We start from the raw sequence: 72089 nt of genomic DNA, 5'->3' as shown, positions 1-72089 counted from the left end.
AACCCGTACACCACAGTGGCTTCAGATATGGAAGTTCAGTGAAAAGAGAGACAGTCTTTAAAATGTGCTATGAAATCTTTAGTCCAACTGGTCTGCCAAGGGCAAAACAATCCCGACATTTTCTAGGCAGACTTTGTTTACGGGGTGGTTTGCCATTGCCTTCCCCAGTCATCGTCCCTTTACCCCCAGCAAGCTGGGTACTCCTTTTACCGACCTCGGAAGGATGGAAGTCTGAGTCAACCTTGAGCCGGCTACCTGAAACCGACTTCCGTCGGGATCGAACTCAGGTCGTGAGCAGAGCTTTGGATTGCATTACTGCAGCTTACCACTCTGCGCCACGGGGCTCCTATATATATATTACACTGCCCTTTAACTGTAGCCCAGATCAGGCTTCCTGAGTTGGCCTGTCCCACTTTGCCTAACAGTAGGCCCAGCCCTGCCCTGAGGCAGCAGTTCCCAAACAACTAGAGTTCACACACGAGAGCCAAAGTGGTCACGCATGAGAGCCAGCATGGTGTAGTGGTTAAGAGCGTCTGTAGAACCAGGTTTGATTCCCCACTCCTCCATGTGAGTGGGTGGGCTCTAATCTTTTTTAAACCTTGCGGCAGTTGTGAAACCTCTGTGGAGGTGCCTCAGCTACGCCGTCCCCAGCCGCCACATGGCTCAGGAATGAGCTGCATATGTACATACTCCAATCGAGTATCAGGAATGGCCACACTCGGAGCTCTGAGTGATGAATGCAGAGATCCAGGAACTGGATGTGGTACCTGCTCATGGCATGCCGCAGCTTCCCACCGAAATAGTCTGTGTAGAGGAAGACAAAGGCAAAACACCTCTGCAGCTTCTCAGGTCCCTCTATATGAGGTGCTTCCCTTCCTTCGTCAGAGGGCACCTCATATAGAGGGACCTGAGGTAATAAATCCCCAGGGTTATCAAGGCAAACATCATGGCAGTAAAGTCCCGGCACATCAGGGCGAAGTGCAGCTGGCGTCTCCGATGGAACTGTTAAAAGATATTTCTAACAGCCGGAGACGACAGCTGAACATTCATGCGCAAAGCTGAGTCTCAGCCTTTGTCTGGGAGATTATGAACCTGTCCAGGACAGTCATGTTTGTGTCTCCTCAGATCACGCTCGCTGACAATTCTGCTTTATTTCGATCTGGATCTGGTTTGCTAGCTCTCAGCCAACCCACTGAAGCCTCCAGATACATCTTCACAGAGATTATTACTGCAATTCCTGGACGAGGTGAACACATCAGATAGGCCCAGGTATCAGCAGCACATTGATGACCTCACACACCCCATACTGCCAGAAGATCCTTCTCAGAGCTTTAGTTAACATTAATGCCGAGACAGAGCCTTGTGACGGTTACCACACACATCAATAGTCATGCAGCAGAACAGGAGTCAACCAATTCCACTTTCAGGACTAGAAGGATCTCTGAGTAATGATGAACTCACTCGTCTCGTTTCGGAATGAGTTTGTCACGTATGACCATTCTTAGAGAATGCTTGGTAGAACCAACCAACTCTCTCAGTTACCTCACATACACAAAAAATGATGATCATCAATGGTGTTGCAAGATGCTAAGAGGTTCATAAGAACTAATCGGGTTGCTCTCCTGCCCCTCTGCCTCTGGTGAAGGATCATTCGTTTTGGGCAAATCAGGCGATTTCCATCCCAGAACCAGATCTGAAGCCCAACTGCAATTGATCCATAAAACCCGTTATCCTAGCCAACTGAATCGCCCACCTGTGGTCAGATCTAAGCAAACGGTTCCATGCGTGGGGACACCCTGCAATGTACACAGGTACAGGTAGGGTTGCCAGGTCCCTCCTGGCCACTGGGGAAGGATGGGTGGTAAGGCTGTCAGATCCTGGCTGGGAAACTCCTGGAGATTTGGGGATAGACAGGGACCTCAATGGGGTACAATGCCATAGAGTCCACCCTTCAAAGCAGCCATTTTCTCCAGGGGAACTGATCTCTGTAGTCTGGAGATGAGCTGTAATTCCAGGGGATCCCTAGGTCCCACCTGGAGCCTGGCGTCCCTAGGTGTAGGCCATGGACATGTGATATTTTCCAGGCCTTTTACTCCCTGCCATTGCTAGGCTGCCTTTCAGCTTTTCATGATAATGAATCTGCAAACCTTGTCCAAGGCTGTCTTTATCTTGTTTTCTAGTCTCATGGGAAAGACAGTATTAATCATTTTATCTTATAGCAAACAGTTCTCTCTCTCACACACACACACACACACACACACTCACTCTGCAAGGGGCCAAATTCTACCCAAATTGATCAGGAATTCTGTTTCTAAAATTAATATGACCATGCTAGTACATTTTAGGAGAGGGCTTTTGCTATAGAGTGGGTGCAATTGGTTTGTCTGTTAACAGGAAATGAGACTGAAAAGATTCTCCACAGTGGATATTTTATTTTCGTTTATTTAAAAAATGCATATACCACCCCTCTGGATATCTGCTTGAGGCTCCCTAAGTGAAGCATGATAAAATCATAAAACAGTATAAAAATAATTAAAACCAACGAATTATTAAAGCCCAGCCATTAAAAATCCCACCAGAGCATAAAACAGTCCTCTAGCAAGGAGCAGATGGTAACAGTGATTCGTTAAAAGCCTGGGTAAAAATAGAGCCTGGTGCCTAGAAGAGAACAGGGCTGGTACCAGGCTAGGGGTCTCATTACCCCCCAGTTGGAGGATCCCCTGCGCCCCCAACTCCTATTGCCCGCAGCCGCTCTGAGCGGCAGTGGGAGAAAAAACAACAACCCTACAAAGCTAGCTGTGGCTTCATGCCACGTCTGATAAAATAACTGAAATTACGTGGGGTAGCTCTAGGAATTGCCAGAAACTGTATGGTTCCATCAAAGAGTTTCCGGTGATTCCTAAAGCAGCATGTTTCACCTCCTTTTTTTGTATAGGAAGTCACAGCACTCCCCTCCCTGCATATCCCTGCCCAGAGACCTCCAGGCAAGCTTCAAATGGGAGGGCATTCCACAGGCAAGGTGCCCCCGCTCATAAAAAGCCCAATCTCTGGTCACCCCTTGCTTCTTTCTACCAGCGAGGGCACAGAAAACAGGGCTTGTAAGGAGGAGCTTAACTGTTGGGTTGGACAATATGGGAAGAGGCGGTCCTTCAAGTACCTGTAGAGGAAGGACTGTATATATGATTTTTGTTGACTGTATTGCTCAGCTCTTAGTTGGGAAGGCGTCCATAGCGCAGAAGGCTAGGGGCAGACATAGGCACATATGTGCCATCAAGTCGTAGCCAATTTATGGCAATCCCAGCAAGGGGCTTTCAAAGCAAGTGAGAAGCAGAGGTGTTTTGCCCTTGTCTTCCTCTACACAGACTATTTCGGTGGTCCCCCGTCCAAGTACTGACCCTACTTAGCTTCTGAGATATGATGAGATCAGGTTATACTATGCCCCCTTCCCTTCCTAGGGCATGGTATAGCCTGATTTACAACTTGTGTTTATTTCATCTAGACTATTTCTCAGCCACCTGTCCAGAAATCCAAGATTCCCATTCTGGGCAATATGGCTCTAGCTATTGCATCTTGCCTTCATAACTTTGGCCCAACTCGCTAAATGCGAGAACAGAAAGTAGTCTCGAACAGCAAAGCTCTCTCTTTACCAATCTACGCTGGATGGCCTGCCAAACCCTCCCCGTGAATGTCTCGTGTGTTCAAGGACATTCTCGCCCAATAACCTCATATCTCATTTTGACCGTCAGCTGCGGTATTTTCGTAATGGGAGGACAGAGACAGAAACCGAGCAGGGAAGGACAGGCCAGGAGGACAGATCAATGCGCACAGCTGTTGTGTGACAACTACAGGAAACACCGAGTGAGACCAAAAGCGGAACAGGTCGCTCTGAATACAAGGCCCCATAGGACTGTCATCATTGTAGTCTGGAGACTGTGCTAAGGGGCACGGCCGGTCTCCTCACCACAAGAGTCATATTTAGAACTGTGAATCGTGGATATAAAACACTGCAGCAGATAGGCAAACAGCTGCAGACCAAGGCAGTCAAACTCATGTCACTATACAGGTAGTGATTTTTTTTAACCATTAAGTCGCAGCCAACTTATGGTGACCCCATAGGGTTTTCAAGGCAAGAGATGTTCAGAGGTGGTTTGCCATTGCCTGCTTCTGTATAGTGACAATGGTATTCCTTGGCAGTCTCCCATCCAAATACCTGCCAGTGCCGACCCTGTTTCCGAGATGTAACGAGATCGGGCTAGACTGAGCTATCCAGGTCAGGGCCTAGTAGGGTTACCAGGTCCCTCTTTGCCACCAGCGGGAGATTTTTGGAACGGAGCCTGAGGAGGGCGGAGTTTGGGGAGGGGTGGGGCTTCAATGCCATAGAGTCCAATTGCCAAAGTGGCCATTTTCTCCAGCTGAACTGATCTCTGTTGGCTAGAGATCAGCTGTAATAGCAGGAGATCTTCAGCTAGTACCTGGAGGTTGCAATAACAGCAGCACGCGGGCTCAACTTAAATAATAGCACAACACTGGGAATTATTACAACAAAGAATATAATCTCCTTCAGAATAGCAAATACATAAGAATATCCCACTTAGGGAGTCAAAGTCACAAACGTAAATATATCCCAACTCGGTGATAAAGGTAGTCCAAAGTAATGGAAATAAATACAACTGAGAAGGCCAAGCTACTGCTGTAATCCAGAAGGGAAAAAACATCACCATAAACGCAGTCCAAAAAACTGTAGAAGGTAATCCAAATGTTGCTGATAACACAGTTGCAGTTGCAATGGTATTCGTTTCGCTAGATTGCTTCTTCAGTTAAGTCTTTAATTATGTTAATCTCCAGGGCAAGATGCCTCAGCAATAAGAAAATGACCCACCCGGGTTCCAAGACCAATCGGTTCCTCTATCCTCCTTGGTCTTGGAGCCTGGGTGGGTCATTTTCTTATTGCTGAGGCATCTTGCCCTGGAGATTAACATAATTAAAGACTTAACTGAAGAAGCAATCTAGCGAAACGAATACCATTGCAACTGCAACTGTGTTATCAGCAACATTTGGATTATCTTCTACAGTTTTTTGGACTGCATTTATGGTGATGTAACCTGTTTTTTTCCCCTTCTGGATTACAGCAGTAGCTTGGCCTTCTCAGTTGTATTTATTTCCATTACTTTGGACTACCTTTATCACCCAGTTGGGATATATTTTACGTTTGTGACTTTGACTCCCTGAGTGGGATATTCTTATGTATTTGCTATTCTGAAGGAGATTATATTCTTTGTTGTAATAATTCCCAGTGTTGTGCTATTATTTGAGTTGAGCCTGCGTGCTGCTGTTGTTGCAACCTTGTTAATTATCAGCACAGGTATTTTTGTTTGTATAGTACCTGGAGGTTGGCCACTCAAGGGCCTAGATAGTGATTGGTTGGTACAAGACAATTTACTTACTTCATTTCTAGTCCGCCTTTCTCACTGAGACTCAAGGCAGATTACAAAATTTTAAAAAATCCAATGAGATAAATCAGGATAATACATACAACTATGCGATCAAGCGTACCAAGATTAGAAAAAGATGGGCTCACGCACTTCTGTCCATCAGACCCAGAGTGGTGTAGTGGTTAAGAGCGGTGGTTTGGAGGGGTGGACTCTGATATGGAGAACCAGGTTTGATTCACCACTCCTCCACAAGAGCGGTGGATGCTAATCTGGTTGGTTTCCCCACTCCCCCCCACAGAGGCGGATCTACTGTGAAACTAATGAAGCTTAAGCTTCAGGGCCCCTAATCCTGGAGGGGCCCCCAGAAGCAACTTCTTTTTAGTGAGTGAATTTCTCAACAAAATCGATGGAGTTTTTTTAAGCCAATGGGTTGAAGTACTTAATATTGACTCGGGAATATGCTCTAATACCCATTTCATATGGCCTCAAAATGTCCCTGTAATTGGTCAAATTTCAAAATTTTATTGGGGGCCTGCAGCTCTCGAACCCCCGGCTATAGGGGCTCTCTGAGCTCACCAGAATCTATTCGTAGCCTACATTTTGGCAGCTGGATCTTCAAATGCTTTGTTGGTGCACGGCTTAATAGTTCTATAGTTTTATTTCATCACTGTATGGCCCATTTTCAAGGACTCCACCCCACCACCCTGTTCTCCACCATTTGGGCCTCGAATAGGGTTGCCAGGTCCCTCCTCGCCACCAGTGGGAGATTTTTGGGGCGAAGCCTGAGGAGGATGGGGTTTGGGTAGGGGAGGGACTTCAATGCCATAGAGTCCAATTGCCAAAGTGGCCATTTTCTCCAAGTGAATTGATCTCTATCGGCTGGAGATCAGTTGTAATAGCAGGAGTTCTCCAGGTACTACCTGGAGGTTGGCAGCCCTAGCCTCAAGGTCCTTGCAAGGGTCCTATGGTTGCTGGTTGTGAAGGGGCCCCCCATAACCATTCAAACTTCAGGGCCCCAAAAATGTAGGTCTGCCACTGCCCCCACATGAAGCCAGTTGGGTGACCTTGGGCTAGTCACAGCTCTCTTAGAGCTCTCTCACCCCCACCTACCTCACAGGGTGCCTGTTGTTGGAGGGGAAGGGACGGTGATTGTAAGCCGGTTTGATTCTGCCTTAAGTGGTAGAGAAAGTCAGCATATAAAAACCACCTCTTCTTCTATGTAAAACGGAGTGGTTCAAGAGGGCTGTCCTATGTGAGAATGGTTCAGGAAGATGCTTTTTAAAGGGAAAAGGATTGTGGACGATGCCACTGTATATAGCACTGGTTCCCAACCAGGGGTCCGTGGACCCCCAGGGGTCCGCGAGAACTAAATTAAGGTCCGCGAAACAAAGTTATAAACCCATAATAAATTAATATTTTCAATTAAAAGTTCTCTATTATAAAAATATATATTCAAATATTATTATAAGCTTAATGTTTAACTAACAGTTATTATTAAAGTTTATTTTCAAATCCTCTGAATTTTTATTTTGAACCTTGGGGTCCCTGCACTGAACAAAAAAGTCCTTGTGGTCCCTGGTCAAAAAATGGTTGGGAACCACTGGTATATAGGATTTATTTGCGGTCCACTGCATGTATTTCCCTTTGCCCCTGCATCGTTTTCCACGGATGAAATACCATTTCTTTTCTGCACTGTATCTGCCCTCTGTGTCATGTCTAATATGCTTTGTGGTCCTTGTACCTTGCTTATTAGATGCCTCTTCATATTGATTGTATCGATTTACACTGTGTAATCTGCTTGGAGCCTCGGTGAGAAAGAGGGGCTATAAATATAGTAAATAAACAAATAAAATCAGGATAATGCATACAGTAAACAAGGCCTTCAAAAAACTGCCTGTAGGATATGCTTACCCTAGTCAAATTTTTCTGTAATGGTTTTATGCCACAAATTAATTACAAAGGTAATCTATCTGCAACAATGTACTTCAGACCACTGGTGGGAGAAAATAATCTAATCCAAATTCTATATTTAGAATAAAAAATGCAGAACGTTGAGGCTACAGCAGTCAGTGAATTATTCAGATTTATTTATTTTAAAACTATAGTATAAAGATGCTTCTGATTTAGCCAGACAGCAGACTATTAAAAAACTGATTGAGACTTCTAAATTGGGTGACAGCCCACAGTTTATTAACATGTGCTCTTTATGATTAATTCGCATTTTTCAGATTATCTGGCAGGCATTTAAAAATAGGTCTCTTGTACTCATGTGCTGTACTATTTTACTGTCCTGACACCTTACAAACCACATTAGGCAGTGTGTGTGTGTGTGTGTGGGATGCAGGCATTCATCTATGCCACTACTCTCAGCGGACTCTGTGGGGTCCCAGTTACCATCCTATTCTCAGTAACTTTATCACTAAAGTTAGAATGGATTAAATTAGGCACTAACTGAAGAAGAAGAAGAACTGGTTTTTAAATGCCGACTTTCTCTACCACTTAAAGGAGACTCAAACCAGCTTACAATCATCTTCCCTCCCCCTCCCCACGACAGACACCCTGAGAGGTAGGTGAGGCTGAGAGAGCTCTTAATAGAACTGTGACTAGCCCAAGGTCACCCAGCTGGCTTCATGTGTAGGAGAGGGGAAACAAATTCAGTTCACCGGATTAGCCTCCTCCGCTCATGTGTAAGAGGGGGGAATCAAACCCGGTTCTCCAGATCAGACTCCACTGCTCCAAACCACCGCTCTTAACCACTACACCACGCTGGCTTTTTAGAGGTGGAGCCTGAGAGGATGGGATTTGGGGAGGAGAGGAATCTCATCTGGGTATAATTCCACACAGGTCACCCTCCAAAGCAGCCATTTTCTCCAGATACTGACTGACACTCTGTATAATTTCTAATATGCTATGCTTATTCAGATTTCTGTAATGTTGGTCCTAGGATATTGCTTATTAGATCTTTCTTGATAATGATTGTATTGACGTACACTGTTTAATCCACTTTGAGTCTCAATAAGAAGGCAGATTATAAATATAGTAACTAAGTAATTAACTAAATAAATACATCTGGAAATCAATTGTAATTCTGGCAGATCTCCAGACCCTTCTTGGAAGTTGGCAACCCTATCAGTTGCTTTCTTGCAGCTTCACTGGATTGCTGTGAAGATAAAGTGTGTGGTGGGGTGGGGGAACACGCCATGCATATTCTCTTTATTTCCTTGGAGGCAGGGTGAGATAAAAATGGACAGACAGAACTCAGTAATAGACCATTTTGAACAAGAGACGTGTCATCTCAATCAATGCCAAGTTTCCCTCTTAGCTAAAAAAGAAAAACTTTAAAAATATTGCTAAAGAGATTTGTGGTGATTTGGGGGTGTACCCTGGGGAAAGCAAAGTTTGGGGAGGGGAAGGAACTTAGCAGGGGTGTGATGCCATAGAACTCACCCTCCGAGGCTGCCATTTCCTGCAAGGGAACTGATCTCTGTAGTCTCTGTAGTCTGGAGATCAGTTGTGATTCCAGGAGAATAAAAGTTGGTTTTTATATGCCGACTTTCTCTACCACTTAAGGAAGAATTAAACCAGCTTGCAATCACTTTCCCTTCCCCCACCCCCACAACAGATACAATATGAGGTAGGTGGGGCTGAGAGACTGTGACTAGCCCAAGGTCACCCAGCTGGCTTCATGAGTAGGAGTGGGGAAATAAATCCAGTTCACCAGATTAGCCTCCGCCACTGATGTGGAGGAGTGGGGAATCAACCCCGGTTCTCCAGATCAGAGTCTACCACTCCAAGCCACCAGTCTTAGCCGCTACCACGCACACAAGCGCAGGAAAGAAAAGCCGAAGTCTACTTTGTTCAGTTCAAATGAAAGAATCCCCACCATAGGGATTGTGGGGGCTGGTGACATATTTCAAATAATATAATACAGCCAAATGCAAAGCCATAGTTGCAGGGGAGGGACTAGCGCATGCGTCAACTTAGGTACCTTTTTTCACTAGTGATCTATTGCCAGAGCACATGCGTGAAACAAAAAAAGGGGGAATGGCAACCACAAGGACATCAAGCACTGCACATTTTCACTGCCAATGCATAATTGAACTCCAAGTACTCCAGGAATTTCTTCAGGGGGAAAAAGCCCCTGTGCATAGTATTTTGAGAATTCAGTTGCAGATACTGTGCATCTCTCTCTGTGTGTGTAAAGTGCCGTAAATTCGCTTCCGACTCATGGCGACCTTATGAATCAATGTCCTCCAAAACGTCCTGTCTTTAACAGCCTTGCTCAGACCTTGCAAATTGAGGGCTGTGGCTTCCTTTATAGAGTCAATCCATCTCTTGTTGGGTCTTTTCCTGCTGCCCTCAACTTTTCCTAGCATGACTGTTTTTTCCAGTGACTCTTGTCTTCTCATAATGTGACCAAAGTACGATAGCCTCAGTTTAGTCATTTTAGCTTCTAGGGTCAGTTCAGGCTTGACTTGATCTATAACCCAGTGATTTTTGGGGTTTTTTTTGGCAGTCCATGGTATCTGTAACACTGTGCATCTAGAGAGCAGCAAATGCAACACAAACTACACATGCATAAAAGGCCAATAATTCCTCAACATCACATGTAGTTTGGCCTTTGAGAGTATCTCAGGCACCCGCGTAAGATAATGTAACACGTGAATTAATATGGTAAGTGTGGTGGGGAAACGCCCCCCCCCATTGTGACCATAATTAATTAAAGTTGTCTAAATCCACAGCAAGAAGTGAAAAAGGCACCAGTCTATTTAACTGGCAACAAAGGAGTTAAAATTAGGTTGCTTGCTCCAAGCACGCCTGACTCAGGCCTTTCAAAGAAGAGAAGCCAGATTCTTTCTTTCTGCATTCCTCTTCGTGGGCATCCAGCGGCAGCTATTTAACCAATGTGACTGGGCAAAACTTGTACAATTCAGCCTAACAAAGGGATGGGGGAAGGAACCCGGTTGCTAAGGGATTGTCAATATGTACATATGTGCAACAGAGGCGAGGAAAGCTGCTTCCACTTTCATAAAATGTTTCTTTTTACCGAAGAGTCACAATTCTTCAAATCCGGGTTTCCAATCGCTCGCTCCATCCCTTTTGGCTGGCCTTCGGTGCTCTCGGCCGGAGGGTATGCTTCGCTTTGTTCTGTTCTAGCGAAACTGGCCAAAGGACATTAGGCAGTAGCCCAGACTCCCGGTTTCTTTTGACCCATGCCAGTTTTGGTGCACCTTGGCACCCTTGCTCGGCATTCCACAGCATAACTGCTCCTTTCAGTCTCATCTGGTGGTGGGCTCAGGCCTGCAAAGAATAAGAATGTGTGCCCCTCCCCACTCCTTTCTGCTTAGTAGGCATGATGAGTTCACATTAACTTTGTGCTTAATACTGGATCATTTGACGGATGGAATATATGCTTGCATGTTTGGGTGCCAGATAGGGTTGCCAACCTCCAGGTACTAGCTGGAGATCTCCTGCTGTTACAACTGATCTCCAGCCAATAGAGATCAGTTCACCTGGAGAATATGGCCACTTTGGCAATTGGACTCTATGGCATTGAAGTTCCTCCCCTCTCCAAACCCCGCCCTCCTCAGACTCCGCCCCAAAAACCTCCCGCCAATGGCGAAGAGGGACCTGACAAGCCTAGTGCCAGATCTAGAAACTTAGCTTCCATAAACTAAGGTTCAATTGACACCTAATGCAGTAGATCGATGGTTGGATCTCACAGTGGTTTTAGGAATAGACCAGTAATGCTGGGTTAATCTTTTCCCAGCACCATCTAAACCACTTCCTTCTCTCCCCACCAAAACGTGGTCATTAGATCATGGGCCTGTCACTCTATCTCAGCCTAACCTATGTGGATTATCCTTGGTCATTTTATCTGCACAGCTTTGTAAGGTAGGTGACTGGTAGGGTTGCCAGACCACCTCGGGCTCCACCTCCAAAATCTCCAGATATTTCCCAACCCAGAGCAGGCAACCCTACCAGCCACCACCTGGAGGTTGGCAAACCTACATAGAGTCCAATTGCCAAAGCAGCTGTTTTATCCAGGGGAACTGATCTCTGTTCCCTGGAGATCAGTTGTGATAGCGGGAGATCTCCAGCCACCACCTGGAGGCTGGCAACGCTACTGGCAACCCCAATGGGCAAAGGTGTTTGTGGTAGGGTTGCCATCTCTAAGTTGAGAAATTCCAGGAGATTTGGAGGTGGATCCTGGAGAGGGCAGGGTGTGGGGAGGGACCTCAACAGGGTACTATGCACCTTCTAGAGCAGCCGTTTTTTCCAGGGGGACTGATCTCTGTAGGCTGGATAGGGTTGGTAGCCAATGGCTAGGGTTGTCAGCTCTGGGTTGGGAAATAACTGGAGATTTGGAGGGTGGAGCCTGAGGAGGGTGGAGTTTGGGGGGGGACGTCAATGGGGTATAATGGCATAGAATTCACCATCCAAAGAGGCCATTTTCTCCAGGTGAATTGATCTCTGTCACCTGAAGATCAGTTGTAATAGAGGGAGATCTCCAGCCACCACCTGGATGCTGGCAACCCTACCAATGGCTGGCAACCAGTGGGCTGTGGGGACATGGGGGGGATGCCAGTGTCACACATGGGATGATATCTCTTCTGGGAAAACCAGAAAAGACATCATATTGCTCTAGGGATTGGTAGAAAGATTATGGTGAAACCATAGTTTCCAGAAATTCCTAAAACATTATGACGTCACTTCTGGGTTTTCCCCAGAAGTAATGTCCTACCGTGTGCAATCTGGCAACCCTACATCTGGAGATCAGTTGTAATTCTGGGAGATCTCCAAGCCCTACCTCAAGTTTGGGAACCATTGACATAGGTTATGCACCGCAAGGACTGTGGGGGATTTTGTGTGTGTGTGTGAGGGGGTTATATTTATTTTTCTTCTTGGGAATTGTGGCGCTCTCGAGCCAGGATTTAAAAGTCTGTGTGGTGTAGTGGGTCAGAAAATTCTCCTCATGAATAGGGGGTGGCAGGAGGAAAGGGAGGGGCCTCCTTAACCCTTTCCCAGCTAGCCATTTTCCTGCTCAAAATTATACATACTCCAGTCCAAACTGGAGTCCAAACATGAGGAAATATGCCACCATTTCTGTTCAATACAGTGCCCAAAGCGGCTGTTTAATGTTACGCTCCAAGCTCCGTGACAGGAAACTCATAAACACCTCCTCATGGAGCTAGTACAAAGAGACAAAGAAGATTGTTTCCTCTTTTTCTGGAAGCAGGTGCAAAAAAAATGTATTTGAAATGAGCTTCTAATTGTAATGCAGAATAAACCGGGTCTCAAAACATCCAGGCAGCTCTCTGTGCTATGTAGCACCGACACTCATGCTTCTTATCAACCGCCACTCAGTCAGGTTGTTGGAATCTGAGATTAGAGACTTGGTTCTTATCGTTCTAGCTACTCTATAAGTGCAGTCCAGCATCCTCGTTTCATTTTTTTAAAGCAAGTCAAAAAGGTTGCCATTTATTTCTTCTCAGCCCCTTCTCATCCTATTGTGAAGGATTACAAGAAACAAATTTGGATTTATGAAAAGGTATAGGTCATTGAATCATAGAATCATAAAGTTGGAATGGGTCATAGAGGCCATCTAGTCCAACCCCCTGCTTAATGCAGGATCAGCCTAGAGCATCCCTGACAATAGTCCACCCTCTATTTAAAGACTGCCAGTGAGGGAGAGTTCACCACCTCCCCGGGTAGCTGATCCCACTGTCGAGCAACTCTTACTGTAAATTTCCCCCCCTAATATCCAGCTGGTACCTTTCTGCTCACAATTTAAACCCAATATTGCTAGTAGGGCTGTGCATATTGATAAACCTGAACTGAAAATAAACCTGAAATTAGCCATTTTGGCAATATTCGGGCTTCGAGTTTCCTGAACACCAAAACATGGGCATCTCCCCGAAGCTGAATAGGTACTTCCTGAAAAAGCTAAATAATTATTTGGCTTGTTCGGGTTCGGCTATTCGCCTTTGTTCAGAGGCACGGCTCTGTGCTTTCTCCCATTTTTCTATCTTTTTTTTTTTTACTGGTTTTGTTAGGGCCCCATAGTTGGGGCCCTTTTGAGTTAGGAGTCATGTCATTGGAGCCAACTTGATCTGACCAACCTTTCATTGGGTTGATATGGATCAAGCACAAGAGTTTTTTTAAAAGACAGGGCTCACCAAGTCCCGTCCAGAGGGATATACCCTCCAACTAAAAAGAGCCAGCTTCAACAGTTGCTGACCACCAGGCTTCTGAAGGAGATTTCTTCATCCACGTGGATGAGCTATCTCATTCAGACAGCCCCTGTGGTCGAGACTTCAGCTGGCTCCAATATCACCACCACCACCCCTGATAACCTGCTCTGAAACTGAAGAGGCTTCATTTCCCCGCACAGTGATCATCTGTCGAAATCAGATTTTTGATGACCACAATTTTTGACCACAATTATTGATGACCACAATAAGACTGTGTCTTATTTTTCTTGCATTTAAGCCTTTTTCCTCCATTTGGAAGCTGATTTGCATGGAGATCATGCTATGCACCCCAGATATGAAGGCAGCTCCCAGACTTTGAGGCGCCAGCCTAGCAATTGGCTCTTTCCTCCAGTCCTCGGCAACGCTGAACTTCTGAACCTGAAACTGATGGACAGCTCGGCTTGCAAATGCCTGGAGGATGGGGGGTGACCCCTTTGCGGGACCATTACATTGGACCCCCTGTCCCAAAGTTCACCAAACTTCAGTGACCATCTAAGGAGAGTCTCTTGCCTTGAAAACCTACAGGGTCACCGTCAGTCAGCTGTGACTTGATGGCACACACACACAAGTCTCATAGAGTTCATCAAAGCTTACTCCACAGTAAATATGCTAAGGGTTGTGGCCTGAATAGGGTTGCCAGTCTCCAGGTAGTAGCTGGAGATCTCCTGGGATTACAACTGATCTCCAGTCGATAGAGAGCAGTTCACCTGGAGAAAATGGTTGCTTTGGAAGGCAGAATCTGTGGCATTATACCCTGCTGAGGTACCTCCTCTCCCCAAACCCCACCGTTCTAAGGCTCTGTCCTGAAAATCTCCCGGTATTTCTCAACCTGGAGCTGGCAACTCTAGGCCTGAATCATGTTGGGCACCTTGATGTACTTTGGACTCTTCTGGTGTTTCAGGCCCATTCCTTGTAATGTATCCTCAGAAATCAGGGATTTTTACAGTAGCTTTTTAAAGAAACAGAAATAAACATAGGTAAAATGTGTGTAAGAGCCCCATGGTGCATAGAGTCCAATTGCCAAAGCGGCCGTTTTCTCCCGGTGAACTGATCTCTATCGGCTGGAGATCAGTTGTAAAAGCGGGAGATCTCCAACTAGTACCTAGAGGTTGGCGACCCTGGTAGTGTACCATAAAGCCCACCATAGAGAGCAGGCAGCTGTCCACCCTCGCACCCTCTCTCCCCAAACTGATCCTCCCAGGCACCATCCCCAGATCTCCAGGAATTTCCTAACCCGGAGTCGGTAACCCTCCACAGTCTTCCTGTGACTATGGCTGCAGGCATGGTTTGTAAATAACCTCCCCAATCCTACCCCCGCAAAACACACCACTTTATCCAGCAGGAAACATTTTGGTCACTACAAGTGTCTGAACCAGATAAAGGCAGCAGAGGGCAAAGCCGTCCCCGCCTGGTTGTGCGGCTTATCAGCGATGGCAAACGTTTTAATGGCTGGCTCAGCAGCTCTGGATAACCTCTCTGACCTCTGTCACGGAGTGTATTACAACGTTTGCATTTAGCAGTTACATTGCTGCAAAGAAGGGCTTTCCCCTGAGGGTATCGCTTCTTTGAGTTGATACTTTATCCAGCTGGTTGATCCAGCGTGGTGTAGTGGTTAAGAGCGGTGGTTTGGAGCGGTGGAGTCTGATCTGGAGAACCGGGTTTGCTTCCCCACTCCTACACATGAGCTGTAGAGGCTAATCTGGAGAACTGGATTTGTTTTCCCGCTCCTCCGCACGAAGCCAGCTGGGTGACCTTGGGCTAGTCACACTCTCTCAGCCCCACCTCCCTCACCAGGTGTCTGTTGTGGGGAGGGGAAGGGAAGGGGATTGTAAGCTGGTTTGAGTCTCCCTTAAGTTGTAGAGAAAGTCGGCATATAAAAACGAACTCTTCTTCTTCTTCTACTCCGTACTTGAGACTCGGCTGGGGCACCTTCTTTGTGCAGAAAGGGAAGTTTGGGACTGGGGGGGGGATCTGATTTGGAGACAATTCCAATATTCATGTGAGTTCTGTCAGTCTTTCAGATTGCAAGGATAAAAGATGAATTCACTCCCACAGGACATTCCTAAGGAGAGTTACTCACGTCTAAGCCCATTGAAGGGAATGGGCTTAAACTGGAGTAACTCTCCTTAGGAATGCACTGCCAATTTTTTTTTAAAAAAAAGAACAAAAAACATTAGCAGAGCATTATGTCCTTCAAGAATTTGTGTCTGTTCTGTCCAGAAGTAAATTCATGCACAAACCTATTGGTTCTCAAATGTTAGTAACCTGAGGACCTCTATTTCGATTTTGTTTGTGAATCCCCCCCCCAGCTTCCCCCTCCTTTGCTGGCATGCACCGTGTGCCAGGCTCCCCCCCTTTCACATTGCACATGGCAAGGCATGCGTACCACATTGAGGCCCCTATCAACTATTAAGGTAGCCAATCTTTTGCAGGCAACTCCTGGAAGCATTTCGCACGGTAGAACCTGGGGGGAGAAAGCATCACTGACACCATGATATCACTTCCGGCTGATCACCCAGAAATATCATCATGGCATCTGTGTAGGGTTGCCAACATCCAGGTATTAGCTGGAGATCTCCTGCTATTACAACTTATTTCCAGCCGACAGAGATCAGTCCACCGGGAGAAAATGGCCGCTTTGGCAATTGAACTCTATGGCATTGAAATCCTTCCCCTCCCCAAACCCCACCCTCGTCAGACTCCGCCCCTAAAAACCTCCCGCCATTAGCAAAGAGGGACCGGGCAACCCTACATCTGTGTTGACATCCCCTTGCCCACCTTTCTCCTGCTGCTCTGTCAAGTGAGTATGGGGAATGGAGTGCCAGGGTGGGCAACTGATAAGCCTATCGTCTGTACTTTAAAAGAGGTTTTATGTCTCAGAGGGCAGTTGATTCCGTAGGGCCAAAACTCAAAAGGCCCTGCCCCGTGTTCTAATCAATGTCATCTTTTGATTGGATGAGACTTTATGCCGAAAAGAAGAAACTTCCTTATGGGTTAATAACTTCTGGCTTACATGAACAGAAATGGGAAGGGGTCGCAAAAAACGTTCAGAGCTGCTCACAGAAATAGGAAATTACTAGTATTAACCAAAGTCTGAACGTCTGGTATTCAAACTGCCATTGACTGTTATTGTCTGTAGATGCAGCCTGGAATCTCCGTGCCTGTGGTTATTTGCCCCATTGGGGAGATGCCCATGTAGTAAATTCTGCATGTGCATCCCCATGGGGCAAATAACCTCCTGGGGCTCTTTTGGGTCAGGAAAATGGTGGTGGCGGGGAGCTGGAGCCCCTCCTCCCCGTGCTACAGTCCTGATCTGAATCGGGCCCTGCAGTATTTCAAACTGCTGCAGTTCTGCTACAAGTCCACTTGGTGATCGTGTGTTACATGTAATGTCTAGTTTGGGCCTGAGAGTAGGGTTGCCAACCTCCAGGTGGTGGCTGGAGATCGCCTGCTCTTACAACTGATCTCCAGCTGATAGAGATCAGTTCCCCTGGAGAAAATGGCTGCTTTGGCAACTGGGCTCTATGGCATTGAAGTCCCTCCCCTCCCCAAACCCCGCTCTCCTCAGGCTACCCCTAAAATTTCCAGGTATTTCCCAACCCAGAGCTGGCAATCCTACTGTGTGAGACCTGGAGATCTCCCAGAATTACAACTGATCTTCAGACTACTAAAATCAGTTCCCCTGGAGAAAATGGCTGCTTTGGAGAGTGGGTCCTACGGCATTATAGGCTGCTGAGACCCTGCTCCCCCCCCCCCAATTCCAGGAATTTTCCAATCCAGAACTGGTAACATTGCCCGAGAGCAATGTCTTCGCATTCGCCAGATGGGAATGTGAAGGGCTCACCCTCTATCCTTACAAAGGACGTATGGACCCCTGAAGTATCCTTGTGAACACACAGTACATGAAGCTGCCTTTTACTGCTATTTACATTTACATACTGTTAACATTTACATACTAATGCTTGTCTGAATTCACTCTCCTCTACTTAAAGACAGATGGATTCACATTCTAGCTGTATCTGAAGAAGTGAGCTGTGGCTCACAAAAGCTCATACCCTGCCAGAAAATATTTTTGTTAGTCTTTAAGGTGCTACTGGACTCTTGCTCTTTTCTACTACTGCTTTTTACTGAATCAGATCCTGGGTCCATCAAGGTCAGTATTGTCTACCCTGGCTGGCAGCTGCTCTCCAGGATTTCAGACAGAGGTCTTTCACATTACCTCCTTCCTGCTCCTTTTAGCTGGAGATGGCGGGGGGTTGAACCTGGGACCTTTTGTATGGCCAGCAGATGCTCCGCTGCCAGAGCCTCTCCCTGCAGCCCCATTTATCTGGACCCCAGTTTGAGCAATATTGTTCAGAATCTGATAAAGCCCTTGGGAAAATAATAGTAGTAGATGTGAAAGTATCATTATTTGTTGTAAGAAGTTGCTGAAAACTTTGTACTGTCTTCAGAACTGACCCCAGCCTTATGAGAGGAGATGAAAGATAGGAAAAATGGCCACCTGACATGTACCCAGGAGACTGTAAGAACTGGCACAATCCCTGCATGAGATTAATGACAATTCCCTTCCATCCCCCAGGCCGTCCAGTTGACAGAGAACCACGTGAAGCTGGCTTTGACCTGCGACAGAAGCGTTGGCAGAAATCGGCATTCTGGACGGATTCAATTATGAAGAAAACTATTGTTGGAAAACAGCAATTAAAAAGTGTGAACACATGAAGCGGCCTTTTGCCGAAGCAGAACAGTCGGCTGTCTAGCTTTGGGCCGTCAGGTCTGACTGGCAGCCACTCTTCCAAATTTCATGCGAAAATATTTCCCCTGTCCTACCTGAGATACTTTGCTGGAGATGCTGTGGAATTAAAATCTAGAGCCCTCTGCATGTAAACTATGCCAGACTGGTTATCAGCGTGGTGCAGAGGTTAAGAGTGGTGGTTTGGAGCGGTGGACTCTAATCTGGAGAACCGGGTTTGATTCCCCACTCCTCCACATGATCTGCCGAGGCTAATCTGGTGAACTGGATTTATTTCCCCACTCCTCCACATTAAAGTTCCCACAATGATGTCTTCTCTGCTAGATAGAGCAAAGAAATCCCACCCAACTTCATGTTGGGGAAGAAGAGTTGGTTTTTGTACGCTGACTTTATCTACCACTTAAGACTCAAACCAGCTTACAACCACCTTCCCTTCCCCTCCCCACAACAGACACCCTGTGAGGTTGGGCTGAGAGAGCTGTGACTAGCCCAAGGTCACCCAGCTGGCTTCATGTGTCGCAGTGGGGAAACAAACCCAGTTCACCAGATTAGCGTCCGTCGCTCTTGTGGAGGAGTGGGAAATCAACCCCGGTTCTCCAGATCAGAGTCCACCGCTCCAAACCACCACTCTTAACCACTACACCACGCTGGCTCTCAAGAGAGGGCGATTGCTTAAGGATGCTAGTTATAGAAAGTACCGCGGTGGGAAACACATACGATTTGCCATCTTAGGGCATAGCCGTTCCAGTCCCCATATCGCTGTTGAAAGGAGGTGACGCGGAGCATTGCTCTTCTATGGCTTCTGAACGACAAAACGCCTCTCCCTTGCCAAGAGGCGCCCACAGACGGCTGCTCCTTCCCAGAATACCCCCTCGTTGCCTGATAAGCATCCCCACTGCCTCATTCCCTTCATTCCAGTGCAATCTCACCGTTCGTCATGAATGATCTCTCCACGATTCCATCCATCACCAAGGCAAAGTCACACGGAGAAATGTTCCCTTTTGCTGCAACCAAGCAGTGAAACTTCCTTTCCCTGAAAGCTCACTGAAGCCCAACCAAGCAATGCTAAGATTTTTTTTAATAAGCAGGGTTTCAATCAGTTCAGCTCCCCCCTCCATTAATCCACCAGTGCTGGCATTTATTTACTGGTACTGTAAAAGTATTTGTTTTTCTAAAAGGCTATTAGTGCCTGCTGCCCTGGGAGAAATCGTGGGCTGTGCATTTCAATCAGGGTCAAAACACACAAGGGTGTCTTCAGAGAGCAAGAACAATTATTAGGGCCCTGGCTGTTTGCAATCGGGCTCCTCTGAGGGCAGGGGAAGGGACCGTGGCTCAATGGAAGAGCCCCTGCTTTGTATGCAGGTCCCAGGTTCAATCCCCGGCATCTCCAGTTAAAAGGACCAGGCAGTAGGTGATGGGAAAGACCTCTGCCTGAGACCCTGGAGAACCGCTGCCAGTCTGAGTAGACAATACTGACCTTAATGAATCAATGGTCTGACTCCATATAAAGCAGCGTCATGTGTGGGTGTGGACTAGCTGCACAAACTAACTGTGCCCCCGGGAGATGGGGAGAGAAGGCTGTGGCTCAGTGGTAGAGCATCTGCTTGGCATGCAGAAGGTCCCAGGTTCAATCCCTGGCATCTCCAAAGGGCCAGGCAGTAGGTGATGGGAAAGACCTCTGCCTGAGACCCTGGAGAGCCGCTGCCGGTCTGAGTAGACAATACTGACTTTGATGGACCAAGGGTCTGAATCAGAATAAGGCAGCTTCATGTGTACTGTGATCTGGGAATGCCCTGAATAACTGACTGATCCAATGGCGCCCATTACATAAATGTGGTTTACTTGCCCTCAAAGGAAGGCCAACTACCTTAATGTGGAGTTATAAACTGCTGCGTACCCAATGCTTGTGTCTCATGTATGCCCCACAACAACTTGGTGAGGGGGGCCCACAGTTCTCTCCATTTTACTGGATGAGCAGTGGAGTTAATATCCTGGGCATATCTGCTTCCAATCAGGAGGCATGTGCAACCCCCACAACAGAAAGCCAGTCTGCCACATCTCAGCAAGGGCATTCCGATTGTAATTCAGAAAAATAATGGGCCCCAGCTGTCAAGACATTTGTAAACGAGGATTTAAACAGATAGACCAGTCAAGGAACTAAAACCCAGAGTAAGAACAATTGCTCGCTACAAATACTGCACATGAACACATGAAGCTGCCTTATACTGAATCAGACCCTCGGTCCATCGAAGTCAGTACTGTCTACTCAGACTGGCAGCGGCTGTCCAGGGTCTCAGGTTGGGGTCCTTACCATCACCTTCTTGCCTGGTTTCTTTAACTGGAAATGCTGGGGGTTGAATCTGGGACCTTCTGCATATCGAGCAGATGCTCTACCACTCAGCCACAGCCCTTCCCCAAGAAACAATTTGCTTGAATATTTTGGGCTGTATGTGGCCCCGGCAAGGAGGAAATGAAGAGGGGCTGGATTTGCAGTATAACCGAGGTAGTTCAAGCCCCTCTCCTATTATGGAGACAAAGGGGCCCTAGAAACCTCCATCTCTCCAAAATTGGGTAGTTAAGGAAGAGAGAGGAGGGTGTGTCATCATGTTCTAACCTCCCACAGGGGACAACCAACCAAGCAAGGTGGGAAAGTGATAGGAGAATGATGTGACCCACTTTGGGTCCCCCACTGGGAGAAAGGTGGGATATAAATAAAGTAAATAAATACGCTATTCTGTTTTCTCAACTGCACATTATTAGGGAGGTATAAGGGAAACCGTGGGTCCGTGGGATCCACGCACCTCTGCCACCTTAGTTTGGAAATACGAGACTCGTGTAGACTGCTCTGAACCCCATCCTCTGGACAAACGGTATTTTTCATCTCATGAATCCTCACAGCAACCTGTGAGGTAGGCCAGAGCTATCCCAGTTTCACAGATTGGGAAGTGGGTGATTTCGGGGCATGGTAAGGGCTTGCTGGGTTGCTGCTTCATGCTTGGAACCAGATCCAACAATCCTGTCCCTCCACAGGTTGTCATTGTTAGCGCCTAACATGAAGCACAAATTCACCATTCAGGAGTCTATATCTCAACAAAAGCCTGTTCCCAACATTGTCACACTTTAGAGTAGTGATCTTCAACCCACCCTTCAGGTGGGTCATGAGTCCCTATACATATACCATAATTTTTTTACTGGTATTGGAAAGATTTAATGCTAGTCAGCATCCATAGACAACAGGGGCATTTTATGACTTGCCTCTTTTTGCATGCTTACAAAGAAAGCAGCAGAATAGTAGCATGAGGTCACTAGGGTAGCCAGCTCTGAGTTGGGAAATACCTGGAGATTTTGGGGATGGAACCTGAGGTGGGCAAGATTTGGGGATGGATTTCAAAGCGGTTTAATGCCTTCGAGTCCACCTTTCATTGGGTATACAACACAGCACCCTGGCTGCAAAGGTATATAACACAGCATGGAGTTGTTTTAAAAATCAAAATAGTTTATTGCTTTTTTTTTTGTAAAAATGTACTTAACTTACAGTCTTTTTCTCTCTCACTTAATCAGCTGTTGTACCATTCAGTGTCAAGTGTCACCTTTTAAACCCTTTTGTTCAAGTGTGTAACACTACTTAAAAACTGACTCATTCCTGACATTCTCCTAAGCGCAGTGGGCCCGTGACCCACACCCCGCTTAGCTTTTATATAAATACTGTAGGATTTCTCTAGACTTTGCAGCATTATAACAAAAGATCTATCAAAGTAGACAATATGTTCAGTATTCCTCTTTTTTTCCCTCCTTTTTTTTTGCATTTAAAAATATACCTAAACTTTGAGAGAAAAGAGTAATAATTACAATAAGAAAAATTACAGTGCGTTGACTAAGGAATATTCTGCTGTCCTTAAAGCCAATATTCCCTTTTTGCATGTCGAAAGTGATTTAGCACTTACTTAGGAACACCCCACCCCCGCCTACATACAATAATTTAGTTGAGAAATTAAACAATGCAGACGTTCTGTCTGCGATTCACAGCTCGTGCGAATAAAAAGATCACAATAAATATTAAAATAGGTTCTTTTTTTCTGTAAGGCATCTCTGAGTATTACAAAGTTTTTTTTTAATACAACAACAACAGCAACAAAAAGTTTGAATTCCCCCCCCCCCCCGCCATTTCTGTGTTCTCCGAGTACCTTGTGTGTTGAGGGCAAGGAACTAGACAATAGAACTTGATGGGCTGAAGGATACACAGAGGAGTTTTTAAACGGGAGTGAGACAAAGATAGGCGATGGAAGTAGACTGCTATTAAGTGTGCAAGAACCTGTAGTTTTCACGTTGTAAAGTCATTTTCAGTCCATCTTTGCAACATTATTTGTCTTGATTAAAAAACAACAACCAAACAAATGGTCCACGGCTGCATCAGTTAAGTCTTTCTGCAAGGACTTTTAAAACTTGTCTGTAACACTATAAATAGCTTAGGTATTGATATGCGTTCCTAATAAGGTTGGTTTTTAAAAGCTTTTAAATTTTTTATTTCATTTTTTTGCTTTTCTCTGTTATTCCACAGATATTTCCTTCCCCCCCCCTTTTCCTTTTTTTTACATCTTCCCGTTCCATCACAGAAGGAAAGAAAAGAACAGTCTTCCCAGAAAAGAAGGTGACCCCAAGCTGCGCTTTCTACTGCATACGATCCGGCTGCAGTTGGGTGGGCTGGTACTGCATGAAGGCCGTCGGGGCCGCTACCGTCGGGTTGGTGGCCGTGAGGGGTTGCTGAACGGCGCCCGTGTAGCCGTACCCCATGAAGCCAGCAGCGGGGGAGGCGGCGTACGGGTACTGGTCGTAGGCAGCTGTGGTGAACTGTGTATAGGCCTGGCTCGCGGCCGTGTAGTCTATGTACGGAGATGTGAGGGACTGGACAGGCGTCGGAATGACCATGCTGGGCTGGACGATCGCCTGAGGGTAGATATAGTGATGCGTGAGCCTGCAGGATTAAAAAGAAGAAGATATTGTCAGATTACTTTTCCAAAGATAGAAGAAATGGCCTGGGGCAGCTTATGCCATGTTTGTGCAACCAGATCTAGAGTTGTTCCACGGGAAAGCAAAAACAAACACCGGAGGTTTTAAAACCAACTATGGAAATTGCGGAGTGCTTAGCTATAAATTCTTAAGAATATAAGGACTCGCCTGGTTTAGCATTTGATTACCAGCCCTGCCAAAGTTCATGCTTTCGGAATACTCACAAATTTGTATGATGACAAGCCATGCTACCTATATACTTATTACTTGAGATCTTGTGAGTGCTGCTTTCTAACGAAGGACCACTTTCCTAACAAAGAAGAGCCAACGTTGTGTAGTGGTGAAGAGAGGTGGACTTTAATCTGGAGAACCGGGTTTGATTCCCCACTCCTACCCATGAAGCCAGCTGTGTGACCTTGGGCCAGTCACAGTTCTCTCAGAACTCTCTCAGCTCCACCTACCTCACAAGGTGTCTGTTGTGGGGAGAGGAAGGGAAGGAGATTGTTAGCTGGTTTGATTTTCCTTAAAAGGTAGAGAACATCGGCATATAAAAACCAACTCTTCTTCACAACCACCACCAGTTATACTGGATCCAGCACGACTACTGAAGCAAGTTAATGCAGCTGCATAAAAAGCCCTTCTACCAGCTTCTTTAAGACTGGAAGATGTTCCCCTGCCTTGACTCGACTGACCTGGCCATGTGGATCCATGGTATTGCTACTTTGAGGCTAGATTACTGTAATGCACTCTACATGGGTCTGCCCTTAAAGACAACTTGCAGAACGCCACAGACAGGCCACTATTGGCCACCGAGGGGGGATGACACATTCATATCACAACCATTCTTCAGACACTCTATTGGTTACTGATCAGTTACCGAGTTCAATTCAAGTTTCTGGTTATCACCTGCAAAGCCCAGAATGGCCTTGGATCCTCATTCCTGCAGGACCACCTCTTCCACAATGATTTACTGCAACACCTTTGCTTCTCTAAACAAAGCCTTCTAAAGGTGCCACCCTGCAAAATGGGTAAAATTGGCAGCTTGTAAGGTTCAGTGTGCATTCTCAATGGTGGCCCCCACCTTGGGAAATGGCCTGCCTGAGGTCAGAGAAGCTTCCACACTTCGGTCTTTCTGCAGAAGGGGCTAAACCAACATGTTCAAGAACGCGTTTTTAAAAAGAGGTTAGAACTGTAGAAGAACGAGCAGCCCAGGAGGCCACCTTTACAATGGAATAGCCTGCAGCAATATTTATAGTAGGTATCGCCTGCTTTTACTGCATTGTCTTCAACTTTTAAATCCGCTTTCTGAATTGTGGTCTGCCAGCCTTCGTTTGATTTCGCATTGTTCCCTAATTCTGAAATCCTGGTCCCACTGCAGTAGTTAATTGGTTGTTTTATACTGATGCATTACACTGTTTATGTTTTATAATCCACCTAGAATCTGAGTGAGAAAGGCGGGCTAATAATGAAGTAGATAAATTCTGATGTACTTTTGCTCTTCACTTATAAACATTTATAAGGGTGCTGACCCCTGCTCTAAGTCACCAGTATGTGTCTCTGCTGTTTGCAGATTGTCAAGAAAGGTTCGAGGTCTACGCAGCCAGTTCCTAGCTAACTTATCCCACACAACACCTTCCTCTTTCCGGAAAGGATGCTAGAGTAACCCAATTGTGGTAGTAGATAAAACACCTCAAGAAGGAATTTCAGGTTGAGAAACCAGATCAGGCCAAATCACTTTATCATGGCCCCATCTATTAGGTATAAATAATGGATCTAGCTGCCAAAGACTGTCATATGTCTTACGCGTGTCACCATGTACCCCATAACGTGTTGAAAAACACATAACATTTGCCCTTTTCTATCTTTATGGGAAGAACACTCTACACACCATCTTTCCAATACACGTGAGCCATATTTCCTGAAAGGGACAATGTATGTATTTTCAGCTTCAATACGCACATACCCAAACCCTACGAGTTCTGGTATGCATGTATCCTGGCTGAAAATACACAGATAAAATGGAAATATGTATCAGGAGGATTGTGGTAAAACAGAATGACTGAAAAGGGCTACTGTTTCATGCTAGCACAGGTTACAGGTTACCTAGCACAGGCCAGAATCAAGAATGAGAGGTCCTGCATGGAAACCTACCAGAGAAATAGCCACTGTTATGATACTGGCATCTAGAGTCTATCTGGGTAGGGTTGCCAGCTCCAAGCTGGGAAATTCCTGGGGATTGGGGGGTGGACCCTGGGGAGGGGCAGGACCTCAGTGGGGTATAATTCCACAGAGCCAGCCTTCCAAAGCAGCCATTTTCTCCAGGGGAAGGGATCTCTGTAACCTGGAGACCAATTGTGATTCCAGGAGATCTCCATCCACCACCTGGAGGTTGGCAACCCTAATGCTGGAGGAGCCATGTTCGGCTTCCTCTGTAAAGTAAATGTAAGGCTGAGGGAGTTGGGAATGTTTATTCTGGAGAAGTCGAAGTTGAGTGGGGACATCACTGCTCTCTGTATTTGAAGGGTTGTCACTTAGAGGAGGGCAGGGAGCTGCTCCTATTGGCAGCAGAGGACAGGACTCACAATAATGGGTTTAAACTGTGGGTGGAAAGGTACCAGCTGGATATCAGGGGAAACTTTTTTACAGTAAGAGTTGTTCGACAGTGGAATCAGCTGCCTAGGGAGGTGGTGAGCTCCCCCTCACTGGCAGTCTTTAAGCAGAAACTGGACAAGCACCTGTCCGGGATGCTCTAGGCTGATCCTGCATTAAGCAGGAGGGTGGACTAGATGGCCTCTATGGACCCTCCCAACTCTATGATTCTAGGATAACATGTAGAGTAGGCTTGCCAGGCCCAGCCCCCATTTGTTCCCAGAGGTTGCCAGCTGTGGCCTGGTAACCCTAATGTGGACCGTTCCTTTTACCATAGCAAGTCCAGAAACCCTGTGGTCCCTGAATAGTCAATCAAAAGAAAGGAAAAGCTTGTACACAGGGAAGCAAAAAAAAAAAATCAAACAACACAACATCAGGCTAAGAAAACTTACCAATCTATATTAACAAAAGCTTAGCCTGGCATTGCGTTGCCTGGTGTTGTGTTGTGTTGTTTGATTTTTGCATCCCTGAACAGTTAGCAGAAACTTTCCATCTGCTTTCAAGCAATAGTCCGGTCAGAATTCCAGACAGGGTAACAAGGTCCAGGCTCTTCGTGCCTCTGGTTTTTCGTAGGCCGTCAAGAGTCTTCCCTGGAGCGGGGCTTGGCAAAAAAGATGCCCGGCGACTTCTAGTTGTGGTGTGTGTGTGTGTGTGTGTTAAGTGCCGTCAAGTCGCTTCCGACTCATGGCGACCCTATGAATGAAAGTCCTCCAAAATGTCCTATCTTTCACAGCCTTGCTCAGATCTTGCAAATGGAAGGCTGTGGCTTTGAGTGCCATCCGACCTGGGGGTCCCATCTTCCAGCACTATATCTTTTTTCATTTTGGATTGTCTCATCATAGGGTTTTCAAGGTAAAGATTGGTCAGAAGTGGTTAACCAGTGCCTTCTTCTGCGCAGTACTAACCAGAGTTAGCCGTAGTGGCACTGCCGTTGTCTACGAAAGATCTTCCGCCAGTGTCACCTTCCACTACTGCTGCTGCCCAGTAGCTAACCTTCAGGGATTCCTCTACCCCCATCCCCATTGGAACTGCCTGTTCTCTTCTGCGGATGTGGCCATTGATCCCTTAAGGGGGTGGATGCATCTTTGTCTGGTGTCTCAGCTGTGACCAGAGTGACTCTGCTAGGTGTTTAGTCTCTTGAGAGTCTAGACCCCTTACGGTATTGCTCTCAGCTTCCCTGACACTCACAAACCCCCTCACCACGTTAAGGTGTGCATCCAGAAGGGGGTCTAGTTGTGGTGCCCTCAACAAAACAGGAGTTGTTGTCAAAACAGAGCCTCCTGCCCACCGCCAACACGACGGCCGGGCAACTTCATTCATGCTCTCACCGCAGAGCAACCTGCCACGCACCGACCAGTTCCTTCTGGCTACAATCAAAGAAAAGCCGTTCGAGTTTATGTAACATTCCTGCCTGTTGTCATTGACTCCGTCTGTAAACCTGTATTGTCACAATACTGCGAGCTTGGGTTGTCCATCCCCCAGTCGTCGTCCCCCCCGCCGTAACTACGGGACGTTTGTTGTAAAACACAAAACGCTTATTCTGTTTACTCTCCCTTCTCCCTCTCCCACTCCCTATTCATATTTCCCTGAAGTTGCCATGTAAACACCCTCTCCAATTCTCCAACAGGCTGAAACTTGTTCGGGTTTCGGCTGATGATGAATCCATCTGGAAGCGAGGACGAAAAGAGACCAGCAGGCCAAAGTTAACCTCTTAGGAGTGTAAAGGTGTTCCGAGATGGGGGACAGACGAGGAGGAAGGGACATACCCCTTAACCACCACCACCACCCCGATTTGTGAATGTGCTTCGTTTGTTCAGAAAAAGGTGTTGGTGGGCACCACTGCCCCCATGTTGGGGACCCCTGCACTAAGGGTTCATGCTGCTCCATGGAAACAAAGGTCTCGAATAGGGGTAGGGGACCTTTTTGGCCCAAGTGCTGGGGGGGAAAGTGCACAAGGTACCTGTGAATAGGCTGGTGTGCCGGCAAACAAAAGGGTGGTTGTGAGGAAGGGAACCGGAGGGCTGCGCTTGGCCAGAACAAACCAAAGCCAGCGGCACTGCCAGCATTTCCAGGATTTTCTTTGGGTTTGGCTGTTCAGGTCTGGGAGGTGTTGAGGGGGCAGAAGCCATGGCTTTGCCTTCTTTTGCACCGCTAAAGCCCCAGCAGCACCTTGGTTGCTTCGGAGATCTGGCCCTAGCTGGCAAGCAAAAAGGTCTATTGTGCCACACGTGTGCCAGGGAGTTGCCTGCCGCTGATCGAGAAGATCGACCTGCACTGTCTTCATTAGGACTACCTGTGACATTTTTTATTCTACCCTTCCTTTCAAGATAATTCACAGTGGGTCGCCGTGTTAGTCTGTCTGCAGTAGTAGAAAAGGGCAAGAGTCCAGTAGCACCTTAAAGACTAACAAAAGTATTTTCTGGCAGGGTAGGAGCTTTCGTGAGCCACAGCTCACTTCTTCAGATACCTTCTTCAGGTATCTGAAGAAGTGAGCTGTGGCTCATGAAAGCTCATGTGTGTGTGTTAAGTGCCATCAAGTCGCTTCCGACTCATGGCGACCCTATGAATGAAAGTCCTCCAAAATGTCCTATCTTTGACAGCCTTGCTCAGATCTTGCAAATTGAAGGCTGTGGCTTCCTTTATTGAGTCAATCCATCTCTTGTTGGGTCTTCCTCTTTTCCTGCTATGAAAGCTCATACCCTGCCAGAAAATATTTTTGTTAGTCTTTAAGGTGCTACTGGACTCTTGCTCTTTCCTTCCTTTCAAGGACCTTCATGGTTCTCTCCTCCTCCGTTTTATCCTCGCAGCAAATTTTGTGAGGGGGGGCGGTTAGGCAGTCTGCCTCAGCCTAAGACCACCCTGTGAAATTCGCAGCAAGGCAGAATCAGGATTTCAACCTAAACTGAGAGCCAGCGTGGTATAATGGTGAAGAGCAGTGGTTTGGAGCAGTGGACTTTAATCTGGAGAACCAGGTTTGATTCCCCACTCCTCCACATGAGAAGCAGAGGCTAATCTGGTGAACCGGGTTGGTTTCCCCACTCCTCCACACGAAGCCAGCTGGGTGACCTTGGGCTAGTCACAGCTCCCTTAGAGCTCTCTTAGCCCCACCTACCTCACAGGGTGTCTGTTGTGGGGAGGGGAAGGGAAGGTGATTGTGAGCCGGTTTGATTCTCCCTTAAGTGGTAGAGAAAGTCGGCATATAAAAACCATCTCTTCCTTCTTCTAAATTTCCCCCAGTCCTAGGCCAGTGCTACACCGCACTGGCTCTGTCTCATTTTCAAAGATTTATTAAATCAACCAATTAAAACCTTTGGGATTAGTCAAAGAAATGCTCTCAACTAAGCTGGCAAGTAGAGTTTTATCATTCTTTTAAAAAACTGAATGACCTTTTCTACTAGTATTTACAAACATTGTAAGGAGCTGGAGCCATCTTAGAGGAAGCATTCCTCCAACTATACTTCTTTTAAGATGGCACCTTTGACAATGTGCAGATACCATATAAAAATAAAGCCACCTCTCTTAGTCATGAAGTTTTAATCAGTTAAAAACTCACACAACTAAATCAATTAAGTCTGCTGCAGTCGGGGGACATTTATATGTGTTCCTTCTCCAGGGCATCCTCTTCTCTCTGGCTTATATTTTTATACATACTTTTTGTGATTCTCTGTACATCGCACAGAGTTAAGGGGAAAAAATGGAAATCACTAATTGGAACCTCAGTCACTTTACCCTCCGTGCTGAGATGGATTTTAATTATAGAGAAGCCATCTCTGACAGACATTTTAATAAGTTACAATGCAGAGGCAACCACCTCCTCTCTTGCTAGCTATTGTAGAGTATTTCCCCACATATTCCAATCATGATAATTATGTCTGACATAGAAATAAACTATCCAGAAATGTAAATTCGGTAGAAGAAAGCCTATTCTGAAATGTGGGTTAGTACTGGGGGTGGGTGGGAGCTGTATCTATTTGGGGCTCTAATTTTGGCTACAGCCAAAATTCAGAAGTGAACTGAACCAGTCACAATGGAAGATTCTCTTCTGTGACCTAAGAAGCCCTTTTTGGGCATGCAAATGCTGGAATTTATTTCCAGCAACAGTATTCAATTCTACTTAAGCGCCCCCATAAGCCTGAGCGGGGGGGTGTGTGTCATTGGGCAATATGGGGTCTGGTTTCCAAAAAAGGGATCTCAGAGCTCTTCCTCTGCATGCAGCTGTTGCCACACAGTTATTAGAAGCAGGCCCGTGTTAATTCCTTACTTAGGCCTGATTCAAACATTACGTCGGCACGACGAAAGCATTTGACCAAGGGGCATGGGCATGTCTCAGAGTATGGTTTAACCCGGGCTGCACCCTGTGCAAAGCAGCCACGTAGCACGTGCAGCGGCTTTTAAGTCTGCCTGCTTTCAAACTGGTCCCTCTAGCCATCACATTAGTATCAGTCTGATCTGCAGCGATCCTCAAGTGCTGTCATTTAGGCCTATGCCTAAATGACACAGAGGTCTCAAACATAAGGCTGGATGGCAGGATCTGGCCCCTTGAGAGTTGTTATCCGGCCCGCAAACTAGCCATAGCAGCTAAACCCCCCCCCCCGTTCCTGATCTGGGCTGGCGAGGCATGGCCCAGCCCGACCAAATGACATTTATGTCATATCCAGCCCTCGTAACAAATGGATTTCACACCCCCACCCTATGTTATGAAAAGCTTCAACTGCCCGTTTCTTCATATTAAACCTCCCCTTGGAGAGGGGCCGTGGCTCAGTGGTAGAGCATCTGCTTGGCATGCAGAAGGTCCCAGGTTCAATCCCCGGCATCTCCAGTTAAAGGGACTAGGCGGGTAGGTGATGGGAAAGACCTCTGCCTGAGACCCTGGAGAGCTGCTGCTGGTCTGAGTAGACACTACTGACTTTGATGGACCAAGGGGCTGGTTCAGTATAAGGCAGCTTCATGTGTTTTATTAGAAGAACAGGTCAACTTTTGCCAACCTTAGCTTCTCCGAGTACCGTAGTTAGCAGCGCAGCTGAAACACACAGAATCACTCACCTACAAACAGCACCAAGCTCCACAGGTGATTGTTTTTTGCCTTGCCTATTCCTTTACCAAGGTTAACAGATCCGTGGTGTTAAACCTGTACCATCCCATAACCCACTGCAAATTTACACCATGTATGCTGAACCCAACCTCATCTTCCGAGACTTTCCCTAACTTTTAGCTATTCAGCTGGGGGGGGAAAACATGGTTATAAATTATGTTCTCAAATTCTAATGAATACTGCCGTAAAATCTTTCCATATGTACTCTGTCCTCTACATTTATAGATTACAAAATGTACACACACACAAAATCTGCTCCAATTTTAAAATATGTTACTAAAAGATTTGAAACTGAAAAGGGGAAAAAATCAGAATTTTATTTTTTAAAAACAGAGCAAGGAAACAAACTCATTTATAATTGACCCCCCATTCATATCAGGTAGGTTAAGTTTTGATTACTTTCAACTAAGGAAAGAACACAACTACAGTGCGATGAAGTTATCTCCTGGCTGGATTTCCATGTTTAAAAATGGTTCGTTTTTTTTTTTTAAAGGTTTACTTTTCCTGAAGTTGACAAATTGTTTGACAAACTGCACTTGTGTTTATTAAAAATGGAGAATTTATGCAACTGTCCCATTTTTTGACATCTGTACTAATTATAAGAACTAGCAACCTGAACAAGACAAAAATCTAGTTTCCCTTTAAAGATGAGATTTTAAGTATTTTTTCCCCTCCCCGTGCTGTTCTGTTTAAAATCCAATGCAAGGCAGAAAGAATAACATTTTAATGCCAGAAAAGAACTTCATCTCAAAATGTGATTATAAAAACATCAATCAAGTGATCTCCAAACCGTCATCACACGTCAAATTCACCCTGTGAACGGCAACTTATGAGCTGCTCCGTTGCATTCCTGATTAATCTGGCCACACACACAAAAAAATTAAAAAACACTTGAAGAACACACGGTCAAACCTAAAATTAGAATTACTGACGCTTCTTGTGTAGAGCTTCGTCTCGGATTTCATTTGGCACCTCGGGGAGACAGGGGAGATGGCTCGCAGTCAGGATCAAGGTGTTATCCTAACTACATGGCATGATGCCCACATCAAAATTAACGAGACACAAAGCAGAGCAGGTCAGATTATATATTTATATATATATAAGCCTACCACAGACAGATAAACAGAGAGCTGTACATGAAGCAAGGACACAGCTAAATTTTAACTTGTAGGTAGTTAATATTATAGACACTTGACCAATGCCCTAATTGAGCCATAGTGTAAACCTAAAGACCAGATGTATTTTGTAATCGGCAAATTGAGTGACTGAATAGTTCTGTTGGACTTGGAATCCACCTTGAGCCCCTGTAAGAAAGGAGGGCTATAAAACACCATAAATAAAAAAAGAAGGGTGAGCACATGGTCATCTAAGAATGGTGGAAAGTGCCATCAAGTTGCAGCCAACTTATGGCAACCCCAAAGGGTTTTCAAGGCAAGAGGCATTCAGAGGTGGGTTGCCATTGCCTGCCTCTACAAGGCAACCACAGACTTCCTTGGGGGTCTCCCATTCAAATACTAACCAGGGCCAATCCTGCTTAGCTTCCGAGGAGATCGGGCTAGCCTGGGCCATCTATGTCAGGGCCAACTAAGAATACAGACATGATACAGAATGGCTCCAATCCAAAGATCTGTCTATGTAGCTCCTAAATGGAGTAGCCCTATCAGGATACAGGACAACGTTTTTGGCTTGATCTGGGTATGGCCATATTATCCTGGGGTTGGGTGGGGAAACGGGGTTGGCTGTAAGGTAATACATAGAATCATAGAGTTGGAAGGGACCACCAGGGTCATCTAGTCCAATCCCCTGCACAACGCTGGAAATTCCAAACTACCTCCCCCCCACACCCCCAGTGACCCCTACTCCATGCCCAGGAGATGGCCAAGATGCCCTCCCTCTCATGATCTGCCTAAGGTGATAGAATCAGCATTGCTGACAGATGGCCATCTAACCTCTTCTTAAAAGCCTCTAGGGAAGGAGAGCCCATCACCTCCCGAGGAAGCCTGTTCCACTGAGGAACCGCTCTAACTTAGAAAATTCTTCCTAATGTCTAGCTGGAAACTCTTTTGATTTATACTTCATGTATAACTGTTTAGATTTACAACACCCATCCGAACAAGGCAATTACTGATCACACCAAGTGCATTCACCACCCTACCTATCACGCCTTTATCATCCCCCTTCTTCCTCCAAGGACCTCATGGTGCCATATGATTCTCCCGCTCCTATTTTACCCTCTTTACAAAAACTCTGCGAGGAGGGTTAGGCTGAAAAAGAGTGACAGGTCCACAGTCACCCAGCAAACGTCCTAATAGCAGCACGAGGATTTGAACCTGGGTCTCCCCAACTGTAGTCCAGCATTCTAACCACTACAGTGGCTTTCCTGCAAAACGGTGAACTGGGCTCTAGATTCTGTATGAATCTGCAGCCGAATCCACCACAAAAAAAGCAGGTTAAAACCATATCCATTAAAGCACTGGCCCATGAGTTCTTGACACATGTGGAAGCTTTCAGTGTGCAAGTGGAGTTTCCGAGGCCTTCCTCTCTGCCAAAGCGGTCAACAATGCAAGCAAAGGAAGACACAGCAAATATTTAAACCCCCTTCCGCCCATATGTCAGACAATCACGCACCACAAGAAGTCAGCCTAAAAAAACAAAATTAAAATGTTCACAAACAGACTAAGACTTAAAAAGCGTAGTAAGATTGTACGAGCACATGGGCAGGATAATGTGGTTTTAAAGGCAGATCTGACACGGAGGCTGCAGGATACTGTTGGTACATTCCCTGTCCATCTTGGAGTACACCGGTCCACCGAGATCGCGGAGCACTCTTTTGAGCTCCAGTGGTCAAAACTAGGCTCAAAAGGGCCAAAAATCATGCAGTCCCAAGCCATCGTGACCGCCACTTGCTCAGCTCGATTGCGTCTACACACAATAACTATTGATGCCTGAAGTTGCACAACACTGCCCTGAGTTTTGCGCTATACAAGGCTGGCATGGTGTGCTCAGAGAGGGCTATTTTTAAAACCACAAGGTGATTCCGCCGTCCACAATTATCTTGAGAATTATACAAATCTTATCCACCGTGTCCATGAGTTCGAGGAAACTACCACGCATGGATCACAAGGAAGTAGCAACATCAGACAACGAGACTGGAAGCAGGAATCCTCTCAGGGGTATGAAACAATGCATTCTTTATTGTCAAGACGGTATATACCCTTGCGCTTTTAAAAGTGCAATAAAAATGCAGCGCCAAGGTAACTGGAGGTCAGTTAAAAAAAGAACAAAAACCCTGCAGCCTTTGAAAAATATGCCAATATATTATAGAAGTCAGGGCTACAGAGGCTCTGATTGCTGAAAACGCCTTCTTCCGAAATTTGGCTTCTGAGATTTCATAAAGACTTGAAGGAAAATCTAAACGATAGAAACTTGAGCCCAGAGACTGTCCTGCGAGCACAAATCCTGCGAGCACAACCCTTTGCGAGCAAGAGTTACTACAACTAATGTGAGAACGGCAGGAAAGTGTGAAGGGGGGGCACGTGCAAGCCAACATACGTGTGTGCCAGGCTAAAAGGGATCCATCCTGAAAAGATCCGCAGCGCCCTGTGTGCCCCCCCCCCCGTTCTGGCCTACGGTACCGCTAGCGACGCCCATGCTGGCAGAGCCAAAAATACTTCTGGACAAATAGACTAGAAAGGTTGTTAAGGCAACAAGAGTGCAAGATACAATCTGCACAGAACAAGGACAACAGACTTCACTGCCACATGGAAAACACGTCTGTGCATCTGTTTAGCTTTAGAAAGAACAATGACACAATCTCTCTCTCTGTCACACACACACACACACAACACAACCATCCCACTTTGTGTCATTTCTCTTTTGGTTATGCATATACAGATTGGAAGAACAGAGCACGCATTCACACGTACGTGTGAACCCAGAAGAGGCGTGTACCCCATGGTGGGCTGTACGATGCAAGAGGAGGAGGCGAATTCTGGGGGGTGGCAGCCTCTACCGCCGTCACCTTGACCTGGCTTCCCCTGATGAGTCCCGGGAACTGTAGCTGGCAAGGTGCTGAAGTTTATCTATTGCACTCCACCCAGCTCCTTGGGAAATATAGCTCCCAAGGACAGGGAATGACGGCTCAAACCAGTTTCCCAATGTGGTGCCCAACGGTACTTCCCCTGGCACCTGTCAAGCTTTTCAGGAAGTGGCGCCATTGTAGGGCAGGGCTTGTTACTGGCTGTCCTCATTTAAATGGAAGGATTTCCCCCTGGAGAATCAGGGCTGGTAAACACCCGTGCTTTCCATTCCCCCCTTTGGCTTTCTCTTCATTTCGTTTTATTCCTCCTTCTCCGTCCCACAGGCTTTCCTTCATTCCTTTTTTATTCCTTATGCCAAGCAGGGGGGGGGGTGTAAATTGGGTTTGACACTGCCTCCTGCAGCTGCCGTTTTGGAGTGGTGCTTCCCCCCCCCCCCAATTCCAATGGTACCCACAGGCTCAGAAAGGTTGGGGAACCCTATCTTAAATCCCTTCTAGTGAATAACCCCAGAATTATGGAGTTGGGCTTTAAACACTACTAGTAAGAATGGCGTGCAAAAATAGAGAAGAAATCCTGCAGGTTCAGGCTTTCCTTCCAAGATAAATGCACCCACACAGATTTTTCTCTACTTTGGTGTCCAAAAAGGAATACTTCTCTCTTTTCCAAAAAGGAATACTTCTCTTTTTTTTTTAAGCATCCACACACATTTAAGCATCCACACACACTCTAATCATGTTCCGATTATCCTTTCCCCATCCTGTTTTGCTATGATCGTTTTGGGAAGACTGTGTTATCATGCCATCTGGATTAAAAGGCCTACATTTTCAAAGGCCTTGCGCCCACATTGGAGCCATTTTCCTTCCATCAGTCCTTTGTGGCTGCCATTTCCCCTGCCGTGCCACCAAGATCCCCCTTTTTAAAAAACTGCTAATTACTATACTACTATACCATTTATTGATTTTTTGGAAAAAATATTTCGAGGTTATAAAACTGAAGTGTCAGGACCTAGAGAAAGCTAAGAAAAAATCCATACATTCCTGGACATCAGCATCAAAATGTTAGCAAACAGAGGGCTTAAATTTACCAGCCTACACACAACTGTTAATATCCAGGGAAGCTGACAATAAATCTGTTAGTACGTTTTTGGGAAGGCTGTGGTAACTTATCTTGAAAATTTATTTCTTAATGGACTTTTGGTGTGAACATTTTTACTTTGACCTGCATAATATAAACTCGTGTTTTTGAATTTTTAAATTAGTTTGTCTGTATAACTAATCTTGGTGGTACAATGTCAAACTTAAATCCTGTTTTGCGTTTGTTCTTACACAAGCACCAGCATAGCCAGGGAGTTTGGGGATGGGAAAGAAGCCAGAGTTAAGCTAGGATGTGCGCCTTTGTACATCCCACTAAACCATCGCCAAGACTAATGTGGTTAATAAACGAACTTCAAACCATGGTTCCAAATCCTAGTTTGACTGATCCAATCTAACCACAGTTAGCAGATTGGCCTACATTTGGCAGATCACAACTTAGACTGTGCTTTCATGTGATGTCTGAACCAAACCTGTATTTTTTGCAATTTTAAAATTGGCATCTAACGAATAATAATAATTTAAAAATCTAACGAATAATAATAATTTAAAAATCTATCTGTCTGAAAAGTGTGTGTGTGTGGAGGGGGGTACCTAGTACATAATCCTTGCACTTGGTTCCAGGTTGGCTAGCATACTAATCTAGCAACTGGAAAAAAGTTGTAAACAGCAAAATCCAGAAAAAAAAACCCGAATCTACGTAAGCACCTTTTATTGGGGCCAATCAAAATGACATGAAACAGCATGCAACCGGGTCACTGATCTCATCAGCCCCTGGTTTTTCCATATTATCCTATGTCAGAGCTGGGTATTCTTTTAACCTTTAATGCTCTGAACTGTCAGTGCTTCACAGCTTAAAAATTAATCCAGCCGGCCAAATTTAAAGAACATAAGGAAGGCCATACTGGATCAGACCAAGGTCCATCAAGTCCAGCAGTCTGTTCACACAGTGGCCAACCAGGTGCCTCTAGGAAGCCCCCAAACAAGACGACTGCAGCAGCACCATCCTGCCTGTGCTCCACCGCACCCAAAATAATAAGCATGCTCCTCTGATACTAGAGAGAATAAGTATGCAGCATGACTAGGATCCATTTTTACTAGCCATGGATAGCCCTCTCCTCCATGAACATGCCCGCTCCCCTCTTAAAGGCTTTTTAAGTTGGCAGCCATCGCCACATCCTGGGGCAGGGAGTTCCACAATTAAACCATGCAAACGAAAAAAAAAAATTGTATGCGGAGGGGAGCTTCACTTTGGAGCAGGGGTGTCAAACTCAACTGTTAAGAGGGCCGGAGATGACGTAAACGTCACCTTGGTGGGGCCGGGCCATGCCTCGCCAGCCCCAGATCGAGAGCGGGGTGCGTGCCTCGGCCGGCATGCAGGCCGGATAAGAGCTCTCAAGGGGTCCTAATGTTTGACACCCCTGCTTTAGAATTCCCCGTCTCACCCCCACTGCCATCAAGGGCTGGCGTGCGAGCTACTTTGGAGAGGAGAGTGGCCACTGAAAGAAAAACCAGGAGGGCAGGTTTTTTAAAAAATAAAATAAAATAAAATAAAACCTGGTAACACAGGAAGTGTGACGAGCCAGAGGAAGCAGAGGGGTGTGACACGCTACAGTAAAAGCAGTTCAACCACAGGGGAAAGATGAAAGTTATGGTTTCTTTTCTCGGATACAAAAACAGCATCTCCACCTTTTCAGATAATTCGAGCTTCTAAATTTACGCCCCACCCCACCCCTTACCCAGCTTTCAGGCAGGAAATCATGCCCATCAAATGGCTCCAAATGAGTGCTCTAAACCAAAGCTTCTTAAACTGTGGGTCGCAACCCCCCCCCATGGGGTCACGTCACTGAATGAGGGGGTCGCCAAAAACGGGGCAGCAGTAAATGGTAAAATTATATGTATGCCAAAGAATTGTTTTAAAATACATTTCTTTGTGATTTATTATCGGTGAATGTTTGATTTGTATTCCTATTTTATATACCTATATACCAGGATTCCGTGGACTGCCAAAAAAACAACAAATCAGTGGGTTCTAGATCAAATCAAGCCTGAACTGACCGTAGAAGCTAAAATGACTAAACTGCGGCTATCGTATTTTGGTCACATCATGGGACAACAAGAGTCACTGGAAAAGATAGTCATGCTAGGAAAAGTTGAGGGCAGCAGGAAAAGAGGAAGACCCAAAAGATGGACTAACTCAATAAAGGAAGCCACAGCCCTCAATTTGCAAGATCTAAGCAAGGCTGTCAAAGATAGGACATTTTGGAGGACTTTCATTCATAGCGTCGCCATGAGTCGGAAGCAACTTGACAGCACTTAACACATATACCAGGGGTCGCGTAAACATTTCTCAGGCAAAAAGGGGTCAAAAGAGGAAAAAGTTTAAGAAGCGCTGCCCTAAACAGAGTGTGTGTGGGGTTTAACTATAGAGGGGTCACAGCTCAGTGGGAAGGGTACTCCCTCTGCATGGAGGAGGTCCTAAGCTGAAATTCCCAACCACTCCAATTAAACAGCTAGATCTGAGTCCAGAATCTAGCTGTACTGCAGCAGACCAACACAACTACCCTGTCAAACTGACTCCAATTAATGAATTTCAGATAGGAAAGTCATAAGAACGTAAGAAAGGCCCTGCTGGATCAGACCAAGGCCCATCAAGTCCAGCAGTCTGTTCACACAGTGTTCACACAGTGGCCAACCAGGTGCCTTTAGGAAGCCACAAACAAGACGAGTGCAGCAGCACCATCCTGCCTGTGTTCCACAGCACCCAAAATAATAGGCATGCTCCTCTGATACTAGAGAGGATAGGTATGCAGCATGACTAATATCCATTCTAACTAACAGCCATGAATACCCCTCTCCTCCATGAATATGTCCACTCCCCTCTTAAAGCCCTCCAAGCTGGCAGCCATCACCACATCCTGAGGCAGGGAGTTCCACAATTTAACTATGCGTTATGTGAAAAAATACTTCCTTTTATCTGTTTTGAATCTCTCACCCTCCAGCTTTAGCAGATGACCCCGTGTTCTAGCGTTATGGGAGAGGGAGAAAAACGTCTCCCTGTCCACTCTCTCCACACCATGCCTAATTTTATAGACCTCTATCATGTCTCCCCTTAGCCGCCTTCTTTCCAAGCTGAACAGCCCTACGTGTCTTAACTGCTCCCCATAGGACAGTTGCTCTAGTCCCCTAATCATTTTGGTTGCTCTTTTCTGCACCTTCTCAAGCTCTGCAATATCCTTTTTTAGGTGTGGTGACCAGAACTGTACACAGTATTCCAAGTGTGGTCTCACCATAGATTTGTACAAGGGCAGTATGATCAAGTCTCTGCTTGAGCCTTCTGAGAGTGACTAAAACAGGGCTGCGTGGAACAATGAACTGACGCTGCTTTTCTTTCAAAGCTATCGTAGCACTTTGTAATTAAAAGCAAAGAGATGCCTTTTACCCTTCTCCATTTTTTGACCCCAGTGCTGACCATAGGTACCCCCCTATGATAGAGGGCGAAAATGCATGGTTGCTTTAGACTCCTTTATTCCCTATTTCAGCCAGGATTCAGCCAGGATCGAACACACTTTTGGCGAAACGCATGCGTTCAATCCTGACTGAAACAGGGAATAAAGGAGGCTAAAGCGACCATGCATTTTTGCCCAGACAGTACTCAAACTCTCTCACACACATTTTGATTCTGCTCTCCCCACCACCACCACACACAAAAACTCACCGCAGCACCCATGATTCTTCTCTCCCTCAATTTCGCTACAAGAACCCAGTGAGGTGGGTCAGGCTGAGAGAAAGTGAAAGGCCCAAGGTCACCCTGTGAGCTTTGTAGCCAAGGAGGGAGTTGAACCCAGGACTCCCCGGTCCTAGTCCGAACACATGAGCCTGCCAAATACTGAATCAAGACCATTGGTCCATCAAGGTCATCATTGAATACTCAGATTAGCAACAGCTCTCCAGGGTCTCAGGAAGAGGTCTTTCATATCGCCTGGTCCTATAGAATCATAGGATCATAGCGTTGGAAGGGGCCATAGAGGCCATCTAGTCCAACCCCCTGCTCGATGCAGGATCAGCCTAGAGCATCCCTGACAAGTGCTTGTCCAGCCTTTGCTTAAAGACTGCCAGTGAAGGGGGAGCTCACCACCTCCCTGGGTAACTGATTCCACCGTCAAACAACTCTTACTGTAAAGAATGTTTTTCCTAATATCCAGCCAGTAGCTTTCTCCCTTCCTTTTAACTGGAAATGATGGGGATTGAAACTGGGACTCTCTGCATGCTCTTCCTCTAAGCCTCAGCCCCTGATGCTCTAACTACTGAACCACGTACAGACACAGCAGTTTACTGCAGGGCATCAACTCAGTAAATCTGTGGTTTGAGGTGAGCCAAGACGTGGTCTATGTGGAGTGCAGCTTAAGTCTGTCTCCCCGCAACTCAGAATTCTACAAGTCTCTGGTTTGGAGAATGAAAGCAAAAGTTTTCAGTCAACCCCTTAAGCCCTACTAACGCCAAATCTCATTTGAATTTGGTGGTTTATCCTCCAAGGCACCCTGGCTGGTACGTATGCAGATGATCTACCATTTCCGCCCTTACAAGCAGAAGTCTTGCAAAGACAAACAACATTTTATTCCAGCACAGACTTTCGTGGGATAAAATTGTGTTAGTAAAAAGTGAACAGGGGCTTGTGACACCTCAGAGACCCGACAAAATTTTACTCCCAAGAAAACTGATCCTGGAATGAAATTTTATTTGTCTTTAAGGTGCCGCGAGTGTAGTCCATTTGTTAGAGTGCTGGCCTAGGATCTGGGAGATCCAGGTTCAAATTCCCACTCTCATGGAAGCTAGGTGGGTGACCATGGGCAGTCGCACACTTTCAGCCTAACCTACCTCACAGGGCTGTTGTCACAATTAAATGGAGGAGATGGAAATGATGTAAGATGCTTAGAGTTCCCATTAGGGAGACCTGCATCAAGCAGGCTGCCTGAGGCCCCTTCTACATGGGCCCACCGAATGAAGAAGCCAAACCTGAACTAAAGTTGGATTTAAAAGAATGTGTCCTGCACGCATGGTCACGACATTTTTACTTCAGCTACGCAAGCATTTATTTCTAAGGTCAAGTCCAGCGTAAACGTCTCCTACGGATACCTCAACAGGGACGGGCCATGAAGATACATTCGGAAGAATTACATGAACACATGAAGCTGCCTTATACTGAATCAGACCCTTGGTCCATCAGTCAGTAGCGTCAACCCAGACCGGCAGCAGCTCTCCAGGGTCTCAGGCAGAGGTCTTTCACATCCCCTACTTGATTGCATTTATGAGCAAGATCTTTTGAGTAAGCAACCAGATTTAATGTATGCCCTGTCCACTGATCTCGGAAAAACAAAGCAGATTTTTAATTTAGATGATGGGTTTTCATGGGCATTCCTGTAGGAACAAAAAAGGCCAGTTACATCTCTTAGTCCATCCCCACCTGTTAAGTTCGGTGTTAGGATAAAGTGCAAGAAAAAATCCCCATGCACATTGCTCAGAGCTCCTAGAGGTAGAGACAGCCACAAACCGGCTGCCGCAGCTTACCTTCAGTCACACAGTGAAGGTCCTTTTGCTGTGGCGGCACCTGCTGCCAAAGCAGTACTTTTAAACACCTGTACGGGCGATCAAACCTCCAACGGGTCAATCAGAAGCCTTGCCGGATGAAAGCCCCGCCCGCTTTCCAAAAACACATGGCAGGCACCATGGCGCCCACGGGCAGGACTTTAGGGACCCGTGTCTCAGACAAAAGGCGGGGGTGCTACTGTGATAACAAGTTTCATTCAAACACAGCAGTCTCCCCACAACAAACGTTCAAAGAATATCTGTGGTGGAAGCAACAATGTGGGAATGTGGTTAGGGCCAGGTTTTGCAAAGCTGGGGCCCAGTCAAAGGACCGCTGCCATTATGATGTAAATATCGAACAATGCTTTTGTTGCAAGTTCCTGTTTTCAGGGCTGTGTTTACCCTGCAGCCTAGAATGCAACTACTGTTTCTTTGTTACGCAAGACAGAACACTGACCAGGTTTCTAAATGCCGGAGAAAATGGAAACCATTGAGGATCTGGTCAAATATGAAGAGCAGGACTTCCTAACTATTGCACCTGGTTTTAAGGAAAGAACTGGACTGGGTGAGTGCTGGCCCACAGGCATTCAGCTGCTAGCAGAGGAAAGTAGTTCATGGATTGGAGCAAAGCCTTTCAGTCAGTGCCCTGGGAAACCCTGAGGTTTCCTTGGAAGCCACTGGAGATTCCTCGCTGAGAAGAGAATTATTGATGGACCAGTTTTTCAACCATTCCAAATGTTCCCTTGCAGAACACACTGCAGAGGAATATTGGGTGTGTTCTAGAGTGTGCACTTCCAATCATTTGGGGCGATACATGAGGCTCAACATGCCAGGAAGGTTGCTGAGATCCATCTTTCCCTGGAAAATCTATGGTGAGACCACACTTGGAATACTGTGTACAGTTCTGGTCACCACACCCCAAAAAAAAAAAAAAAAAGGATATTGCAGAGCTTGAGAAGGTGCAGAAAAGAGCAACCAAAATGATTGGGAGACTAGAGCAACTGCTCTATGAGGGGCGGTTAAAACGCTTAGGGCTGTTTAGCTTGGAAAGGAGGAGGTAAATGGGAGACATGATAAAGGTCTATAAAATTATGCATGGAGAGTGCACAGGGAGAAGCTTTTCTCCCTCTCTCATAATACTGGAAAGGGGGGGTCATCTGCTGAAGCTGGAGGGTGAGAGATTCAAAACAGATAAAAGGAAGTATTTCTTCACACAGCACATAGTTAAATTGTGGAACTCCCTGCCCCAGGATGTGATGGTGGCTGCCAGCTTGGAAGGCTTTAAGAGGGGAGTGGACATGTTCATGGAGGAGAGGGGTATTCATGGCTACTAGTAAAAATGGATGCTAGTCATGATGCATACCTATTTTCTCCAGGATCAGAGGAGCATGCCTATTATATCAGGTGCTGTGGAACACAGGCAGGGTGGTGGTGCTGCAGCTGTCTTGTTGGGGGGCTTCCTAGAGGCACCTGGTTGGCCACTGTATGAACAGACTGCTGGACTTGATAGGCCTTGGTCTGACCCAGCATGGCCTTTCTTATGTTCTTATAAAATTAGCTCCATCACCTTCCCTGCCTTGCTTTTTTCAGGCTCTCTTTGAGATGACATTAGTTGACACAGCCGTCTCCCAGTTCCCTACCCTCCCAGGCCATGGATGGGGATATTCTGGCTGTCGCCCTGCCCTCCTTCCAACCCCAAGCAGGCACCTGTCCTTGCACACAGCACCTGCTTGTCCATCGCCCAAAGTCATCGTCCCCCGCTCCTGCCACCAATCTTTGCAAGGCCCGAAACCAGTTTTATCACCGCAAGCCAGGCAGTTGGCCAGGACTCCATCTTCACAGGCAAGCATTGTTCTCACTGCTCCGGGGAAACGGTCGGGCCTGCTCTCCCGATTTCAAAAGGCGTTTCTGTGAGCAGCCAAACAGCCTGGAGGGGCGCCAAGAGGAAGTCGCTATCTGCTTCGTTGCGTTTGCAGGCCTGCTTTCTCCAGAGCGTGTGGAGTGTCGCTCGAGGTCTAGGAGGAAGGCTGGACTGGGAGAGCGTGCGGGACATGCCTGAAGGCCACTTGGCCAGTTTCAAAGCCCAGTGTGGATTGGAAGGTGGTTTTCTCGCATTTGAGCCCAAGGACAGCCTGCAAAGGGCCCAGAGACTGTTTCTAGGTACAGGAACTTTTTTTGGGGGGGGGGGGGGAGAAACTAAGTTACATTTGTGCTCTAGCACCGCAAAAAGAGCTGCCCACTGAATGCATCCCCTGCCGGCTGCCAAGAATACAACAGCAGGTGTAAATTGCTTCTTTTCCTTATAAAGCTTGCATGTGTGTTAAGTGCCGTCAAGTCACTTCTGACTCATGGCTACCCTACGAATCAATGTTTTCCAAAACGTCCTCCAAAGCATCCTATCTTTAACAGCCTTGCTCAGGTCTTGCAAACTGAGAGCCGTGGCTTCCTTTTTAGAGTCGATCCACCTCTTGTTGGGTCTTTCTCTTTTCCGGACGCCTTCAACTTTTCCTAGCATGATTGTCTTTTCCAGTGACTCTTGTCTTCTCATGATGTGACCGAAGTATGACAGACACCGTTCAGGCATTTTAGCTTCTAGGGTCAGTTCAGGCTTGATTCGATCAATAACCCACTGATTTGCTTTTTTGGCAGTCCAGGGTATCCGTAACACTCTCCTCCAACACCACATTTCAAAGGAATCTACTTTCTTCCTATCAGCTTTCTTCATTGTCCAGCTTTCGCACCCATACACAGTAACAGGGAATATGATGGCATGAATTAACCTAATCTTGGTGGCCAATGACACATCCTTACGCTTAAGTATCTTTTCTATCTCTCAGCCCCACCTACCTCACAGGGTGTCTGTTGTGGGGAGGGGAAAGGAAGGTGATTGTAAGCCGGTTTCAGTCTCCCTTAAGGGGTAGAGAAAGTTGGCATATTAAAACTCCTCCTCTTATTCTTCGTCTAACATTTCCTGCAAACTCTGCAGCATCGGTTTAGAACAGGGGTCCCTGACATGGTGCCCATGGACGCCACTGCACCCGCCAACACTTTTTCTGGTGCCCGCCAAGTGCTTTTAGGAAGTGGGTGGGGCCAGGTAGGCTTACGCCCAGCAAGGCTTTCTGATCGGCTGTGCAGGTTTTTTTTTAAAAAGTTGCTTTGGCAACAGCTGCCACCACACTACAAGGAGCTACACTATGTTGCTGACGTTAAGCTGCGGGAATAATTTTGCGGCTGGCTCTGCCTCCTGTGGCAGCCATTCTGTTGCTGCGCTCACCGTGCCGTAACAGAACTGCAAATGCGCCCACGGGCGCAAAAAAGTTAGGGACCCCCTGGTTTACAAGTATTTTCCACTAGCATCATGCCCTGCCGAGGACTGCTCAAAATGTCAGAAGCTACAGCATGAAAAAGGCTTAGGAGGTTCAGCAACTGCTGCAAAGAGTCTCGTTTTAAGATGGGCTTCTCTGTTTCATCCATTTAGGTGATGCTGCCGCATTCAAGCATTTCTCTGCAGCCAGAGGAACTGAAACTTTTTAAATATATGTAAGTGAGGGGGGGATTTCAAAGTCATGAACGTCTACTGCATTTCGGACCAAATTCTCACGTGACCCACACTTAAAAGTTTCAACAAGGTTAACTGCAAATCAGTTGGCTGCAGTTATTGAAAGCACAGGTTTTCAGGATGGCTCCTTCAGAAGTGAATCGCTGAAGACTTCTCACATGGCAGGAAAGACATCCAATTTGTCATTATAGTCCGTTACCTTAACTATTCCTTTGGCAACCTCAGACCGTAACATCTTTAATGCTTCTCCAAGGAACAGGTTTTTTTTTTTTTAACAGCCAATTTCTAGAGGCTCACTATAATCCGGATGGGGAATCCAAATACTATCTATGTAGCTTCAATTTTTTCCATTCTGGATTATCTCATCATCGAATCCTAAGAAAAGATTCTTGAGTGTTAAGGATGTGTCACTGGCAACCAAGATCAAGTTAATTCACACCGTCGTATTCCCTATTACTATGTATGGGTGTGAAAGTTGGACAATGAAGAAAGCTGATAGGAAGAAAATAGAGTCCTTAGAAATGGGGTGTTGGAGAGTTTTACGGATACCGTGGATAGCCAAAAAGACAAATCAGTTGGTTCTAGATCAAATCAAGCCTGGCCTCCCTACCACTACGGTATCTAAAAACAGCAGTCAGGGTCCCCAATTACCGTATTGTCCAGCGTATAAGACGACTTTTTAACCCAGGAAAATCTTCTCAAAAGTCGGGGGTCGTCTTATACGCCAGGTGTCGTCTTATAGGGCGAGTGCTGAAACTTCCGAGCCGGACTGGAGAATCTGCCTGGGGAGCCGCCTTTGCTCTGTCCATGTCAGCCGGAGGAGGGAGGGGAGGCGAGCCCGGCGCGCCGGGGCGCACAGAGGGAAGCGCTTGGCCGAGCTCCGGTGACGGCGCAAGGCAGGCAGGCGGCTAGCTGGCCGGCTGGCCGGGGCGGCCGCTCTTCCCGCGTCCTTCTCCGCCTCCTGGCTCCTGCCCACCTGCTCCGGCGTCGCGACTGCAGCCGCGCCGCGCTCCAGCCCGGACTGAGGGTGGTTCGGGGCTGAGTGAATGCGGGCGGGCGGGCTGCACGCTCCTCCTCCTCGGCCCCCGCTGCCTCCCTCCCCGCCTGCGCGTTGGTGCGTCTGGCTCCGCTCTTGCAGCGCGGCCAAGAATGTGACCAACTCCCCAGGCAGGGCTCTTCCAGGAACAGGCGCTGCCTCCCCCAGGCCCGGCTCCCGGCCCTTGTGCAAAAGGCGAGTGAAGGGGGGCAACAGGGGAGCGCGCGAGGGGCAGGCCTCGGCTGCGGAGGAATATATCCCAAACTCTATATTTTAACTGGAAAAGTTGGGGATCATCTTATACGCCCAGTCGTCTTATATGCCGGACAATACGGTAAATTCGATAACAGTTATCAAATTTAACTGGGGACCCTGACTGTTGTTTTCAGGCCCCCTGTTGCCCTATGCTCTAGAGCAGGGGTGTTGAACTTAATTGTTACGAGGGCCGGATATGACATAAATGTCACTTGGTTGGGCCGGGCCATGCATCGCCAGCCTAGATCATGAGTGCGTGTGTGTGGGTTGCTGCCTCGAGGGCCGGATAAAAGCAGGCACCTGGTTGGCCACTGTGTGAACAGACTGCTGGACTTGATGGGCCTTGGTCTGATCCAGCAGGGCTTCTCTTATGTTCTTATGTTAACATCAGAACCAAATACTTGGCTAATTGTTCCAACAGGACAGCACCCGCCACTCCGCTTTAGGAAACTGGCCATGTCCGTCATGATCATTTGGGTGAATCTGTACCAAGTTCACCAGCCTGCACCTCATGCTGGAGCAGAACACAGCAAAATCCTTGTTTACCGGTGCTTGCAAATAATGAGATACATATATATTCTCACCCCACCCCCTTGCCTGCCTCCTCCTCCAGTCTCCCAGATCCCGTCTCCTGGTAACCAATACATAATTTATAACATTCATTGTCACGTCTGCGCTCAGTGCAGCCCTGATGGTTTCCTACTTGCCAAACAGATGCCCCAGAAATTGGAACTTTAACAGCCTAGACTGCCAAGCCCTATCTACATGAATCGTTTCGTGCTCTACGGTGCATGAAGGAAAACACGCAGACACTGTAGAACTCTTCCACAGCACACCCAAAACTAGTTTTCTGCATGCACAGCGAAAAAACAAATGCACACAGATCCCTGCTGATATACAGAAAAAGAGCTCCGCTGGATCAGACCAAACATCTGGGACTTAGAACCTCTGAATATATCAGGGCGCATTTGCCCCTGCCCCCACTGCATTGAGAAGAAGAGTTGGTTTTTATATGCAGACTTTCTCTACCATTTAAGGGAGACTCAAATCAGCTTACAATCACCTTCCCTTCCCCACAACAGACACCCTGTGAGGTAGGTGGGGCTGAGAGAGCTCTAAGAGAACTGTGACTAGCCCAAGGCCACCCAGATGGCTTCATGTGTAGGAGTGGGGAAACCAAACCCGGTTCTCCAGATCAGAGTCCACCGCTCCAACTACTGCTCGTAACCGCTACACCACGCTGGTTGGGGGTGAAACTGCAAATTCTGGGTGAAACTGCAAATCACATGGAAGGATATGTAATGATCGAGTAAGCCATTTTAGAAGAGGTGAAATGTCCATTGCAAGCACCATTGATGGAAAAGATGCTGGGGCGAGGGTAGAATATGACACAGGGAAATGGGAGGAATGGAAAGAGTTAAGCATTTCCCCATCACCTCCCTTCCCAGCAGCTTTCCCTGTTCCAAGGCAGGCAAAGCGTAAGGTAAAGAGTGCCGTTGAGTCACTACTGACTCATGGCGACCCCATGAAGCTCCACTTCTTGGGGTTTTCAGAGACGAGCGGATGTGGTTGGACATAAGAAATGCCACGCTGGATCAGACCAAGGCCCACCATGTCCAGCAGTCTGTTCACATAGTGGCCAACCAGGTGCCCTCAAACAAGACGAATGCAGCAGCATTGTCCTGCCTGTGTTCCAAAGCACCTAATATAACGGGCATGCTCCTCTGGTATTTGGAGAGATTAGGTATGCATAATGACTAGAATCAATTTTGGCTAGTAGCCATGGATAGCCCTCTCCTCCATGAACATGTCCACTCTGCTCTTAAGGCCTTCCAAGTTGGCAGCCATCACCACATCCTGGGGCAGGGAGTTCCACATTTTAACTATGCGTTGTGTGAAGAAATACTTCCTTTTACCTGATTTGAATCTCTCACCCTCCAGCTTTAGCAGATGACCCCGCATTTTAGTATTATGCCATTGCCTTCCTCTGCATAGCAACCCTAGACTTCCTTGGTGGTCTCCCATCCAAGTACTGACCCTGCTTAAAATATTGTCGAAGGCTTTCACGGTCAGAGTTCATTGGTTCTTGCAGGTTATCTGGGCTGTGTGACCGTGGTCTTGGTATTTTCTTTCCTGACGTTTCGCCAGCAGCTGTGGCAGGCATCTTCAGAGGAGTAACACTGAAGGATAGTGTCTCTCAGTGTCAAGTGTGTAGGGAGAGTAATATATAGTCAGAAGGGAGTTGGGTTTGAGCTGAGTCATTGTCCTGCAAAGTATTAAAGGTAATGTGCTAATCATTGTCCTGTAAGTATCAATATAATATGCTAATGAGGGTTTGGTATGTTAATGTGGAACCATTGTATCCTGAAGTGATCTGATAACGTGTGCAATCCAAAGCTAATCTGCATGGCTATTGTAGATTGTAGTCTTTGTTAGTCTGGAGGTTTTCAGGACAGGAAGCCAAGCCTTATTCATTCTTACTCTCTTCTTTTCTGTTAAAGTTGTGCTGATGTTTATGAATTTCAATGGCTTCTCTGGCTTCTCTGTGCAATCTGACAAAATAGTTGGTAGACTTGTCCAGTATTTCAGTGTCTTGGAATAAGACCCTGTGTCCTGTTTGGGTCAGTCCATGTTCAGCCACTGCTGATTTCTCAGGTTGGCCAAGTCTGCAGTATCTTTCATGTTCTTTTATCCTTGTTTGTATGCTGCGTTTTGTGGTCCCGATGTAAACTTGTCCACAACTGCAAGGTATACGATATACTCCTGCAGAGGTGAGGGGGTCTCTTTTGTCTTTTGCTGATCGTTGCATCTGTTGTATTTTCTTGGTGTGTTTAAACACTGTTTGTAGGTTATGTTTTTTCAAAAGTTCTCCATCCTATCAGTGACCCTGCTTAGCTTCTGAGCTCTGGTGAGATGGGGCTAATCTGGGCTACTAGGGTTGCTAGGCCATGTACAGATGGGAATCTAATTAAAGCTGCAGTCTAAGGCCCACAATGCGGCTGGCATATACCTCACATTTGATATCAAGATGCTGCTGAATTGCAAAGAAATAATCCTGATGGTAGAGATATAATAGAGATATTCAATATGTTTAATAGTTCATAAAATGATCATCCTTAGATTATATTTTACGCTTAAATATTTTTTTCACTTTATAATTAGAGTGAATATTTGATCATAAAATGGTGTAGAACTGCAGGACAACTTAGCTGCCTGATTTACTTTTGTGCTCAATTTCTTTGTAATTGTATGTTGGACATTTCTATCTTTTCCCTTTCCCCTTTTTTCCTTCTGTACCCTTCCTTTATACAATAACACATTTTTAAAAAAAATATGCTTCTGAAATGTGCATTTTCCATCTCACAGCTAATGTGTTCGAGAATTCTTACTGTCTAGATCAGGGGGTCAAACGTAAGGCCCGAGGGCCAGATCAGGCCCCTTGAGAGCTCTTATCCGGCCCGCGAGCCAGCCACCTCCCCCTCGATCTGGGTTGGCAAGGCATGGCCCAGCCAAGTGACACTGATGGCATATCCAGCCCTCGTAACAATTGAGTTTGACACCCCTAGTCTAGATCGCTCTCCAGGGGCCCATCCCACAGAACACGCGTTGGCAACTGTCAGTGTGATGAGAGCAACCCATGTGGCAAAAGCGAACACTGCAGCTGAGCATGGAAAACAAGATAGTGGGATGCCATTTTCAACAGTATCTGCCCTATGAGGGTCACGTGGGGACCCGGTCCACGTCCTGTTGAAATCAACATGAAACTAGGCAAATAGAAAGGATGGATCTGATCACTAAGAGCCAGCACGGGTTTCTCAAGAATAAGTCATGTCAGACTAATCTTATCTCCTTTTTTGAGAAAGTTACTACCTTGCTGGATCAGGGGAATGCTGTAGACATAGTTTATCTAGATTACAGTAAGGCTTTTGATAAGGTTCCACATAGTATTCTAGTTGACAAATTGGGAAAATGTGGGTTAGATCCTATTATTGTTAGGTGGATCTGCAACTGGTTGACAGATCATACCCAAAGAGTGCTAGTTAATGGTTCCTCATCCACTTGGAGAGAAGTGACTAGTGGAGTTCCTCAGGGATCTGTGCTGGGCCCTGTGTTGTTCAACATCTTTATAAATGATTTGGATGAAGGAATAGAGGGGATGCTTATTAAATTTGCAGATGATACTAAATTGGGAGGAGTAGCAAATACAGTAGAAGACAGAGCCAAGATGCAGGATGATCTTGACACGCTGGAGAAGTGGGCTAGAACTAATAAAATGCACTTCAACAAAGACAAATGTAAAGTTCTGCATTTAGGTAGGAAAAATCAAATACATAATTATAGGATGGGAGAGACTTGTCTCAGCAGTAGTGTGTGAGAAAAGGATCTTGGGGTCTTAGTAGACCAAACATTGAACATGAGTCAGCAGTGTGATGCAGTAACTAAAAAAGCAAATGCAGTCTTGGGCTGCATCAGTAGTGTCCAGATCACACAAAGTGATGGTATCGCTTTACTCCGCACTGGTTAGACCTCAACTAGAGTACTGTGTTCAGTTGTGGGCACCACAATTTAGGAAAGATGTAGACAAGCTGGAACGTGTCCAGAGGAGGGTAACAAAGATGGTGAGGGGTCTGGAGACCAAGTTCTATGAGGAAAGGTTGAAGGAGCTGGGTATGTTTAGCCTGAAGAGGAAAAGTCTGAGAGGGGATATGGTAACCATCTTCAAGTACTTGAAGGGCTGTCATATAGAGGAGGGTGCCAAGTTGTTTTCTGTTGCCCAAGAAGGTCGGACCAGAACCAACGGTTTGAAATTAAATCAAAAGAGTTTCCGTCTAGACTTTAGGAAGAATTTTCTAACAGTTAGAGCGGTTCCTCAGTGGAACAGGCTTCCTCGGGAGGTAGTAAGCTCTCCTTCCCTGGAGGTTTTTAAGAAGAGGTTAGATGGCCATCTGTCAGCAATGCTGATTCTGTGGCCTTAGGCAGATGATGAGAGGGAGGGCATCTTGGCCATCTTCTGGTCACTAGTGGTGTGGAGGGGGGAGGTAGTTGTGAATTTCCTGCATTGTGCAGGGGGCTGGACTTGATGGCCCTGGTGATCCCTTCCAACTCTTTGATTCTATGATTCAAATGAGTGCATGCCTCAGGAAGGCAATTTTGTCAGTAGCCCTCGTTTCCTTCCTCCTTCTACACTCTCGCTTTCATCTTCACATGGGGTTTCCTTGTTAGCAGGCTAAAAAATTTCCAAGTCGGATTCAATATGCTGGAAAGCCCCCCCCCTTCCCCAACTGTGACCCAGTTTGTTTTCAGCAGTATCACACAGATCAGATTGTCATCCATTCACAAGTGAAGAGAGGGGTATTCATGGATACTAGTAAAAATGGATACTAGTCATGATGCATACCTATTCTCTCCAGGATCCAAGGAGCATGCCTATTATACTAGGTGCCTTGGAACACAGGCAGGATGCTGCTGCTAGAGGCACCTGGTTGGCCACTGTGTGAGCAGACTGCTAGACTTGATGGACCTTGGTCTGATCCAGCATGGCCTTTCTTAAGTTCTTATGAATAACACTCGCTGGTGTGCCGTCAGTCAGATGGGTGTACAGAAGCACTGGGAAAGCCCGGGTTGCTCAAGAAAGTCAGCTAAGCGACCCGGCACTTGAAGAAACCTGGGCAAAAGTTCCTACCCTAAACTCAGCGAGAATCACACTGTTAGGACTTAAACAACAGCAACGGCAGGCCTCTTCTCCCTCTGCTGCTGTTCATAAATATTTGTCCTTGCATCCTGTGTGCCCTCGCACTTTCCACTCCTCAGCTGGAATATTCATGAACATTCCATGCCACCACAGCAGCAGAGTCAGCGCACAGGGAATTGTGCCAGACAGGCAGTCCCTCCTATCATACTACAGATTCTATAGCTGCTTTCTGCTGTACCAGTTCTACTAGCAGCCCATCAGCTATAGACTTTGAGTCCTCTGAAATGAGACTGCGCCACCTCACATGAACACATGAAGCTGCCTTCTACTGAATCAGACGCTCGGTCCATCGAAGTCAGTACTGACTACTCAGAACGGCAGCGGCTCTCCAGGGTCTCAGGCAGAGGTCTTTCACATCACCCGCTTGCCTAGTCCCTTTAACTGGAGATGCCGGGGACTGAACCTGGGACCTTCTGCATGCCAAGCAGATGCTCTACCACTGAGCCACAGCCCCTCCTCTGTTCTGGACAGCAGCTAGCATACTGTGGCAGTAAAATAATTCATAGAGGTTTTCAATTATGACAATTCATTTGCTATCCAGAGCACTACTAACAACCCGGGAGGGATAGTTTTTAAAATGCAAAGAGTTCATTTCTCAAAACAGTCACGCTTATGCAAATCCATGTTGTTCGGATGGGACTGCAGAGGCAGTAAAATCCTTAAGGAACTGAGGATTTTGCCAGAAAAACTGCTGTCGTAAAAGTTACATCCTACTCGACAGAGGGTTTTTTTTTGTTATTGAATTCAACAAGCTGCAACAGCCTTTCTAAATCAAGAAGCCCCCACCCCTCCCCAACCTAATGTTCTTTTTCTGATCTTACTTCTGCATTTCCCCTCCTCTTAGCATTCAGCATTAGTTAATTTGTAAGGGAAACAATGCGTTTCCACAACACACCCCACAAAGGTGGTGGGGCTCGTTGTTTAGACAACACCACCTCGTTAGACCTTCAGAAGCATCAACTCCGTGCCTTTGTGGAAGCCAGAGAAAAACGGCTGGGAAAGAAATGCAGGTTTGTGCGCGGAGTGCAGGAGAAAAGATGAAATATTAATTATTATTCTTGACAAAGGGGGGGCACAGCACTCCCACATATTGTCCCTTAGAAACCAGCAGCGTTCCAAAGCTTCCTCTTTAAAAAAAAAAAAAAAAAAAAAGGGACCCATTTTTCTTGGGAAAAGTTGCAAACAAAACCCGATGAACGTTCACATCCAAAAAAACCAGCACTTTAAAAAAAGGAACCACATCAATCATTAAACAGTTAAATGAAGGTAGTATGACAGTCCCTATTGTTCTGTGCGAGAACGCTCGTCTTTTCCAGAGCAGCTGCCAGGTCCTATTAGACACAGAAAATGGGGATCTTTTTGGACTGGGGAGGGATGGTTGCCGCTATTGAAAGCGGAAGACAATGGTTCATTTCTGTGGACCCCTCGAGCCCCGGCTAACATCTGTCCAGAATCAATTTTTGACCTAATGTTTCTTTCATCGAATATTAGGCTTGGCATCCAACGGCAGCTTGTTGTTAGGGCCAGGCTTTTTTTCTTTACACGCGGAACAAAGCAGAGGCGCACCACATCTCCGACGGAGGCCCCGTGTAAATGGACGAGGACGGTGCAAAAGCATCGCCATGCTCAGATTTTTAAGCGGGTTGCTTCAGCAGGCCCTCACCGAGGCTTTTAGTAGTTGACTATCTGGCACAGCCCCCATTCAGTTCCATGGAGCCTGAGGAAGAGAACCTTCCAGAGGGAACAGTGGCCCGAAGAAGGTGGTTCTGGACAATTGTACCAATGATCGGGGGGTGGGGGGGGGAGAGAAGCACCCTCTACAGTCCATAAGAGACGACAAAACACATCTCACTTCTGCAAATGAACTAGGGCACATCATTAAGGCTATGCCATATTCCACATGGGCCCAATGCCCCCATGAGGGATCCCACCTCAAACATGCGACCTTAAAGAGGATACCACACAGACCTTCCTTCCCTATAGTAGCCATGTTGCACTGGGGGAGGTGAGAGGACAGAGAAACATCACTCCGCTGAGCATTCCCAAGGCCCACACATATGCAAACACTGAAAGTATATATGAAGAATTATGGGTCATGATTGCAGTTTGCTAACGGCGTGACATAGTTTTAAGTCACAATAAACTGAGAACCCATACACAAGTTTTCAAGAAACATCACTCCATTGAGCACTTCCAAGGCCAAACACATATGCAAACAACTGCATGCATACAAGTGAAGTTATGAGTCACAATCGCAGTCTGCTGATGGTATAAACATGGTTTAAGTCACAATAAACTGAGATCTCATAGACAAGTTTTCAAAAAGCTTCACCAAGAGAAAAACAAGCATCAGAAAACTTTGTTATAAATAAGGGATCTTTGCTTACTGCCTCAACTGAACAATTGGGAGGGGGCCTGTTTTTAAAGCATTTATTTCAAACCGACTGTTCAGGATATTAACAAAAATTCCACTTACCCATAAGGTCTCTGAATGAGTGCTGGGTGTAACTGCTGCACCCCCAAGGTAAAACCTAAGGGAAAAAATTGGTAAGCACGATATTAGATTACTCCATGCAACATCTTGCTGATTAAGAATGAATGTGGGCTAATGGTACTGAAATATTAGTCTAAATCCTTGGGCGTGAAAATTCAAGGCCCAACATAACTACATACTTTCTACATGAGACTGAACAAGGCAATGCCACACATGTTGTTGTACCCACATGCGCTCACAGGGAGAAGACAACTATAACCCACTCTGTACCAAAAGGAAATGGCACTTGCTTTCTGTAGTGGTTAAGAGCGGTGGACTCTGATCTGGAGAACCGGGTTTGATTCCCCACTCCTCCACATGAGCGGCGGAGGCTCATCTGGTGAACCGGGTTGGTTTCCCTACTCCTACACACGAAGCCAGCTGGGCGACCTTGGGATAGTCACAGCTCTCTCAGCCTCGCCTACCTCACAGGGTGTCTGTTGTGGGGAGGAGAAGAGAAGGTGATTGTAAGCCGGTTTGATTCTTCCTTAAGTGATAGAGAAAGACGGCATATAAAAACCAACTCTTCTTATGCATCACCTCACATGCTCATTAACACACATGCTCATAAATGAAGATCCAGGGCACTCCAATCTCAAGTAAATGTGCTGACTGTTTGTCTCTCCCCCCCTTATCTTAAGTCTGCAAAGTGTTTAGGTTACATTATCAAATAGCAACCAAGCCCATAAAGACTAATTCCGGGGCTTGGCCTTACAGTACAAACACATTTCCATCAATGTAACTCCCCTCTAGTCCTGACCTGGATGGCCTAGGCTAGCCCCATCTTGTCAGATCTTGGAAGCTAAGCAGGGTTTGTTAGTACTTGGAAGGGAGACTATCAAGAAAGGCCAGGGCTGCTGAGAAGAGGTAGGAAATGGCAAACCACCTCAGCTCGTTTTTTTTACCTTGGCAACCCTATGGGGTTGCCGTAAGTCGGCTGTAACCTGACAGCGCTTTCAACCACCACTACCAACAACTCCCCTCTCTTTGTGCCTGCTGTATGCCTTCATCCGCTACCATTTGTTTTCAGAATCCTCTACCTACACGTGTGCATCACAACAAAATTTCCTGTTAGGGGCCTTATTTATAGCAAAGCAGGATTCCCCTGCAAGCCCCATTATCAACACAGATCCATTCCTGGCCTCTCCATAAGCCCCTTTCCTTTATTAATAATAAGCTCCTTCAACCAGAGGTCTTGAGCCGTACCAAAAAAAACCCACATTTCTTCTATCAATAACAATAAAACCGTGGGAATGTTACATTAATACATGGTAGGAGAGTGTCTCAAAGACATAACTGACAAGAATTTGGCCTCAGATGGCATAGCCGCGGACTAACATCGGCCAACAAAAAGGAAACTACTGGAGGTTCAATGGGAAGTTGATACTTGCTCAAAATGAAGGAAATCCAGAGTTCTTGCAGTGAGGACCGTCGATCACAAAATAACAAAACGCAATCAGCGGTCTCAATCTTGCGAGAGGCACAACAGAGGCGGCTAGAGAACCGAATATTAGCAAATCGTCCCTTCAATTAGGTTGCAGGCAAAACTTTCAGACTACAAAGCAAAAATGCACCGTCCATATTGGCTTCGCCCTGCACTCCCACATGGGAAGTCTACTTTCCAAAATGGCTAAGTAATATGACAAACATAACAGTATATCATACACACCCAAATGTATTAGGGTGCTTTTAAAAAGTCCATGGTTTGCTCTTACATTTTAAAGAAACGGCATTTATAACACAATCTGAGTTTGATTCAGCTGTCTGACAGCTCAGCACCAAACCATGGCCTGTCGAACAGGATTGCCACAGAGGCTCAAATATTCTCTCTTCCCCTTTCCACACACAGATTTCCTCCTCCCTTTACTGTTGTGATCAGTTCAGAGAGCCAGTGTGGTATAATGGTGAAGAGTAGTGGACTCTAATCTGGAGAACCGGGTTGGTTTCCCCACTCCTACACATGAAGCCAGCTGGGTGGCCTTGGGCTAGTCACAGCTCTCTTTGAGCTCTCTCAGCCTCACCTTCCTCACAGGGTGTCTGTTGTGGGGAGAGGAAGGGAAGGAGATTGTAAGCCGGTTTGATTCTCCTTAAAAGGTAGAGAAAATCAGCATATAAAAACCAGCTCTTCTTCTCAAAGTTTGGGCAAGGGCTATGGCTCAGTGATAGAGCATCTGCTTGGCATGCTGAAAGTACCAAGTTCAATCCCAGCATCTCCAGCTGAAAGGACCAGGCTGTAGGTGATGTGAAAGGCCTTTGCCTGAAACCCTGGAGAGCTGCTGCCTGTCTGAGTGGACAATACTGACCTTGATGGACCAATGGTTTCATTCAGCAGAAGGCATCTTCATGTGTTCACATGCCTTAATAATGGGTGTGTGTGCTCCCTATTGCTAAACTGTCAGTTGCTCTAATGTCTGCACTGAGCCAGTATCTTAAAACTGAATCCATGACTTCCTATCAAACACCTGAGTAGCTTTTCAACCTAAACTAAACACTTGGGCACCAGCCTAGATAGACCAGACTAGCCCAATCTCATTAGAGCTTGGAAGCTAAGCAGGGTCAGCCATGATTAGTACTTGGATGGGAGACCACCAAAGAAGACCAGAGTTGCTGTGCAGAGGAAAGCCTTCTGCTCCTCACTTGCCTTGAAAACCCCATGACAGGGATGCCATAAGTCGGCTGCGACTTGATGGCTCACTTTACCTCAATCACTCTGGGTGGGGGAGGCGAGAGAATGTGTGAGGCAATGCATTATAAATAACATATTGAAGAGCTAGTTTTTGTATGCCAGCTTTCTCTACCACTTAAGGAAGAATCAAACTAGCTTACAATCACCTTCCCTTCCCCACAACAGACACCCTGTGAGATAGGTGAGGCGGAGAGAGCTCAAAGAGAGCTGTGACTAGCCCAAGGTCACCCAGCTGGCTTCATGCGGAGGAGTGGGGAATCAAACCCGGTTCTCCAGATTAGAGTCCACTGCTCTTAACCACTATACCACGCTGGCTCTTTGCAAGTCATGTATTTATTGTTATGGACTTCCTACAGGATCCCTGCAAGTTATCGAAGGCTCTAGGATACACTATTCTGTCTCTCACAAGCATTGTTCAATGAACCTGCATGGGTAATCTAGTTACTCAAGATCCGCAATGCGCCCAGATCTCAAACTATGAATATTTATGGCTCTACCAGCCAAAACAGCATGAAATTTTTACTTTCTGTCTCATGGCGAAACACTATTCCACCCAGTAATTGAAGCCATTACTTCTGGAAACTATGGCCCAATTCCAACCATTCTTCTCAAAAATAGGTCTGTCAGAGCTCTTTGGGGGATTTCTTTCCTAGTCAGTGGGACTCCCACATAAATGTGAACAGGAGTGCAGTCTTTACAGTGCATTCCTAAGGAAAGTTACTCCACTCTAAGGCCATTCATTTCAATGGGCTTAGACTGGAGTAACTCTCCTTAGGAATGGACCGTAAGTCTTCCAATTTAACTATCTTGCTTAGTGACTCTGCAGTTACAGTAAGAGTTGAAATGTTCAGTTTGCATCATCCCAGTGTCCCAATTTCATTTATTTACGTCATTTGTACCCCACTTTTCTCATTGGGAACCCCAAGTGGCTCGCCCTCCCCTACCTCTACCTGTGAGGTAGGTTAGGCTGAGATGTCCAAGCTCTGCCTAGGAAGCATCCATGGCAGAGTGGGGATTTGAACCTGAATCTCCCAGATCCTTGTCCAACCACTATACCACACTTGCTTGAGCAGTCCTCTAATGCAAAAAGGCACATGGGTTGCATGACTGTGAGCTTTGGAGAATGATACTTATTCAGAGAGAAATTCTGCACAGTTGCAGAAAAGAGAAACCGAAATGATCAGGGGACTAGAGCAACTGCCCTGTGAGGAGCGGTTAAAATGCTTAGGGTGATTAAGGGGAGACATGATAGAGGTTTATAAAATTGTGCATGGTATGGAGAGAATGGACAGGGAGAAGCTTTTCTCCCTCTCTCATACCAGAATGCGGGGTCATCTGCTGAAGCTGAGAGATTCAAAACAGATAAAAGGAAGTATTTATTCACACAATGCAGTTAAACTGTGGAACTCCCCGCCCCAGGATGTGGTGATGGCTGCCAACTTAGAAGGCTTTAATAGGGGAGTGCTTTGGAACACAGGCAGGATGGTGCTGCTGCAGTCGTCTTGTTTGTGGCCTTTCTAGAGGCACCTGGTTGGCCACTGAGTGAACAGACTGCTGGACTTGATGGGCCTTGGTCTGATCCAGCACGGCTTTTCTTATTAATAGGTTTTAATTGTTATATCAACCAAATCATATATATGACGGGTGATAAGCGGTTCAGTCCGAAACAGAGTTACATCCTTTTAAGGATGTAACTCTGCTGAGGATTATACCGATAAACAACCTTCATAGCTGAGCATCAAAATTCTGGCATTATCTTAGCATAGGTAAATATTGAGCATGGAAATTGGCAAAACCAGATGAAACAGAAGCAGCCAAGATAGTAGCATAAGCCGATGTGATGCAGTCGTTACAGTGTCGGAATTAGACCGGGAGACCCAGGTTCAAACCCCTCTCAGCCATAACAACTAAGTCCTCCTGCAACAGTTCTTCAGCCTAGCCTACCTCGCAAGACTGTTGCGAGACTGAACAGAGAGGTGCAGCCATATAGGTTTCTCTGAGTCCTTGGGAGGAAGTGAAGGATAAAAATAAACGGATAAAGGGAAGGACAGCAAACAAGACTAGTAACTCGCTGAGTTATGCGTGATTAAGCCAACAGTGAATGGCTAATAGCAAAAGGCCGGTTGAGTAAAATGAGGGATTAAATATTGCAAACTCACGAGGCACCCTGCCGTGGCAACCCAGGTTTTAGCTTCCCTGCAAGAGTGCCCCCAAGGCAGTTGATGTGTTTCATAGTATGAGTAAACGGCAGCCGCCTGCGTGAGAGCTAAAGGAGGCACACGTTCTAAGGGATGCCAGCCAAGTCACCAGGGACGAAAGCAGGTTCTGCCAGCCCCTTCCCCTCCCCAGCCCACAAAACAGCCGCTTGTCAGGTTTTTGCAGCAAACAGAAACCACAGTATAATGACTCTTGTTCAAAAATTGCAATTAACATAGAAAATAATGTTGTAACACACACCATTTAGTGCAAAAGTGATAAAAGTACAATCGCTTACATTTACAAAACCCTCCTAAAAACATATAACACATACAAACAGGTTTTTCACAAACCCCAGTGGCTCAGACCCGAGAAAAGTTCATGAGGCGGATAATTCTTCTTAATTCTCGCCGTTGCCAAATTTTTAGCATGTAGGGTCACTCCGCTGTGTGTGTTTTTTGGGGGGGGTTAGGTTTTTGCAGCAGACAGAAGTACTAAAAGAGTAGCCACAACGACAAAACCTGGCTATCAGAAAAATTTCCCCTGGCAAAACCAGTAGTACGTTGGGTTTCGACTAGCAGTGAAAACGGGTTGCCCACGGACCTGGAGAAAAATGACTTGTCCCTTTAAACGTGTGTAGGAATGGGCAGCTGAAACTTTTCAAGGCGGGGAATTCAACAATATCACTGAATAAAACCCCACTAAACCTCCATTCAAGGGATGGTTTTTTTTTTCTCTTTCTCTCCGGACAGTTAACAGACCAAGTGCAACATTTCGGCTGTCCTGATTAACAGGAAATGCCACCCGCGGCTAAAATTGACAAGCAGCTGGGTTTTTTTGGGGGGAGGTTGTTTTTTTTTTTTACTAGATTATGTTCTGTCCCAAAAATCTCAGTGAGTGTTGCTGACTAGTGAATCTGCCCCAGTCTACTGAGACACCCTGGTTTCTGGCCCTGGGAGCAGTGGAACATTTAGTGCTGCCTTATTGGCAAGTATTGGCAGGTGACAACCTGGGAGAGGGCCTTCTCGGTCACGGCACCAAAGCTCTGAAACTCTCTCCCCCGGGAGATTCGTCTGTCCGCTTCTGTTGTCAACTTCTGCCAGTGGGCAAAGCCTGTCTGGTTTCGCTTGGCATTCCCTCAGTGATCCCTCCTTCCTAACCAATGCCTTAATTGCTGTTTATATGGCTTTGTACATACGTTAACTCTGCTTTTAGTTGCTTCAATGATGTGTGTTTGAGGGATTGATTTCAGTGGTTTAAAAATGTGATTTTATTATGTAAGTTTTAAATGGCTAGCCGCCCGGGTGGCTTTTGCGTGGGCAGAAAAAGAGGGATATACATTCTGTAAACAAAGAAAAATAAAAAGTATCCCACCCACTCTGTTCAGCAAAGTTTGAAGCCTTCAGCTACCGAAGGAGGCCTCAAACTTTGAGCAGAGGTGGTAGGACTTCTCAAGAAAAGGCAGGCTTTGCCTTCTTTCCTTAACCCTTCCGTTCCATCTTCTGTTTACATGGTACAATTGCCAGCTGCCACAGCAACTTACGTGGCGCAGTTGCTAACAGAGACTGGCGCAGGCTGATGATGGGACTTGGTAGCCCCATTCGCTACGGACACTGACCCACCCTCCTCAGCCACTGGCACAGGAGCGCATGTGGTTGAGCTGCCAGTCTTTCCCTGCCTCGTCTCCCCTCTTCGACTTCCCCCGAGGCCGCCAACGCGTTGAGAACTCCATACTCGGCAGCAGAAAGCATCCCGCAAAGGAAGCGTAACATGCAGAAATCTGTTTTGACGGCAGGATCCGAATTTCCTGGGCGCAAACAATAAAACCCCGGGCTTATTTATACTGCTCTATTCAAGGTCTCGAACCAAGTTAAGCAAGCCTGACTAACCGGAAAGAAACAGCTGAATGCTCACCAGTCTGAATACTCCTTGGTTTCGCTCCCAGATACGCGAGGTTGACGTTTGCTTTCCGGCCGTCGATGATGGGGTTCGGATCCTTGCAGGCCCTGTCGGCCGCAGCTCGGTCAGCCATGGTCACCTAGAAGGAAGCACAATCCACATTTTGTAGCACCCGAAATGCCCCACTAGCTCCTTTCTGGCAAGCACTTGACCAAAAACCGCAGAGGTGAAGGGCTACAGTCTTCCTCTCCTTGAAGAGCCTGAAGAGGAGAAGACTGAGCGGTGATATGATAACCATCTTCAAGTACTTGAAGGGCTGTCATATAGAGCAAATTTCCTAAACTGTGGGTTGCAACCCCATATGGGGTTGTGTAACTGAATGTGGGGGTCGCAAAAAATTTGTTAACAGTAAATGGTAAAATTATATGTATATCAAAGAATTGCTTTAAAATAAATTTCTTTATGATTTATTATCAGTAAAGGTTTGATTTGTATACCTATTTTATATACCAGGGGTCATGCAAAAATTTCTCGGGCGAAAAGGGGTCATGAGTGAAAAAAGTTTAAGAAGCCCTGATATAGAAGATGGTGCTGAGTTGTTTTCTGTTGCCCCAGAAGGTCGGACCAGAACCAACGGGTTGAAATTAAATCAAAAGAGTTTCTGTCTAAACATTAGGAAGAACCTTCTAACAGTTAGAGCGGTTCCTCAGTGGAACAGGCTTCCTCGGGAGGTGGTAAGCTCTCCTTCCCTGGAGGTTATTAAGCAGAGGCTAAATGGCCATCTGTCAGCAATGCTGATTCTATGACCTTAGGAGATCAGGAGAGGGGGGGCATCTTGGCCATCTTCTGGGCATAGAGTAGGGGTCACTGGGGGTGTGTGGGGGGGAGGTAGTTGTGAATTTCCTACATTGTGCAGGGGGTTGGACTAGATGACCCTGGTGGTGCCTTCCAACTTCTATGAAATCTCACTTCAAAAGCTGAAAAAGGGAGTAATCCTTCGTGTCCAGGCCAGAGAGAGAAAGCCTTCCGTCCCCACCTGCACGGTGTTTTGTTGTCTGGTTGACATCACAACAAAGTAAAAGGTTGGCAAGCCGAAAACCACACAGGCCAATTCTCCTTGAAGCGGAGGCGTGCTGACACACGGCTCTGCAGATTCCTTGAACTCTGGTGCACCTGCTTCCTCCCAAGTTTGCTCCCCAACGGTGGCGGTTTGGTAATGATTTACACTAGCACCGGCAGAAGCGGACAGAAAGATCCCAAGGGAAACGGCAGCCACAGGAGCGAGGCGGTAAACTAGGGGCAGGCGCCGAGATCAGAGCAGCTACAACTTCTCGTTTCCTTTTTTTTCAGAAACGGAAGACCTCCATATATGCTTTGCCAAGGGAAGGAGACGGTCTCTGCCATTTTTCTCCTGGGGGCAAAAAAGGAACGGAACTTGTTTACCTGGGCCAAGTCGGCAGCGAACAACAGAATAAAAGCAAAGGACTTTCCCTCTTGAAAATACACACTATTCAGTTTGGCGGGGAGGGGGGAGTCCAGGTGCCACTTCAATATATACTCACGGCCTTTAAGATGTGTTCAATTCACAACATAAACTTTACAGATAAGGCAGCCTCAAATACAAAGACACGTGGTGGATCTGGAGGCTGAAACTTGAATGCTATAGGCAAATATGACAAGCCTATATAGGTATAAATTGCTGAGCATACCCGTGCTGGGAAGCCTGGATTGCTTACTTTCAGTTTAGGAAGGGCTGTGGCTCAGTGGTAAAGCAACCATTTTGCATCCAGAAGGTTGCAGATTCAACCCCCGTGCTGGGGGTTGAATCTGCAACCTTCTGGATGCAAAATGGTAGAAAAGGAGTGGGTAAGAAGTGATACAAAAGACCTCTACCCGAGACGCTAGAGCAGGTGTGTCGAACTCAATTGTTACGAGGGCCAGATATGCCACAAATGCCACTTGGTCAGGCCGGGCCATGCCTTGCCAGCCCAGATCGAGAGTGGGGGGGGGGGTTGCCTCGCAAGCCAGATAAGAGCTTTCAAGCGGTCGGATCCGGCCGTGTGTGTGACACCCCTACTCTAGAGAGACATTGCCCGTCACAAAGCAGACAAGACTGACCTTGATAGACAAACGGCATGGCTCAGTATAAGGCAGCTGGCAACCCTTTTTTAAAAAGTCAAAACAAAAGTTTAATTTGATCGTTGTGACAAGAATGAGAGATGATGGCATTTTTTTAAAAGGCAATTTCAGTTTTGGTATGTTCCTATGATCAGGAATAAAAACAGAATAAAGATCGCTTTCCCTTCTAAGGGAGGATGGGGATTTTTGGCTGATTAAAACTGTAATTATGCTGTTTGAGTAAAAAGGAAATGTATAATTTTTTTCAAGTATTTGATAATCGCTAACATTTCCTTTAATTGATTGACAGTGTTCAACCAACCACCCCAGGAGGAAACAGGTTGTCAAATGCACAATTCCCCAGTTTCCATCAAACTGCCACCCCTTGACTTTTTGCTCGAATAGAAAACGGTTGACGTAGCTGAAAATTCCCTCTGGAGGACCATCTTAGCAAGAATTATTGTACTGCAAGGCTCCCCAAACCGTGAGTTCTGCCTATCCCAAGTGGACAGGTGGAAACAAGGTAAAGAGGAATCGAGTTATTTATCTTGGTGGCAAAGTTCTGCCCATGCAGCCTAGAACTTGTTCCAGTCTTTCCCATAAGGGAGATAAAATGTTCCCCGTCTATCCAAAATGCACTGTGACGTTAGATGTAAGGTTATATAGCCGTGTTGGCGAACCTATGGCACGCGTGCCAAGTCTGGCACGCCGAGCCCTCTCTGTGGGCACGCGCGGGGGCTGCGGGGGCTTTGAAGGGAGCGCGGAGCCCTTCAAAGCCGCCCCCCTTCCCTGGACTCCCCGCTGCCCCCCCTTGCCGAGCTGGGAGGAAACCTCAGTATTCAGGTTAAATTGCCGTGTTGGCACTTTGCGATAAATAAGTGGGTTTTGGGTTGCAGTTTGGGCACTGGGTTTCTAAAAGGTTTGCCATCACTGTTATATAGGATAGGTAAGGGACAAATCTTAGAGCCGATATGGTACCCAAGAAAAAGAGAGGCATGAGTTGATGGGGGGGGGGGGAGGTGACACTGAACTCCTTCGATGCCTTTTTATAACACTGGGAAGAGTTACAAGGAGCCGGTTGAGGGCTTAAGGAAGCAGTATATTGGGATAATGAAGGCATTCCACTGTGACAGCGGAGAGTCAGAAGCAAAACAGATCCTCAAGCTATGAGTTGCTGCTCTGTAAAGAGCAAAAGGCTTTTGAGCGAGCAATCACCACCAAGAAAAGCAACATGTAAAAAAAAAAAAAAAACCTCAGCTAGCACCGACACAGAGTTTGGTGCAAAACAGGACACGCTCTTTGCAAAACTACTGCAAGACAAGCCCAACCCATTGCACAACTCGCAGGGATAGAATTCTAGAGGGCAGTCCCCAAAATTGCAGCATGTCACAGGTTGCACACTCTCAGAGCCAAGAGAACCCCCTACAACAGGGTTGTCAAACGTAAGGCCCACAGGCCGGATCTGGCCCCTTGAGAACTCTTATCCGGCCCACAAGCCAGCCACCCCACAACTCTTGATCTGGGCGGGCAAGGCACGGCCTGGCCCGACCAAGTAACATTTATGTTATATCTGGCCCTCGTAACAATAGAGTTCTGACACTCCTGCCCTAGAGATATACTGCACTACTTCTGGTAACACAGCCCTTGCGCCCTACAAGGCAGAGACAATGGCACAGACTTTGACTGGAACCACCGTGTTACAGCTGGCTAGGTCCCCGCCGGTTTTTTTTACAGCTATTGCAGCTATTGACTACTACTGTGCATGCCTCATCGAAACTCGAACACAGCACCCCACAAGGCTGCACAGGTCTCAGCTGCAAAATCTTGCAGGTCTACAAACGCAAGATGGCTCTTGGCACCCAAGCCTGCAGCTTCACAAAGCACCCACAGAAATGTCTCCGGAGAACCGTCTGGGCAGGACCCTCACGCTTATTCTACCCAAGTAGCCAGCCAATCCACCGAAACATGTGAACACACACATCACACAACACTCCATCCGCACCTACGCGTTCATGAGCACCTTTGGAAGCGCCTTTTTTTCTTAGCCGTAAAAACCAGTTTTGTGGCTCTCATTAATTTCCTCCTCTTCTTGACACCAGTTTTTTTTTTTAAAAAAGCACCCTCCATCTTGTGGGGGGAGGTTCCCATGATTGCTTCTACCTATCCAATGCACTATTATCCCAGACTTCCTGGGCAACACACACAGAGATCCCTTCTTCCCCCATTTTCATCTCACCACAACCCTGTGAGGTAGGCGAGGGAGCCAGGAGAAACCCAAGGTCATGCGAGGGGGGATGGGGTCCTGAGCCTGGGCCTCTCAAATCCTAGCCTCCCCCCCCCCGACTCTAACCACTACACAACACAGCCTACGAGGCCCGGCCCATCCGACGCCTCGGGGCGCATGGAATCTCATGCAGGAGGGTTAGCAGGTGCGCTATTCAGGATCGCAAAGGGTTAAAGAGCTGCCATAAATTATGGCACGCATTAAGGAAGCGGCAAAGGGTGACAACGCTTGGGAAAGCTCATCCCCTGCCAGAAAATATTTGTGTTAGTCTTTAAGGTGCTACTGGACTCTTGCTCTGAAGAAGTGAGCTGTGGTTCAGGAAAGCTCATTCCCTGCCAGAAAATATTTGTGTTAGTCTTTAAGGTGCTACTGGACTCTTGCTCTGAAGAAGTGAGCTGTGGTTCAGGAAAGCTCATCCCCTGCCAGAAAATATTTGTGTTAGTCTTTAAGGTGCTACTGGACTCTTGCTCTGAAGAAGTGAGCTGTGGTTCAGGAAAGCTCATCCCCTGCCAGAAAATATTTGTGTTAGTCTTTAAGGTGCTACTGGACTCTTGCTCTGAAGAAGTGAGCTGTGGCTCAGGAAAGCTCATCCCCTGCCAGAAAATATTTGTGGTAGTCTTTAAGGTGCTACTGGACTCTTGCTCTGAAGAAGTGAGCTGTGGCTCAGGAAAGCTCATCCCCTGCCAGAAAATATTTGTGGTAGTCTTTAAGGTGCTACTGGACTCTTGCTCTGAAGAAGTGAGCTGTGGTTCAGGAAAGCTCATCCCCTGCCAGAAAATATTTTAAGGTGCTCCTGGACTCTTGCCCTTTTCTACTTCTGCTGGCAGACTAACACGGCGACCCACTGCGAACTAACGCATGGGAGGTTTTGCTGCTCTCTAGACGCACATTCCCCCTCCCCATCTGAATTCTCCAAACTCTGCATGGGGGCTTATTTTTGAGTATTTGGCTGGGGGGGGGGGAAATGTGCATTTGGAGAGCGGCAAATCCAAGGCAAAAACCTCCCCTGCGTTTTCGCCCAAAGTCGCGCTCAAGCAGTAGCAGAGCGTTGGCTAAAATGGGAGCAAAGTGGAACAAACGAGGTTGGGGGGGGGAGAGGAAAAGGGGTGTGTGGTTGGGGGGGGGGTCCAGAGTTTTTTTCTCCCCCCTAAGCACGACATGCTTCATGCACGACGTCCCTTTTCAACCCCGTCGACGCCGGAGCCCGTAGAACCGGGGCGCGGGTTCTAAGCGGCTCGCGTGGTCCAGAACCCGGAGGAAAAACCACCCCCGACGTGCCGGCCAACTACCTGGGATTAATTAACCCGCCGCGCAGAAAAGGAGACGCCGGATCCCGCCCTCTCCCCCCCTCGGCGGCGACCCCCGGGCCCTCCCGACCCCGCACTTACGAAGCCGTAGCCCCGGGATTTGCCGGTCTGCCGGTCGGTGATGACGACGGCTTCCTCGATGTCGCCGAACCCCTCGAAGTACTTCCTCAGCGAGGCGTCGGTGGTGTGGTAGGGCAGCCCCCCGACGAAGATCTTGGTGAAGGTAGTGTCCTTTTGCACCGTGTGCATGGCGCCGGCACAGCAGCCCCGACGGCTGCTGCAGCTGCTCGGGGAGGAGGAGGAGGAGGAGGAAGGCGGCGGGGAGTGGGAGCGGCTGGGCAAAGCATCCAAGAGGGGGAAGGGGGCAGCCGGGAGGGGAGGCAAGACCTCCAGGGCGAAGGGGGGCCAGGAGCCGTCCTACGCGGCCAGGGGCATCGCCGCGCGGGGAGGCGAGGGGTCCGCGCCCCCCAGGGACGGCGCCGACGGCTCGGGCGGAGCGGCCGCTTCGCCACCCATGCAAGCGCAGCAGCGCACCGAGGGCGAAGCTCAGCCTGCCTGCCGCCGCCCCCTCGTGCAAATGCACGTCCGCCCGCCGCGCTTTGTAGCCGGCCTCTCCCTCCGCCCCCTGCCCGAGCTCGGGCTCCGGCCACGCCTCCGGCCCCGAGAGGAGGGTTGTTGTTTTTTTTTGCAGCTCCAAGCCCCGAAGAGGCCCACGGGGTTTGTAGTCCGCGGCGGCTGCCCCGCCAGACCAACGCCGCCCCTTCGGAAGTGGCCGCAGCGGCGGGGAAAAGGGGACGCGGCGGCGCCAAGGAGGCTGCGCGCGCTGGATGGAGCAGAGGCGGCAGGGCTTCGGAAGGGCCCTGCTGGATCACACCAAGGTCCATCAGGTCCAGTAGTCTGTTCACACAGTGGCCAGCCAGGTGCCTCTAGGAGGCCCACAAACGTAAGAACATAAGGAAAGCCCTGCTGGATCACACCAAGGTCCATCAGGTCCAGCAGTCTGTTCACACGGTGGCCAACCGGGTGCCTCTAGGGAAGCCCACGAACATAAGAACATAAGGAAAGCCATGCTGGATCACACCAAGGTCCATCAGGTCCAGCCGTCTGTTCACACAGTGGCCAGCCAGGTGCCTCTAGGAAGCCCACAAACGTAAGAACATAAGGAAAGCCCTGCTGGATCACACCAAGGTCCATCAGGTCCAGCCGTCTGTTCACACAGTGGCCAGCCAGGTGCCTCTAGGAAGCCCACAAACGTAAGAACATAAGGAAAGCCCTGCTGGATCACACCAAGGTCCATCAGGTCCAGCAGTCTGTTCACACGGTGGCCAACCGGGTGCCTCTAGGGAAGCCCACGAACATAAGAACATAAGGAAAGCCATGCTGGATCACACCAAGGTCCATCAGGTCCAGCCGTCTGTTCACACAGTGGCCAGCCAGGTGCCTCTAGGAAGCCCACAAACGTAAGAACATAAGGAAAGCCCTGCTGGATCACACCAAGGTCCATCAGGTCCAGCCGTCTGTTCACACAGTGGCCAGCCAGGTGCCTCTAGGAAGCCCACAAACGTAAGAACATAAGGAAAGCCCTGCTGGATCACACCAAGGTCCATCAGGTCCAGTAGTCTGTTCACACAGTGGCCAGCCAGGTGCCTCTAGGAAGCCCACAAACGTAAGAACATAAGGAAAGCCCTGCTGGATCACACCAAGGTCCATCAGGTCCAGCCGTCTGTTCACACGGTGGCCAACCGGGTGCCTCTAGGGAAGCCCACGAACATAAGAACATAAGGAAAGCCATGCTGGATCACACCAAGGTCCATCAGGTCCAGCCGTCTGTTCACACAGTGGCCAGCCAGGTGCCTCTAGGAAGCCCACAAACGTAAGAACATAAGGAAAGCCCTGCTGGATCACACCAAGGTCCATCAGGTCCAGCCGTCTGTTCACACAGTGGCCAGCCAGGTGCCTCTAGGAAGCCCACAAACGTAAGAACATAAGGAAAGCCCTGCTGGATCACACCAAGGTCCATCAGGTCCAGTAGTCTGTTCACACAGTGGCCAGCCAGGTGCCTCTAGGAAGCCCACAAACGTAAGAACATAAGGAAAGCCCTGCTGGATCACACCAAGGTCCATCAGGTCCAGCAGTCTGTTCACACGGTGGCCAACCGGGTGCCTCTAGGGAAGCCCACGAACATAAGAACATAAGGAAAGCCATGCTGGATCACACCAAGGTCCATCAGGTCCAGCCGTCTGTTCACACAGTGGCCAGCCAGGTGCCTCTAGGAAGCCCACAAACGTAAGAACATAAGGAAAGCCCTGCTGGATCACACCAAGGTCCATCAGGTCCAGCCGTCTGTTCACACAGTGGCCAGCCAGGTGCCTCTAGGAAGCCCACAAACATAAGAACATAAGGAAAGCCCTGCTGGATCACACCAAGGTCCATCAGGTCCAGCCGTCTGTTCATACAGTGGCCAGCCAGGTGCCTCTAGGAAGCCCCCAAACATAAGAACATAACGAAAGCCATGCTGGATCGGACCAAGGCCCATCAAGTCCAGCCGTCTGTTCACACAGTGGCCAGCCAGGTGCCTCTAGGAAGCTCACAAATATAAGAAATAGGGTTGCCAAACTCCAGGAGCTAGCTGGAGTTCAGCTACTACAGTGGGTCTCCAGCTGATAGAGATCAGTTCACCTGGAGAAAATGGCCACTTAGCAATTGGTCTCCATGGCATTGAAGTTCCTCCCCCTCCCCAAACCCCACCCTCCTCAGGCTCTGCCCCAAAAACCTCCCACCAGGTGGCAAAGAGGGACCTGGCAGCCCTACGTAAGAAAAGCCATGCTGGATCGGACCAAGGCCCATCAAGTCCAGCCGTCTGGTCACACAGTGGCCAACCGGGTGCCTCTAGGAAGCCCACAGACATAAGAACATAAGGAAAGCCCTGCTGGATCACACCAAGGCCCTTCAAGTCCAGCCGTCTGGTCACACAGTGGCCAGCCAGGTGCCTCTAGGAAGCCCACAGACATAAGAACATAAGGAAAGCCATGCTGGATCACACCAAGGTCCATCAGGTCCAGCCGTCTGGTCACACAGTGGCCAACCGGGTGCCTCTAGGAAGCCCACAAACGTAAGAACATAAGGAAAGCCCTGCTGGATCACACCAAGGTCCATCAGGTCCAGGCGTCTATTCACACAGTGGCCAGCCAGGTGCCTCTAGGAAGCCCCCAAACATAAGAACATAAGGAAAGCCATGCTGGATCACACCAAGGTCCATCAAGTCCAGCCGTCTGTTCACACGGTGGCCAACCGGGTGCCTCTAGGAAGCCCACAAACATAAGAACATAAGAAATAGGGTTGCCAAACTCCAGGAGCTAGCTGGAGTTCTGCTACTACAATGGGTCTCCGGCTGATAGAGATCAGTTCACCTGGAGAAAATGGCCACTTAGCAATTGGTCTCTATGGCAATGAAGTTCCTCCCCCTCCCCAAACCCCACCCTCCTCAGGCTCTGCCCCAAAAACCTCCCACCGGGTGGCAAAGAGGGACCTGGCAGCCCTACATAAGAAAGGCCATGCTGGATCGGACCCAGGCCCATCAAGTCCAGCAGTCTCTTCACACAGTGGCCAACCAGGTGCCTCTAGGAAGCCCACAAACAAGACGACTGCAGCAGCACCATCCTGCCTGTGTTCCACAGCACCTGATATAATAGCACACTCCTCTGGTACTGGAGAGAGTAGGCATACATTATGAATAGTATTTATTTTGACTAGTAGCCATGGATAGCCCTAGCCTCCATGATCCTGGAGAGAATCGGTATGCATTATGACTCGTATCCATTTTTACTAGTAGCAATGACTAGCCCTCTCCTTCATGAACATGTCCACTCCCCTCTTAAAGCCTTCCAAGTTGGCAGATATCACCATATCCTGGGGCAGGGAGTTTCACTATTTAACTGTGTTGTGTGAAGAAATACTTAACTTTTATTTGTTTTGAATCTGTCACCGTCCAGCTTCAGCAGATTACCCCGTGCTCTGGTATTATGAGGAAGGGAGCAAAGCTTCTCCCTGTCCACTCTCTCCAGACCATGCATAACTTTATAGCCCTCTATCATTTCTATAAACTGCCTTAACTGCCTTCTTTCCAAGCTAAACAGCCCTAAGCCTTTCAACCGCTCCTCATAAGGCCATTGTTCTAGTCCCCTGATCATATTGGTTGCTCTTTTCTGCAACTTCTCAAGCTCTGCAACATCCTTTTTTAGGCATGGTGACCAGAACTGTACACAGTATTCCAAGTGTGGTCTCACTATACTCACACCACAAACAAGACAACTGCAGCAGCATTATCCTGCCTGCGTTTCAAAGCACCTAGGGCAGTTTACAGTGCCACAGGTAAAAGACCTTTATTTGGGGCACTTCAGTAATAGGCATGTTCCTCTGATACTAGAGAGAATAGGTATGCATCATGACTAGTATCCATTTTGACTTGTAGCCATGGATAGCCCTCTCCTCCATGAACATGTCCACTCCCCTCTTAAAGCCTTCCAAGTTGGCAGCCATCACCACATCTTGGGGCAGGGACT

The 72089-nt window shown here is 47.2% G+C and overlaps 1 protein-coding gene across 1 annotated transcript; it reads right to left on the bottom strand.

Annotated features, from left to right (window-relative positions):
* Positions 1 to 23105: 23105 nt before the first annotated feature.
* RBM38 (RNA binding motif protein 38) lies at positions 23106 to 67807 on the bottom strand. The gene is made up of 4 exons (XM_056845026.1): positions 67609 to 67807; positions 61834 to 61957; positions 54981 to 55035; positions 23106 to 23409 (listed from the first exon to the last, which is right to left on the bottom strand). The coding sequence occupies exons 1-4, from the start codon at positions 67774 to 67776 to the stop codon at positions 23106 to 23108; spliced, it is 651 nt and encodes a 216-aa protein (XP_056701004.1). The 5' UTR covers positions 67777 to 67807.
* Between the last annotated feature and the right edge of the window lie 4282 nt (positions 67808 to 72089).

This window comes from Euleptes europaea, chromosome 2 (assembly GCF_029931775.1).
Source record: "Euleptes europaea isolate rEulEur1 chromosome 2, rEulEur1.hap1, whole genome shotgun sequence".
In the NCBI taxonomy this organism is placed as follows: domain Eukaryota; kingdom Metazoa; phylum Chordata; class Lepidosauria; order Squamata; family Sphaerodactylidae; genus Euleptes; species Euleptes europaea.
Note: the sequence above shows the minus strand (reverse complement) of the source record. Positions and strands in the feature narration are given on the sequence as shown.

Coding starts and splice junctions, on each gene's coding strand:
- RBM38 (XM_056845026.1), bottom strand. CDS start 67,776: ATGCACACGGTGCAAAAGGACACTACCTTCACCAAGATCTTCGTCGGG. Junction 55,036..61,833: donor ACCAAGGAGTATTCAGACTG/GTGAGCATTCAG, acceptor TTTTTCCCTTAG/GTTTTACCTTGGGGGTGCAG. Junction 23,410..54,980: donor CTCATTCAGAGACCTTATGG/GTAAGTGGAATT, acceptor TTAATCCTGCAG/GCTCACGCATCACTATATCT.